Below are 57,766 nucleotides of genomic sequence, written 5' to 3' on the forward strand. Positions count from 1 at the left end.
GCTGGCATTTGCTCAGATAATGTAGGAAACCCAATGACAGTTTAATCCTCTATCCCTATTCTAATTGGAACTCATGCATTATTTATTCAACAGATATTTACTTGCAGATCTATCCAAGTTCTGATCCCCCCAATCCGGTTGGACAACAGCCAGTACCTTGAGGTGTTTTCTGAATCTATGAATGGCCTTTACTACTTCTGAGGAAAATTTGAGTCCCACCGAAGACATAACATTTTGAGTAAATTCTGCAGAAAATATAGCAACTAAAATAATAATAATAATAATAATAATAATAATAATAATAATAATAATAATTAGAAAACTAGTCACTGTTTATCACAGGCACAGAGGAAGCAACCCAGAATTAATTCTCTCTTGTCCTTCCCATTCACACAAAACTCCCCTCAATTAAAAGATGAGATGGTGGTGAGAAGAAGGGAATGGAGCAATAGCTATGGAAAGAATCCCAATCTTGCCTGAATCTCCAGATTGATACAGGAGAGTACCTTGAATGGGGATCCATGAATTTCCTTCTGGGCTTAAAATTCCAGGTTGTATCAAAAAATTCCAGGAAATGTGCACGAGAAGGTAAGTGTGTACTTAAGTATTCAGTTTTCTCAGGGGGAAGCCAGCAGACACTGCTTAAATGTTAAAGTTCATAGTGAAATATATTTGTAAGTATCTTCAATGTCAAATTATCCAACAATGGGTATAAAACTTCTAAGTAACTAGCAAAAAAAGGGGGGAAAAATAAATGAAGAAAATGTAATCAACTGTCAAAGACAAAGTTTTATACATATCGGATTCAGTTTTTGATAAAATTATAGTGAGATGAAATATACAAAGGTGTTACAAGTGACTCTAATATCCTTTCTTTTGTCGGATTGTCTTGGAAACACTTAATGCTACCAGAAAGCACTACTAGGTTGGCCTCTAGAATATCTTACAATCATGTCACTTAGCATAGGCATGTTCTATGACTATTAGTAGCCTGATTCCAAGCTGTTCATCAGTGGTGACCTTCAAGCATGCTAAGTACTCTTTGGAAAGCTTTAATTTAGAAAAAGAGATCTTTTAGCAAAGAGTCTGATTTCCTCTTTACAATATAAAAACAAGGGAACTGGAGGGAATAAGGAGGTGCTTGGTCTCTTCTCTGGATCATACATTTAGTACTAAATGTATTTTAATTTAACCACAACCATCAACACACTTGAATATGATATTTTTCCAAGATGAAATCGTTGGGAAAACCATCCTTCTGTATAGTATGATTACTATATAACTAAAGTGACAAGCCCTTGAGATTTTAGCACAGGCGTAGAGAAATAGACCAAAGAAGCACAATAGAAATTCCAGAAACATTCTCAGATATACAGACACTTGTTTCTTATGTTGTAGGGGGAAAAAAATGGACTGCTCCATACCTAGTCTAGAGATTTTTTATTATTTATATGTTAAAATTGTATCCCTATTTTATAACATACTCAAAAATATAGAAATATAGAAAATACAAAAAAATGAAAGAACTTAGATTCATAAAATATTTCTTAAAAATGATTTCTTAAACAAAAAGCACAAACTATAAAATAAATAAATGAATAAATTTGGCAACTTTAAAATTAAGAACCTGCATGCAATGCATGAATAAAATAATACACAACACACTGAGAGAAGATATCTACAAACCACATAAAAATTACTTATATTCAGAATATATAGAGTTCCCACAAACAAATACAAAAAAGACCAAAAAAAAAATCCTAGTCAGAAAATGGGCAAAGGATACATACAGGTCATTTACAAAAGGTAAATCTAAATGGTCAATTAGCATATTACTAGCAATGCTCAACCTCATTAATAATTGAAACGTAAGGTAAAATAAAAAGCTATTAATTTATACCCATTCAGATTGACAGGTGTTTTAAAAGCATGACTTTTTCAAGTTTTGGTGAGAATTTGTAGCATTGGAAACTCTCATACATGACAGGAGCATACAACTGAGGTCCATCTTTGGAGGTCAAACCAGTAATATCTAGCAAAGTTGACGATACCTGTACCCTATATACCTTATATATAATTTATATATAGTCTATATACCTTTAAGAAACTCTTGCAGGTATACAAGAACTTATATATAATAACGCTCATCTCAACATCAACAGGAAAATAGATAAATACATTATAGTACATTTATACAGTGAAATATTGTCATGAAAAATGAATGAATAGAGCAACATGTATCAAATGGATGCATCTCAAAAACAATGCTGAATGTATAAAGCAAGATGCAGAAGTTTATGTATAGTTTGTTATGAGTCCCTATATTTCTATATGCATGAAATACTTCATAATTTTTATAGGTAAGAAAATAGAACAAAATTTTTTATTATGAGTACCAGGAAGCAGACAACTGGTACCCCTTTTTAGTGCACCCCACAGCAGCTTTTAAACACAGGATTGACTCAAAGTCCATGATGGTTCTCATGTTAATCAAAATTTCCTGAAAGGGAATTTATATTACATGTGGTTATCCATTAAAAACAAACAAATAAACAGAATCACAGTCTCTTTTCCTAAATACACTAGCATCTGACAGCATTAAAAGCTAGCAAATAGTGAAGTGGTCTCCCTCACATTCCTTTAAATCTGCCAGAACCTTGCACAGTGAATCACAGCATTTCCTAGCACATCTAGGAGGTTAGAGGTTGCATTTGCAAGTGTTAACAAAAAACAAGACAAAGGAAAAGAAGACATCAGTTGGACTAGTTGGAGAAGGTTACTTGTACATATGTAGGAATGCAAGATTTAGTAAATAAAAATACTAGATACTTAGTTATGTTTGGAATTTCGGATAAACAGCAAATAATTTTCTAGTGTAAGTGTATCCTAACATAAATGTACTGTCGTAACTCAGATATTCATTCTAAGCATAGCAATTTCTATTAGAAACTAATGTGGAATGACAAAGGGGAAAAGAGAGAGAATGAAAAAAAAAAACAAAAAACAGGTCTTGGCTATCTGATAGACCTGAATTTGAACTATTGCTCTCTAGCTGTGTGACTCCAAGCTAAATGCTCAACTTCTCTGAGCAATATTTCCTCATTTCTTAAAGGAGTATAATAATATCTATCTTACCGAATAACTGAAACAGCATGTGTGAGAACTTGGCTCATCGCAGTTACTCAGTAAATAACTTTCAAAAACCAATTTAACAATTATTGAATGCTCAATATGAGAGTCCCTTTACTAGATATCGGGGCTATAAAGATGAATAAGAAATGATCTCTTACTCCAAAAGAATTCAGGGGTTTTTTTATGGAAGAGTTTTACAAACCAGGAATGTTCTGTAATACAGCAGAGTGCGGAAGATGCAGGTGACCACTTGATCAGAAATCATCAGTTTGACTTTTACATCCAAACCAGACGCGTTAGCCTTAGCTGTAAGGACCTCCACAATCTAACCCAGTGATATCTTTGCAACTTTATGTCCTATCTCTCCCTCTATGCATGTACCCTACTCTCACATTGCCTTGAGAGTGTCGTGTCATTTAGGATTAGATGCTTTGGCTCACACTGTTCCCACCAGGCAGTCTCCTTATCCACTTATCAAAATCCAACCCTACCTTTGAGGTCTAATGCAAAATGCACTTCCTTCCCTGTGTATCTATCACCCACTTCCCTCAACCAGATTAGTTTCTGCCTCCTCTCTTCTACCAAGGAAGTTCACTTAGACCACTGCTGTGAACTCAATGGCTTGGGACTGTAATTACTCCTGTCTGTCACCGGCACTAGACTGGGGGCAGGAACACAATTTATCCATTTTTGTGTCACCCCTACATGTAACACATGGTACCTGTGTAGTAAAGGCTTATGTTGCCTTTCCAAATGGAACTAGGCTATTATTTCTATAAATGCAAATAAACAATGATGATAACAAAACCCTTTCTCAGGCAAGTGCCTGTGGGTAAGGTTTTGAATTCAATTGCTACATGAAAACTGGACACACATTTTTTGTCTTAAGTGACCCAGAATTGACAATACAACTTTAGTGTAGATGAAAAGATAACAAGTATATATTGTGAACTAAGAAAAAGAAAGTTGCAGAGCAACGTGTAAAATACAATCTGTTTTTATTAAAAAAGCCATCATTACTATATTATTTATATATATCATATATAATATATATAATGTATATATATTAGATTATGTATAGAAAAAAACTTGAAAATTATATGCTAAATTATTATTGCTAGCAGTGGAATTATTGAAAAATTTACCTTCTGTTAATTATAGCCTTCATTATTTAAATGTTCTACAATGAGCAGATGTAGTTTTATAAACAGAAAAAAAAAATTAACTTAAAAGACATAACCCAAGGAGTTAGGTCTTGGAGTCTTTTGCCCATTACTGTTTTCCTGCTAACAATTTTTTTTAACATAAAAAATAAGACGTCCTAAAGTAAATGAATGGCAGTAATTCTATTTTTAAAGTAAAAGAAAACAAACACTTCTTATGACTTTCTTCTCTTCTGTACCGGGGACCCAAAGGAAACAGAAACCTGGTATCATGACAACAGGTCTCATGTAAAAGGCAAAAATAGTCAACCAAAATTATTTCCTGCATTTTTTTTTTTCCCTTTCCTCATTTTCTGCCATACTTAGGCACTTGATTTTTTTGGTCTGATTTCTTCGACGTTAATTGAGAAAAATGTTTTCTAATACTGCACAGACTGAGTCAAGTGGAAGCCAGTTGAGTGCAGCATAGATTTAGCTGAGGGATAAAGGAAGCAGGCGCTTCAGTATTTTCCTGCCTCCCCTGCGAAGGATAAAGAGAACTTAATTCACCCTGAAGTGCTGTAAATATCCTGAAAGGAAGCTCCTTTAACAGAATTGATGAAGGGGAGCTAACCGCTGTCTCAAAGCAAAAGCACACCCTCTGTAGTTTACAGCAGTTTGGGGCAGAGGGCAGAGGTAAAAGCATAGGGGAGTGGGAAATGGAACCTGCTTCCCGAATTGGTAAGGAAATTAAGAATAGCCCCGGAACTATCCTTCATCAAATGTTTTCAATACTTAAGTTACCACTGAGAAAGTAAAAAAAATAAAAGATAAAAAATTAAAAGAAGCATATTTCATCTTGAAATGTCCTTGAATGTTCAGTGTTTAATTTATTTTGGGAACATTTTAATCTTGGGACAGCTGTAAAGAACGCTTTTCTAGCTTCCTGGGAGGGAATTAAATGATAGGTGAACTCAGACCAGAACTGAGACGACCTGCAATCTCCATTCCTGTTTAGGATTAGGAAAAATCAACATTACAAAGATTCTGCCTTTATACAAATGCCAGGGGAATAAATAGACTAGAGATACAAGTAGGACTTTCAAATTCTGTATTTCACAAGTGTTACAGAATTGCAAGGCGATTTTAGTTCTCGTGATCATGATTATTTCATTGAATGTTCCTCTTAGTCAACATTTCCTTCTTTTATTCATGTGTTCATTCGTGTATTCAATGAATATGGATTAAATGTTCATTATGTCCAAAGCACTAAGTACTAACACCCAGGGATACTGGTAATAGGTTTCTGCTTCTATTCGCACAAGAAGAGAGAATGCACCCCACTCGTCCTCCCTTGCATTCTAGCTGATAGCTCTCCTTTTTGTCTACATTGGGCCTGGCTCTGGAGACTGTTCACCTTTAACTAGTTACCTTCAATCTACATAAACTCATTCAACAGTGATTAGGACTATACGTGAATTAGGAGTCAATAACTTTTGAATCACATTTTCAGGCCCTCTCATACAGAAAAAGAAAAAAAAAGCAATTTAATGTAGTGGTTCATAAACCTTACTATACATTAGAATCATCTGGAAGGTTCTTTAAAGTTTTGATGCCCAGTCTACATCCATACTACACAAATCAGAATCTCTGGGACTGAAACCAGGCCTTAGTGTTTTTTGTTTTGTTTTGTTTTGGTTTTTGTTTTGTTTTGTTTTACAACTCCACACGTGATTCCAATGTGTGGCCAAGGTTGAGAACCAATGTTCCAGTGAAACTTGGGACAATCATGAGTATGTCCTTGCATCTGAGATTTAGTTTTCTTTATTCACTAGGCTTTTCCTCCCCTATATTTCTGACAACTAGCGTGCTGGAAACTTCATTCTGTGAACATTGGGGTGTTGTTTTCTAAAGATCATTGACATATAGATTTAATTATTAGAACTTACAGTACAGCCACTCCAGGAGAACCAATGCCAAGCATCAAGACCTGTATTTCGCCAAGGAAGGGCAGAATGCCCAGAGACTATGTGAGGGAAATCCCAAAGCACTTACAGAAATTTAATCTGCAAATCTCTAAGCACTTGCCTAGTGATTAAAGTATAGCAACTACATCATACACAGAAAAAAAGAGCTGGCCATCCTCAGAGTGCCCCTTCCTTCATCTTTTCCTCCCTTCGTTTTCCTGAACTCTTTTGCAGCATTAGAAAGGCAAACAGAAAGAGTAGAAGAGCAAATATTTGTTGAATGTTTATATATTAAAATTATTTAAAATACATGGGGAAACCATTTGAGAAATTCTTAAGAGGTGAAGCCTCCATTTTATAAACATGGATTTATTTTCTGGGGTCTTTAATTTTCAATATCCAAATTTTTATACCTAAACCAAACAATACATTAGGCCAAAAATGATCTAATGCAACCAACTGACTTTTACAGATGAAAGTGAAGGTGTATGAGTTCCTTATATATTTTGGATATTAGCCCCTTATCAGAGGCTAATATCAGAAGTTTCCAAAAATCTTCTCCCATTTGGTTGGTTGTCTCTTTATTTTGTTGATGGGTAAGGAGGGAGGGGGCTGGTAGATGAGGGTACAAAGGATCAAATATATATGGTGATGGAAGGAGAACTGCCTCTGGGTGGTGAACACACAATGTGATATATAGATGATGTATTACAAAACTGTACATCTGAAACCTATGTAACTTTACTAACAGTTGTCACCCCAATAAACTTTAATTTAAAAAAAAAGAAAGACAGTGAGGGAGGGGTACATTTGATTTTACACAAAACAATTACTTGGATAAAAGACGAAGTCAATGATGAAAGCAGCAGAGATCTACATAAAAAATAAGGAAACTCAAGTAAAAAATATTGCATAAATGTTTGCACACATGTTGGGCATTGTTATAACCCTATATTAATTTTCGCCATCAAGAGACCAAGCTTATAGTTCTCAGAAGATTCAGCACTTCATTTGGATTTTTTTAAATTATGAAATATTCTGCAAAGTATAAATAATGAAACAAAAACCATATGCCTACCATCGAGCACAAAAAATAAATCATTAAAATTACAATTAAATCCCTCTATCTACCAACCCCAGATCCCATTTACCTTCCCACCTGCTTACAAAAAAATTTCAATATTAAATTTGAGATTTGTCATTTTCATTAATATTGTTGTATTTCTATTCTGTCTTTTTTAGCCATAAATGATGTATAATACTGGTTTGTATGTTTTAAGCTATGCAAATGGAATCATGTACTACATATACTTATAAAACTTGCTTTTTATCTTTCTATGTAATATTCCTAAGACTCATCTCTGTTGATATGTGTAATACTTTATCTAGTTTTGCTACTGTAGAATATTTCATTGTATGAATTATATCAATATTTTATATTTTTAATTGTTTGTGCTGTCATCCATTAGTATTTTTACATTTTATGCTTTGCAAATTTTTCATACAACAATGCTGCCACGTACATTTTCATGCCCGTGTTGTTGAGTATTCCTAATATATACCCAGGACTGGAATTACTGGGCCATAGGATATACACAATTTCAACTGCACTAGATACTGTTAAACTGATTTACAAAGTAGTTATCCCATAACTGTATACTCCCACAAGTACTGAATGACAGTTCTTAATTTTTATTTTCTGGCAGTGCTCTAGGAAAACCTCTTTAACAAAGCCTAGTCACCAAATCACTTAATGAGAATCATAATGAAGGTATTCTTATGATATAAAATGTCACTGATGCTCCATTGCTAAAGTTGGATCTTACAGAAAGATAACTTGGGTAGGTTATTAGACTTTGGATAATTTTTTTAATTCCAAAAGCATTTTATAAATAAGTGCGATATAAATTTAATGATAGTAGCTGGGCCCACAGGGATAATATTTACAGAAAGTTTTAGAGATGGATTATGACTAAGACGAGTAGGTGCAGGATTAAAAAATACCCATTCTGTGTATTAGGCATTAAATTTAATGATGGGACTAAATTCCACCAAATGCAAATACTTATTTTTTTTAAAACCATAGATGGGATAAAACTATCCATGAATGAAAGTGAAAGAACTGTCTGGTTTGTGTTGAATGGGTTTCAAGTCTGGTAGGCATCTACCCAGACTATGAAAATTAAAAGTTAATGGCATGTTTAATTCTTTCTGATTAAAATTGATGTGTATTTCTGAAGCCTGGCAATTGTGTATGTAAGTCACAGCACAGAACCAACCCTCAGGTTCATGAGGGAGAAAAATCGATCTCTTTGTTTATTTCTTTCATTCTCACATTCAAAATATATATATATATATATATATATATATATATATATATATATATATATATATATATATGGAGAATCTTCTATGTATTTGCTATTTATGCAGGTACAGTGATAGGCCTAGCAGGCCTAAGGATATCTCTGTGCATGCAGCAACTGATACTAATAAGCACTAATACTACTGTTTTCATGCATGTAGATCTCTGCTATGGAGTCTCTGTATCCGAGAAATCTCCTTATTAGAAGGCTGATATTGCTATTGACTGACTGAGGGAGAGAAACAGGATGAAAAAACCCAGAAACCAAAGGACACAATCATGTAGAGACTTGTGGAGGCCATCTTCCAACATGGTCTCCAGTGATTCTTGCCTTCTGATATTGACACCCTTATATCCCCTCCCATACTGAATAGGACTGATGAGTAACAAACAGTATACTGAGAATGAAGATGTATGACTTCTGAAGCTAGGTCATAAAGAAGACATTACAGCTTCAGCTTGCTCTCTTGGATCACTTGCTCTGGGGGAAGCCAGCTGCCATTTTGCGGACACTCAAGCAGCCATTCAGAGACACCCACATGGCAAGGAGCTGACCCTGTGAGCTAACAACATGAGTGGACCACCTTGGAAGTGAATCCTCCAGCCCCAGCCAAGTTTGCAGATGACTGCTGCCTTGATTGATATCTTTATTGATTACAACTTCATGAAAGTCTCTGAGCCAGAACAACTCATTTTAGCTGGTCCTGAGTTCCTGATACATAGAAATTGTATAAGCTAATAGATGTTTATTGTTGTTTTAGGTATTAAATTTTGAGGTAATTTGTTATGTAGCAATAGATAATGAATACAAGATTGAAAAGAGGAAATAAGAGCAACTCTCATTCTTCCTTTCTCTAAAATTGTAATAAATGTTTCTCTTTACTTTTTTTTTTAAAAAAAAGAATTATAACAGTCTTCCAGAGAAAGGAAAAAAACAAAAATCTAAGACTCTAGCTCCAGGAAAAACCTAGTATAGTAAAAAGAAAAATGTAGCACCCAAAACGAGTTTATTCATTCATTTATTCAACAAATATTTACTGAACACACTATATGTTAGATACTGTGCAAAGTTAGGTAACTACAACAGTTAACAAGATAGCCATGAATGCTGCCTCATAGAATTTACATAATAATAAGTGAACTGCACAACAAAGAAAGTAAATAATTCAAATTCTTATGAATGCCATGAGTCCATCAAATGAAGTGCTGCATATGGAATGGGGGAAGTAGAATCTGCTTTAGATAGTGTGACACGTAAGGCCTCCCTGAGAAGATGACACATAAACTATGACTTGAAGGATAGAAAAAGAAAGGTAGGAAGGGTAGCCTGGGGAGAGAGAATGGCATATCCAAAGGTCCTGAGATCCAGAGACACAATGAATGAACTAAAAAAGGCCAGTATGACAAGGGTCTCATGTGTGACGAGGAGAGTAGCGTGAAATGAAGTGGGGGCTCATCCATTTTTCTTCTACATGTTATGAAAAATAAACCATTGTGAGAAGGCACATACAATGCAATATATAGATTACGTATTACAGAATTGTACACTAGAAACCTGTGTAATTTTACTATCCCCATTGTCACCCCAATAACTTTTTAATTAAAAAAAATAAAAATTAAATTAAAAAAAAATTATTCCACTCACAAACAAGGCCTGCTTTAGATAGTCGCTCTCGTTCACACCTAAAGAAATATAATTTGAGGGTAGAACTTGAATCAAACCACACATTAAACCTGAGCATTCAGGAACTGTCGGTTCCTCGCTCCTCCAAGCCCTAACCAACGGTCTTCCTCCTTTTGCCAGGATATCTTGTGTATTCTAGACTTGCAATATCAATGCACAGCACTACAGACGTTCTCTGTATACCTGTGATGGCGGAGTCCAGTCTCAATGCTGCAGAAATGTTCAAGAATATGCATATATCGCAAAAGCCTAAATGTGAAGGAAACCTAAGGCATATCGGATTTAACAATTACTGGAGACAAAAAAAACCGGTTTAGTTGGAAAGTTTCTGGCACTTCTCAGAGGATTATGTGACAGCTTTAGACTAAGTTTGAAGACCAAGTTTCCTGAGTGTTCAGACTTAAAATTCTGTTTCTGTATAAGACCTTTCCGACTCTGTTTGCTGAAGAAAGAGACTGTGAAATGTAAAGCCTTGAAGTCACATTGTAATACTGCTGGCTGGCCAGGTGTTAAGGGACCTCCTGCTATTTATTTAGCCATGTCTCGTAATGCCCTTTCCAATCCCAAATTCATTCTTGCCTCCAGAAGATTATTGAAATGGGACTTGTGAGTTATACAGTCTATTTCAACAAACAGCAATCTAATTCTTCCTTTACACATTCCAAGGAAAGGGGAAAAAAAATCACCTTGCCAGCTGGTACGCAGGCTGTGCTGCACTAAAGCTATGAGAATCCTAACTGCCAAGAGGGCACCGAGGGATTTTAATATACACAGTGTGGATATGTCAGAAGAAGCATTTTATGAGGGATTTAATCTGTTCATTTGAAAGAGTGTGGTGTGAACGGTCCCATGGGGCTCACCTCCAGGGCAGACAACGTTCTCACTCTGTAAAGACTCCCACCTGATGAGAATCAATACATGTGCTTCGTCTTGACTACAAATAGTTCATTACAAGCTTAGAAAAGGGCTGTTGTCACTCCATTTTGCCTTCCTCCCAGCTTTTATGGCCCCAACTTCCTCTATGTCACAACTATTTGATACAAAAGTAATGTATCAGGCAATTAAAAAGCTAAAACTCTCACAATGTAAATTATAATTACAGAAGAACAAATGTCTCGCATTTTTTAAATCCTGGTGCCTGTTGACAGCGGGACAAGCATGCCCTTTATGCTTATGCTGTCCCCTCCTGTAAAACTCCTCCAAATGCACAGGCTGAGGCTGGCGGTCCCTAGAGAATGCTTAACGTGCCACAGTGTGTCCTTCTGGAGACATGGATAGTCTCCTGGGCCCGAATTAGAAAACCTTGAGCAGGATGAGAAGAAGCAGATGCACTGTCAGCCACAAGCTATTCTCGTCCTTGCAGTTGCTGCACATCTCCAAAATGAAGACAGCCATTCTCGGACTCCCTGAACAGGCTTGAAAACAAGGTCACTCTGTCCCTTTGATGCCATCCAATGTCATGCATTTCACATTGGGGGAAGTCCACTTCATTTCCTTATTGAACTTTTTATTAAAGTATAACATACAGTCATGAAAGTGCAAATATGTTAAGTGTATAGCTTGATGAGTTATCCCAAGGTGAACATATTCATGTAACCACCAGCCCTTTCACTCACCATCACTAGCCCTCCCTTCTCTCAGAGGTAACCGCCATCCTCTCTTCTAATGCCATCGTTAGTTTCCCTTGGTTTTGAACTTTATATGAATGGAATTACACAGTATACATTGTGGTGTTTTTTTTAATCTGAGCTCTTTAGCACAACATTATGTGAGATTGATCCACATTATTAAATTTACCAGGAGTTTGCTCATTCTTACTGCTGTGTAATATATCATTGTATGAATACCATACTTTCCTTATCCTTTCTGCTGTTGATGGACATTTGAGTTGTTTCCAGTTTTCGATACTGTGAATAATGTTGCTAAGGGTGTTTATGTACATCTTATGCACATATATGTAGGCACTTTTGTAGGGCATGTGCCTAGGAGTGGATTTACTGACTTTTATGAACACATTTAGAATTTCTTCTTAACGTTTTCGTCCTGGAAGATACTTTACACTTCATTTCCCAGAAAAAAATATCAACTATAATACCAAAAGCTTTTTCTGCCAGTTGGTTCTTGGAGCTATACTAAATATCACAGAATGATAGTAGGCTGGTGGACAGTCATTGACCTTGGGCATTTGTGTTCTCAGCTCTCCTTCTGGAAGTAACCAAGAGGCATTCCTGACCAAGAGTCTGACCAATCGGTGGGTGTTCTCCTGCTGCCACGACCCCTTTTCTTGAGGGAGCATCTGTGTCTTTCTGTGCCACTGTCTGGGATTTTCTGCCCCTTTCATACTTCCCTATTGCCAGAATCACATACCACAGTATCAGAATTACACAATGAAGCAACCTATGAGTAATTTTAATCACTATAAATGTCCTTCTTTGAGAAACCTTACACCCCCACCTCCAAGGGAAGCAGCATGCTAACCATGTAAAGAATCATACTGACTCCATTTCCACATGGCTCACCATCTCCCTCAGAAAACAAGATTTCTACACACTGGCTCCGACTTGCTCTGAACGCTGTGTGACCTCTAATAAGGTAACTCTAAGAGCAGAAGGAGAAAAATAATACCAGTCTCCTACTTATACATGGATTTATTAAGTGTTACAGAAATAACACTGGTTAAAAACTAGTGATGAAAGGAAAGTAAATAACTACAAATAAATAAATAAATAAATAAATAAATAAATAAATAAATAAATAAAATCTTTATCATTCACTCCTAGTCCCTTAGCAAGCTTGCACTTCGAACACCTAACTATTCATAAGAGAAAATAGTTTACAGTATTTCAGACCACTTTTGGAGTATCTCATAATCCCCAGTTGGTAAATTTTAAAACGAAAATCTTTTCATTCATCCCAGTTAGTCTCATACGAAGAACAATTAATGACTATTCTCTTAATAGTCACATTTCACATAAAATTGAAATTGCTTTTAAGCCACCATTTTTCTTTCCTCCGATTAAATAATTGCAAAGCTTTTCTTTTCAGAATGAGTTCTATCCACATAAGAAATGTCCAAGTCCATAGAGAATTTTTGTAAGACTTTATTTGAGCCAAACTGACAACATATGCCATGGAGCGAGATCTCAAATGGTCCAGAGAAAAACAGTTTGGCAGCTTCTTTAATACATTTGAAATTAAGGAGGGAATGTAAGAAAGATGACACAGAGGTGGGCAAAAGCAAAGTAGATATTGGGTTATAGGATAATTAATAGGATTATGTGCTCTCTTGAGGGTGGTTTCGGTTTATTTCAAAGCTGTGTTAACCTAGATGCATAGAAACGGACACGTCTTAATTAAGGCAAAGGTAAACTTTTACTAAAGAAGTTATATTCCTGGAGCATGACTATCCACCAGCACCTGCCTAGTTAGGAATTTATGATCAGATCACCCTGTGAGGTTACTTTACATAGAACTCCTGTTTTGGTCCACAACTTTAATAGTCAATTCTCTACTTATTACCATTCTTCGCAATCTAGCTACCCAAGTTCTTAATTTTGGTGCTCCAAACTGTCTTGAGTCATTTATTTATAATTGGCCATTGCCGAAACCTATACGATTATTTCATTCATTTATTCATCCATTCAATAAATAAATATTTGTTTTGAGCTTACTATGAGCTGGTACCTTGAGATTCAGTGTAGAACCAGACAGATCTCATGGAGCTCACTTCCTAAACATATTAGAAAACTAATTAAAAATGTGAAACTTATCAAGGCAATGAGGAAAATAAAACTGAATGCTTGCCTAAAGAAGAATGACCAGGATAGGGGCTGTTTAAGTTAACATGATTCGGAAAGGTCTTTCTGAAGAGGTAACACTAGGACTGAAATCTAAATGATCTGAGGAGGCAGCCATGAAAAGGTGTGTGGAAAAGTATTCCAGGCAAAGGATACAGCAATGAGCAGGGAACATCAGGATTACTCCAGCATGAGCTGCAAAGGGACAAGAGCAGTGAAGAGACACTAGGGAGGCAGTGGGAACCAGCTCACACCCAGCCTGTTGGCTGTCATTAGGAATTCATCTTGCAAGTTCCATAGATAATGCTTCCATTAATGAATGATCATATAAATATAATTTTTCTTTCTGGATAATAAATGCCAGGAGTGTGATTCTATCTATCACTGTTGTATGCTCTCTTCCACTCTGTGGTTCCCAGTACTCCCAAGGTGTCTCTGCCATCAGCATCGCTAGTGTCCCAATAGTTCTGTTCCGTCTTTTTGCCCCTCTTCGTCTAATATGTAACCTTAAAGTGGATCATTTTTTATAAGCCAAGATTTAATTCTATCATCACTGAAGAGCTGAGGTGTAATCCACGTAATTTTTCACATGTAATTATCCTTTCCTCAGCCAATAGGAAGCAATAGTTAAGAGCTTAGGCTTTAGATTACATCCAAACCAGGTTCCATTTCTTTTTTTGACATCTTTACTGTGTGTAACTCATGCATTACTTTACCTTTCTGAATTATTTTATCTGAAAGTGGAAACTTTCAGATCTATCTACTCCAGCGCTGTTGTAAGGGTTGATGAAAATGCACATTAACACTCAATAGATGGCCATTAATAATAATGATGCTATTTTAAAAAGTAAAAATCAGAATTTTTCAGTAAAAGGAGATATTGGATCTTACTTCATCCATTCCTCTCATTTTATATTAAAGCCTCTCTGAAGCTAAAGTAATTGTCAATATTTGCACAGTTAGTGAGAACTAAACCAGATTTCCCTAGTCAATATTCTAACAGAGGAATAATTCAACCATTCACCTCTTGCTTTAGCTTTGAGGTTGGGCTTCATGAACTACATAATCATTATCTAAACCACAAATACAGTCTGATTCCTGATGGGGCCAATTGTGATTGAAATAGTGTGTGGTTTAATAAATGCTATTTATTAAGCTTGAGAGACTCAAACCATGAACTCTACTTTTTATTCAATTTATTAAGTGAAAAGCCATTAAGAAGATGTGATTTCCATAAAGACAAAATGTGGATTGTAATTTATAGACAAAGCTCAGACAAGGAAGTAAATTGCAGGTTATAGAAGAGCTTTGGTAAGCAAATTATTGGGCAGTGTATATGTCGACTAAGGGCTAAAATCTAGAGAAGTGGCTGGTATGGCATGGAATTAGGTGAAGCCCGTTTATTTCAAATGATGTCATTGGCAGGTTTTCACATAGTTATCACACTGACATGAACTGAGCTATATAAGTGTAAGGGAAAGAAATCCTGAGCCTAAAGTGAAAATTAACAAGTGGGCTTTTCCATAAACTCTGTATATTATACTTATATCTAATCTTTATTGTTGGCTTTTTAAATTATTGAATTATTTATTTATTATATAAGCAAACTGTAGTCACAGAGGAAAATAGGAAATATAGATAAGCAAAAGGAAATTCATTCATAATTTTACCACTCAGTAATAACCATTATTAAGATCTTGCCATTTACAAACATACAAACATTAATTCTTCACACATCCATATTAATTCTTATTTTACCTAAAAAGATAGATCAAATAAAATTGATGCAAACTTTTAAACTGAATAGAATACTTCATTATAACAAAAAAGTGATTATAACAAATGAAAATGACATTTCATATGAAGAACTTCAAATTTTCATGATTATTGTTTACGACATACTTACGCAATACTTACTCCCTTTTCAGAATGTATGAGGGATTTATGATAACATATTCCATTCTAATTCAACAAAACTTTACTAAACACCTTTAATGGTCCCACTATTGGGTGAAATACAAAATAATTGTCTATGCTTTTAAGGAATTCTATCTGCAGAGAAGACACACACACACACACACACACACACTCAATTACTTGTGCAAAATGATTGGTAGGAGGCAAAATACACACATCGAACTTCTCATGCTGATGAAATCAATGTCCCAGTTTTACAAAGTCTCTACTGTGAAGTGGGAATAATATTACCTGTCTCCTCCTTTCATCATAAGAGGAAAGATAAGGTAAAATCCATTACATACTTTGCATTCTCAAGATTTTTTTGGTTTGCTCCCACCTACTTCTTATTCCAGTCTGCACAAAGATGGGATTCCTAAGTTATTTTGCAGTTACAGACGCAACCAAGAAGGCAAATTTTTAAATGTTCAATGTCTTTTGGATTTGCCAGGACGGACAATTAATGCACCCACTTTCAATCTACTTTTTAATTTTACGCTTCTTTAATTTTTTTCTAGGTTACTTTAATATTTCCTTTATATAAATACGGCTTTATTGTATATGAAAGGCAACTGCTATTAAATGGCTCATGATCCGTCACTTTCTGTCTGGAATCCTCAGCCCCTCCCCTTTCACCTAACAGCTCCTCTTCCTGTTCTCAACCCAATGACCCTTTCCTTAGGGAGGACTTTGCTGATGTCCACAAGTTTTTTCAACTCCATGTTCTCATACCCATTTGTATCCTCTTTCAAACACTCATCTCAGCTATAATTTGGTTATTTATTTAGGTGATGATTTACCAGTGTTTCTATCCCTCACCAGACTGTAAGCTCACGATTTTGCTCACAACTGTTATCTACTGTACCTAGCACAGTGCACAGGATGTGGCAGACACTTCATAAATGTTTATTGAATAATTTACCTGAGGCTAGACATGTTATCTTCATCATCTTTTCTTAAAAGCTAATTTGAATGTATTCCTCATCTTTATTCAGAGTTCTATACAAGATAGGTACCTATAGTGTATGCTAAATGCATGGTATTCAATAAGTAAATACTAGTGAACTCTAGTACAAATTTACATTCATTTAATATTTTTGAGAATCATAAGTAATATCGTTTTTATTCATTCCATATCTAAAGTGAGAAATCTCTCCTTAATAAGAACTACTTGTTCTAAACCTAGCTCAGTCAATCATAGCAATACATATAATAGGCTCTGTAATATTGCATCTCACTAAAATGGGCACATAGAGTAATCTATACTATCTGTCCATGACTTATGGAAAGATCTGACTGTGAATTCAGCAATGATTTACGCTATACATAAGAAACAGGAGTGTCAACTTAGCTCATGACCCTGACATTAATAGAGAAACTGAAAATTCTATTAAAAGTTTTTGCCATTTAATCACTTATTAACTGACACACTTATTTTTTTACTTAAGAAAATTTAACAAAAACATCTTGCATTTCCTTGTGGTTTCCAAAAGGCTTATTTAATCCATACACGCTGTGAATTACATGTTACTATCCAAAGTTTATTCATCGTAAACTTTGAGCAGCTAATATGCATCAGCCACAACACTGAATGTGGTCACAATTAAAGAAACCCAGCCCAAACAGGAGTTTCTACATTTTACTCACTTCTCTCTCTCAAAAGCATCAAAGAAGTCCAAGAACTTAGTCCACTACAACTCTTATTACAATTTTCTGTCATCTCTCATTCTCTAGTACTTCAAAATTCCCAGGTCTCTCCCTTTCTCTATTTTACCCCTAGAGAACTCCTTCAGTCCTGCCATCTTTGTTCCCTACACCCACTGGATGGGCTCCCCCATTGCATACTCCCAAGAGCTTACTTCCTTCTTACTAACCCCTGAGCAGGATGGGTCTTCTTAGTCTTAATTGCTTTCCTCACAGGAACTATTTAGAAGATTTACTGTTTTATCATAGGCCAATGGTGAGTGGGAGGGGAAGCTGTGAATCTAGATGTATTAATACTTTTCATGTCACAATATAAGCATTAAAAACCCATTTCCTTTAATAAGTAGTAAGAAGCTCTTAGCCCGATGTAATTATCCAGGGATATACTTGGTTGCTGAAGAAAGGAGTGTGTGTGTGTGTGTGTGTTTGTGTAGGGTATGTATGGGGTGTGTGTGTGTGTGTGTATATGTTAGGGTGTGTGTGTGTGTAAGGTGTGTATGTGTGTTTGTGTGTGTGTGTAGGGTATGTATCCCAGAGATACACAGATCGAGCGTAACTGCTGAAGAGTGGAGAGGAAGGGACAGTGCCACCAAAGGAAGAACATCTCAATGAGTGAGATTGTGAAATTAGCTCCCTGTAGCTTCTCTTTCCAGATTTCAAGCCTCTTTCTCCTGTCACCTTTCCTCTGCAACACACATAGACATGAACATTTTGGGAAGCACAGTGATATCATTTCTCAAATTCATATCATAAATCATGGTATCATGCTTCATTGTTTGAGGCACAACGGGAAGTAAAGTCTTCCTAATCTTTCCCTATTGTCCCTCAATCGACACTCAGCTTGGTTCTTTATGAAGGTCCCATAACTCCTCTCGTGCTTATCTGAACAGTAGCCAACCTAGGCATACATGCATATGTGCATATAGAATCATGTAGATTTTTGTGGGTATACTTATATACGGTATCAAACTACATCGTATCCTGCACGTTCCTATCTTCATGTCTTTAAGATTTTTCCTTACTAGTATATATTGCATTTATGTTGTAATCTTTTTCTTATTTGAACAATGCTGTAGTAACCTCCTTGTATAGGCTCCTGGTTCATGAGTGTGAGTGTTTCTCAAATCTGGCTTCACATTAGAATTATCCAGAGGTCTTTTAAAATACTGCTGCCCATGCTCCTCAGCCTCTCCCTCCCCTAGACCAGTTAAATCAGAATCTCTGGAAGTGGGGCCCAGCCATGGGTATTTAATAGTCTCCCCAAGTAATTTTAACATGCAACAGATTGGAGAATCACTACTAATTATGAAAAATTGGAATTGCTGAGTTGAAGGGTATATACATTTCACATTTTGAACTCATTTTATAAATGGTTAAATTCTATACAATTGCAAATTATGTAATACAAATACTTCTGCTCTAAGGAGGATTATCAGGAAATCTAAAACTAGAAACCAACTACCATGAAAGGGTTTCCTTCTAAGCTGAAATGGCAGCTCCTCCAAGAGGCCTGTACAAAGATAGTGTCTACCCCACCTCAAGCAATTATTTTCATGGCACTTGTTTTGTTTTCTTTGTATTATTTGTGACAGTTTGCAATCATTTTGTTTAGTTGATTGCTATCTTTGACAGCTTGCAACAGAACTTCTAGAGAATAGAACTTCTCCAACAGAACTTCTAGAGAACAGAAACCAAATCCATCTTGTTCACCCAGTAATCCTAACGTCTATTATAACAGAGCCAAGCATACACTAGGTGGTCAATGTGTGTGGAACTAATAAATGCCTGTCGCTGCGTAGTCAGTGGGTTAGCATATTAGGCTGTGATGAGGACAGTGAAATGAAGGGAAAATACTGGTTGCTCTCATTTCCTAGTTCCAATATTCCAAATAGAAAACAAGTATTTTATCTTAGCCAAAAAGAACCTAAAAACCTATACTATCATATGAGGTACCGATTAATGTGTGGCAAATCTTGACCATGTGGTAAAAAACAAAAACAAAAACAAAAACCCACAATGATATTAGAAAGTAGAAGAAGGTAGACTATAATAAGCCACCTTTAGTAACGAACTTGTCCCTTCTCTGCCACTTCCCTGTACTTTGATAAACACCAAAAAAAAAAAAAAAGAAAAAAAGACGTATACAGAAAAAGTACAGTTAAGCATGAGGAACACTTGGAAGACCTGTGCCAAGAGCGTATCAGCTGTCACTGAGAACATGATTCCTCAGCTGTTGCCCTTCTTTCCCCTTACAAGTAACTCTTGTCACACAGTCCTATAAAAAGTCGAGGTCAAGAGGGAAATTTCATTTTGATTCTGATTATCATATAAAATTACTCAAGATCATAGCTTCAGAAAGCCACAGAATTCTTCTTTCTCCACACAGAATTTTAATAATACCTAAGTGACAAATACGTTGTGCCCAATAGGACTGTTTCAAAACAGGCCAAAAGGCCTCAATGCTATAAATTGTGAATGATTACAAAGGTTCTTTCTATAATATACCTGATCAACACACAAAGAATATTGACTAAGTAAGAATGAGATCTTACACGCCATTTCTTTGAAGTGTCAGGTGAATTATTTTTACTTTTTTTTAGTTCCTTTTTTTTAATATACATATAGTTTTATTTTAGATTTACAGAAATGTTGAGAAGGGAGTTTCCATGTCCTCCACACCTAGTTTCCTCTGTTAGTGTCTTACTTTAGTATGGTACATTTATCACAACTAATGAAGCAATATTGATACACTATTAGCTAAAGTCCATGCTTCATTCAGATTTCCTTAGTTTTTTCCTAATGTCTCTTTTATTCCAGGGGTCCATCTAGGACAGCACATTACATTTACTCATCATCTTTCCTTAGGCTCCTCTAGGCTGTTACAGTCTCTCAGACTTCCCTTGTTTTTGATAACCTTGACAATTTTTAAAAGTGCTTGTCAGGAATTTTGTAGAATGTCCCTCGATTTGGGTTTGATTGGTGTTTTTCTCATAACTGGACTATGTTAGGGATTTGGGGGAGGAGCCTGTCAAATACTGCCTCAGCTACATGGTCAAGGTTCATATAAACAGCAATGTCATGTCACCCTCACGTACTTTTCTTATAATGTGAATGGCATGTTACCTTTGTTATTTATACTTTTCAAGTAGAAAATTCTATACCAACATATTTTCCTCTATGAAGTCACAAATTCGTGATATATATGTGGTGATACAAATGCATTTAGACATATGGTGAGATCATGCCATTTTCCTCTTTAATATCAAAAAGAAAGTGTGCTCCTATTTCAAATTTTGGCCTCAGAACACACAAAACTCTTTGACGAAAACTTGTCATGATTTTTAAGGAATTTCTGCACATGGAGCAAAGTATTAATATGGGCTGTGAGCTAAAAGTAAGAGCATATCTACCATTCAGTAATTGCAGAAAAACCCCACTTATCCTTTGATAATCCAAAGGAAAACAAACCGGTGGACAAATTTCTACTATTCACAAAAATAGTATTTCTATTATAAAACATATTATTATTTTAAAATTATATTCTAACGATTTAAATTTGAAGGAGTTTACTTTTATAAAATATGCTCAGACTCTTGATTGTCTTGTATGTAAGAAGTGAGTACAGTAGCTAATTTAAGTCATAACTGAGTCCTTGGTGTGGGGCAACATGGGAGAGGGAGCTCATCAAAAACTTCTCCTGCACACTTATGGATAAAATAATCCAGCAGATCACGTCACCACACGAGCTAAGGAGACTGATTAACTGTGGGTCAGTTGTGATCTAAGTGAATTGCAAATATGAGAATCTTAATCTCTCTCAGCTGTAATATATAAGGAGGAATAATGACTTTCCCCAAGGTGAAGAATGCTTTTATATCAGACCAAAAGAAAATGGCTAATGAATCTATATCTTTAAACACAACAATATTCAACAATTAGCATATGTAATGTGTATATGTACACATATGTTTATACATGTATATAGGTACTCCTATGTATGTGTGTATATATGCTCTAATACATGTAATGACAAATATGCCTCTTTCAAAAATACCAAATTAGCTACTGTTTTTTTTACCAATTAATAATAACTCATTAGTTAAATACCTCACAAGTTAAAAGAACAGAAGTGAAGATGGAACCCTGGTTATTCTTACGCTTCTTAATATGAGAGTCTAGCCTTGCAAACTGAGGCGGCCAAGGACAGAAAAGGAACAAATTTACTCACAAAAACTTACACCATACTGATAAAGTCCTTTTCTCTCTTTATCTCTCTGGCCAAGTAGGTCAATTTAAGTATTTGTCTTACCTCCAATGTATGGATAAAAAATGTAGGTGATTAATAAATAATCAGTCTTTATGCCACTTAGGAAGTAAAGTGGATATCTACTTTGAAAGTTATTTCACTATTAGAAAAGTTGTTTTGCAAAAAGGTAAATCTCGCCGTCATTTCCATTCTATTTAAATTTTTAATTAAATTATTGAAAGAAAATGAAGTTATAGGAAGTAGTTTTAAACTATTTTTGTTTAGCATACATTTTGCTAAGCCAGAGTTTGTATTCCCTAGAAGGGAAACCACTTTAAGACTTGATAGGTTTTCCTTATACGTCTGCTTTTTATTTTTAAACATCACTACCTCTTTGCTGACCAACACTTTCTTGCAAGTTATGGCAAGGGGGGAGGAGCATGAGCAAAGGAGCTGGGTGAAAGTTGATGATACTCCCTGCCAAAATTCCAAGCTGAAATTAAATCCTTCAGTAAAGTTTCTTAGGCATGGGGGGAAAAAAAGAGATTTACAACTTCAGCAGAACTGTAATTCTACCAAGAAAAAGTACCCATCAATCTACTTTACTGTCACCAAAGGATCTGAAGCTGGCTTTGTCATACTTGTCTCTCTTTATATATGGAGGTGACAAAAAAATTTTTTTTAAAGCAAGAGGAGTTTAAAAGAATTGATGAACCCCTGACCCTTTAGACTCCATTTATAGTCGGAGAAGGAATGCCAACCCCCTTGACTAGCGAACTGTCCAATCCAGCCGCATGTGTCAAGATTCTATTAGGCACTAAGTGAAATATATATGCACGCCCTTATACCATTGACTACTCTGGGTCCACCTTCAAGACACGGGGCTGGGATCAACCAAACCAGCACTCCTCTTCCAAGAATCATTTGGACAGGTTCTTTTAGAGGTACTCCTTCTCTTTTTTTTTTAACCCATCCTTTTAAACAAAATGGCACCAAAGAAGGATGTGAAGAAGCCTGCTGCTGCTGCTGCCCCAGCCCCTGCCCCGGCGCCTGCACCTGCCCCTGCCCCACCCAAAGAAGAAAAAATTGACCTCTCTGCCGTTAAGGTAACTAAATGGGTGAATTGTTTGGTCACTGAAACATCTTTCAACAGTAGGGAACTCTAGGAACTTGCAAACAGGTATATTTTTCATTGAGAGAAATGGCATTACTAAGTGAACACATAGATATGGGGAGAAGAGAATCCTGTTTCAAAGATAAACTCAAATATGTAATCTCAGTAAAATTACCATGAGTATGGTAGTGTATGTGGAACCTGTAGTTGCTCTACTTTTTTGTTCTCTAGTTTCCTTTTTTTCCCTAAATTGTCAAAGTGCAATTGAAGGGCAAAGTACAAAAGTGCAAAAGTGTTTTACAGATATTTAAACCAGTAGTTCTTTTAAAAATGGAATATCTGTGGAAACCGGATCCCTTATTTTGAAGCTATACAAAAAGGAAAGTTTTAGTCCATTCACTTGTTTCCAAAAGTTTAAAAACAGCTGATGACCCATTTGTCCTGGTTCTACTTATTTGACAGCTGCTTTATTTCATCTGAAAAAAGAGAAGATTTTTGCAATTCAAGTTAATTCCCCCTTCAGCTTTGCTTAATAAAATTTGATACAACACTAAATGAGGTCTCAGTGCAGACAATTATGCACTCAAGTGTTTCAGTGACTATAACTGTCATCTTGTTTATTTATACACAGTATTTAATTCAGAATGTGTGAGTTGTTTCTAAATGAAACTAACCCAAAAAAATACTTTAAAACGTGTCGGTTATATGGCTTTTAGCTTATGTCTTTGAGCTCCTGAATACTGATCTTGAACTAAGGAGAATGTGATTCATTTTTGTGTCAACACTTTGCTGTAATCAAAGTTCTCAAATACCAAAAGATTATCTGCTTTTGGAAAACTGACGCAATGCATGTGCCTGTTATCACTCGGTGATGTGACCCATCAAATGTGCACCTTCTCCTCATTCACCAGGCTCATATTAGTTCAAATGACAGTTTGAAAATCTTCATCTAAGGAAGCTTGCCTTATATGGAAAACTAATGAACGAAAGTGCCTCTGAGTTATCTTTCCACTTAAGTCAAAAGTTCTGTACATAATAAATCCGAATTTTGTTAACACGGTTTACTTGCAACGGCAATGCTGACCTATAGGTAAAGATTTCATTGACTTTTTTAGTATAATTGTAGATTTTTAAAATATTCTTGATACAAATATTTAATTAGATCATCCTTAGAGATATGTGATGAAATTAAATAAGTATATTCATAATTTTATAGCATTCTGGTAAAACAGGAAATTTTATGTTTCAAAGTAGGAGTAGATTATCACAAATATTTTATCTTGAGTTTGTCATATTTGTAAAGAACCTAGGAACTATTCTTTTTTTTTTTTTTAATTGGTTAGGGATTCTTCTTAATGAATATCCTCTTAGGAGGATAAATGCATGTCAGATATTCAAATAAATATTTTTCTACTTTGAAGACTACATACAGTTCATTAAAAGGAAACCAAATTTTTATCCCCAGTAACCCTAGTTGGTACATTTCTAGATTCACACTAACTGCATTATACAATGAGCAAGATTACAGCCAATAAGGTTCCAATAAGTCTGATTATCTCTATTCTTTGACTCTCCACTCTATACTAACTTTACAAGAATCAGTATCAAAGCTACTCCTCTTTATATTTATTGTGATTTATAAGACAATATCATCTCTTTGTATATGGGACTACAAGCATCTGAGAAGGAAAAAAAAGTATCTTCTTAAGAAGAAAAATAATTATCTCACTAGTGAAAACAGGCATTAAGATTCTTCCCTGGGGAACTGTGTAAGAATAAGTAAATAAATAAAAATTTATTTCGGCAGAGAAGAGGTCTCCAAGAAAAGACATCACTTTTTTAATCCAGAAATTAAACTGATTACTTGTTCGTAATGAGCAGAAAAGGGACACTTTTCTGAATCTTGAAAATTGGTTTATCCTTTCAGCTATATGCTGAATTAATACTAGTATGAGCTAGCACCGCTAAGCAAAAGAAGGAAAAACTCCCAGAGAGTCTCTGTAAAGATGGGGTGTGCTCTATCTTCACTAATTCATTGAAAAACAAGAGAAGTGATATATTCCAGTACGGCACAGAAACCAAAAAGAAGTTAAATGAATCTGGAAGAAATAGGAAGAAATTAACCTTTATCTTTTATTCAGAGAGCCCATTCCTGATAGAAAGAGAAAAAAAGAAAGGAAGGGGATTGAAACTAACATATTTTTGTAAAGGAATTTAAATGCCTTCAATGATTTTCATTTATCAATATGAAATCAGTGCATATGTATAGGTATTATAGCATAGCCAAGAAATGTGAGCAACGTGAGAACTTAATGAAATTTAATTTCATCCCAGTAGGTAACAAAGCTAATAAAAATGTACATTAAAACATTTCATATTATGATGCTTTTAATCACTTAATGATGTTCCTAGCTATATTACTTCATATAAGTTATAAACTTTCTTCAAGCAGAGAAAATGAACTTTAAAGAAATTAATAGAGCTGTTATATGTGTTCATTAGCTTTCTGAAAACTCAATAAAGAAGAAAATTTAATTGGATTTTAAACTTTCTTTCATAAATCGTATGATTTAGAAATCTATCTACCCTTCGGACTTTGAGTAATGCTAAAATTTAAGTATAACTAGCTTTTATAGTATTATAATCACAGTAATATTTAATTCCTCAGTATTATTCCAACCTAATATCTATGTTTCATCTTATAATATACCATGCTTAACAGCCATATATTTGACTCACCATAGACTCTGAACAATCTTAAATATTAATTAGTTTTATCAATTTCTAAAATGTGCTTTTCAATTTGGTTTCCTAGTTTATTGGTTATTCGTTTTGAATAGTCCTTCAATTGTTCTGACATAAAACCTTTGGTATCTGAGGGAATGCTTATCTGATGTCCTACAGCCATGGATTTTCTATGAGTATCCATTTTCAAAATCACATTTACTGCTCATATTTGAACATTAAAGTTACTGTCCTGGATGGTTCTAAGCACTTTTTGCTTTCAGAGGGCTGATACTTCCAGCAACAATGCCCAGCCCAAAGAACACTGCCTGACAGAATCTCAAGTAGCAATTAAAACCTACCATGAGAACAGTTGTAGGTGCAAACACAAGAATTAACACCTAGTGCCCCAAACTGCAACTGAGTGAAATAACAAAAGTAAATAAGCAATAAGATGATCATGTGCCTAGATTTTAAAAGACCTCCAAGGTGTAAGGGAGATTTTTGCCTGATGCATGCCTCAGCTGGTATGTCAGCATTGCTGTGAGGTGATGGGATTTCGAAGCATGTCTGTCATTGTGTTGCTTAAATTTCAATTCTCATTGTAGTCATCACCCAGTCAGGTCATCCCTGACTAGATACTGCAGGCGATATTATAAAAAGTGGTAAAAGTACAAAATGCATTGACAGAAACTCATCAAATAACAAATCTCACAGCAACAAGTGTCCACATACTTGGAAAGATTTCAACTTCCAATTTAATGGGCAATGTGGAAATAGAGTATTCCCCAAAAATACACCTAGGTACTGATGGGTATTCAGTGGAGGCAAATATTACATATACCTTGTGACACATGACTTGTTCTGGTTCCGTTATAGGATTGTTTGCGTTCATCTACAGATTGTTATTTCTTATCGCTAATGAAGCTAATCCAATCTCAGTCCCACTTAGAATTGTTGGGAAAATCAAATGACGTCATAACTTATTAAAAGCTTTGAAAATTATAAACTTCTTTATAACAACCAATATTCATGGTGACTTTACTCTGTGCCCTGTTATATTTAATTCTTAACATGTTACACTAAAGTTGTTCTGGCCTCATGTTGCAGGAAAAGAAACTGAGCCTAAATGAAGTTCACGATCAAATAACTGGTACGTGGTGAAGCTAGGATTAACCTAGTGGGCGAAATCCAGAGTTAACTGTGTTAACTATATTCTAAACTTCCTCCTGTTTTTAAAGAGTAAGTTGCTGTTTCTAAGAATATTTGTAAAGGAGCCTTCTTTGCTCTCAGGCGTGTGAGATAGAGTCGCTTTTATATTACCCTGCACAGCTCTGTGTAGCCAGAAAAGGGAGTGACAAACACACATCAGAGCAAGTTCATCAAGACTTTTGACTTTGGTGTGTCGCTATTATTCTGGTCTCCACAGCTTTCCCCTATCTTAGCACCCATTGCTGACATGTCGAGTGTTCTCTTTTACAAACGGAAGGTGGAATAGTAGGAACTTAGAAAGATTCCTAGTCACTTCGCTCTAGCTTTGTATGCAAAGTTGTAAAGAGAACATGGATATAAAAAAAACGCTGTTAGAGTAGATTGATAGTTGTCGGGTGGGGTTGGAGGTGGGGGAAAGAGTGAAGATGGTCAGAGGATACAAACTTCCACTTATAAGATGAATAATTTCTGGAGATTGAGTATACAGCATGGTGACTATAATTAATAGTACCATACTGTATACATGAAAGTTGCTAAGAGAGTAAATCTATAAAATTCTTACTACAAAAAAAATAAATAACTGTGAGGTGATAGATGTGTTAATTAATTGTATTGCAGTAATTACTTCACAATATCAAAGTCATCACGTATCAGATCATCACATCGTACACCTTAAACTCAAACAATGTTATGTGTCAATTATATCCCAATAAAGCTGGAAAAAATATAACTATACCAAAGTATTTGAAAACGTTAGTAAATAATAAAACTGATTGAATTTTTTAAATAATTATGTTTTTAATGAAACATACATATATATCAAACCTGACCTCCAAATTTTTCCACCTGGGTAATATTCTGAGAATTGTATGGGATATCTATTTACAAATAAATATCCTGATTTAAACTGGAAATCCCAACCAAATATTCTTTGGAATAATATGTAGAAATATAATGCCACATGTATAATGATTAAACCTTAACCTTATCTAGTTTGAGGAAAAGAACACATTTGGTCAATTTCTAATTAGAAGGAATGGGTGAAAACATTTGTAAGTTGTTTCTAAGTTTTCATTATATACTTTTAAGAGTTTGTCTTCTTTTACTCTGTGTTTTCAATAATACAAACTCATTTTTAATGCAACTATAACATCAACCCATTTGCATTATTAATCCATTTGTGGTGTGACTATAACCTCAGAAGCAAATCAAAAACTGTTAGAGACTATCGCTAAGTATCATTATCAAGTTTCCACTTTCAAACATCTCGGTTGTAAAAGATAACCAGTGGAACGGAGTGAGAAAACATTAAAGAGCACCATAACTCTCTAAAATTATTATTTTGAATTACATGTATCTGGATCATGTCTTTGTGAAGTAAAATGCAGTTTGAAAAGGAACAGATAAGTCCACCAATTAATAGTGAATAGTACTTTTTGTTTTAAAGATAATGAAATCTTTGGAGACAAGGAGATTACAAAGTGACAGTACCAAATTTAGCCTCCCGACATTTTAGTGCCACAAATGAACCCCCTGGCAAGATGTCTTTAGAAGTCGTTCCATAATTACCCGGCATCAAGTACCATCTGACTCATGGAAATTGTGGAAAGGATTATATTTAGTCTGCTGATACTACACTTTCTTCAGCTTCTCTTCATACTGAAATACTTATTGTATGAAGATAGGATCTTTTATAGTTTGTTCCTACATCAACTTCTACAGTTTATTTCTCACCCAAATCAGAATTTGGAGGGCAAAGGTAGTAGTGGCTTCAATTATACTAGTAAAAATTTAAATGATATGGATGATAAATCCTTGCTATTCTAATCATAAATCAATAATAGTGAGTTGAAGTCAGAGAAGAAACCTTTCCCCTCAAGATAAAACCATGTCATATTCAACTTTATATGTGAGGTTCTTTGTACCTACTAAGTGACCAATGGTATAGTTTCCTGTTTATAAAACATCTGCGTCAATTGAACACGGCGTTATGAAATGATATTTTGCTTAACTCCTCTTTATCTAAACTACTTCAAAATAATATTATTAATTGAATTTGCAGACACTCTGAACTTTCCCATTAGAAAAAGTGAGTTGAGGAAGATGCTATTGACAAAAGAATGGAAAACTCACAAAATTGTAGTACCATAAGCAATGCTAGAAATCACGCAGTATAATATTTTATACAAGGACATAAGGAAGCTATAACCCAGACAAGAGAAGTTATTTAATCCAAAGATACATGATTTGTTATGAGAAAGCCCAAACAAAATTCTGAATAGTTTAATTCCTGTCTAGTTTTCTTTCCACCATATCAAAAGACCTGGGATCTCTACCTAGTAATGCTAATATCTATACGTCCCTATTGTCACAAAAGGAAATTTTATTCCAAATATGTAGGAAAAAGCAGATGCTTATAATTTCTTACAACATACACAAAGAAGTTTTATAATGCTCATATTTTAAAAATAAAAGGAGGAAGGAAGGAACAAAACCACAACTTGGATTTTTAATAAATAACATACAAACACATACACAAAGTAGAAAAAAGTACAACCCTCAGGAAATATTAAATGTATTTATCAGGTTTTAACCATCGGAAAGCTGATAAGGAATCTGAAGAAGTGTAGACTTAAATCACACTTAAAATTTTTTATTAAAATTCACTTAGTTAGGCCTCTCTGTTAATTCTTGTAGGTCTGAATTGTGTTACTTTAATAATTTAGCCTTTGCTGTAATGTGACTGAATTCAGTTGACTAGTCTAGACATCCTAGCAGAGACTTATTCATTTCCTCTTTCTTCTGTTCAGATCAGTGTACCCAATATAGCCATCTATTCTCCTAATATTAGACAAGGTGGGCCAGTACTGTATTGTCATTGTTCTTAACTTCTTTTTATGCCATATTAGAGTCACCAGCCTAGGTATATCCTTTGTTGAGATAAAAACTCTCAGAGTTCCCAAGTAGTACTTCTGCTGGCCTTTTACAGTGATTTCTAGTAACTCTATGAGATTGGAGTGCAAATTAGTAAATTTTCCCTAGGGTTTGCATAATCCAGGTCTTTGACCATTCTGCCACGCATTAAATCAGAGAATAGGCAGTTTTCTTGATTAAAAACTGACCCTGGTTAGAGTAACGGCTTTATTTAGCCTCACCAGTCATTGGTCCCATTGTATCTTGCAGGGATGATGTTCTTTAAAGACTGTAGTCTATATTCCTTCCTAGGGCATTTCCCCTCAGTATTCAACATCACAGGTCACCCAGATCATCTTTAATTATAGCTCTTCTTGTTACACTAAATCTTAACGTACATCAATTCCAGTGCCTTTTGATTAAATGCATTTGAGTATTTTACCTCTAAATAAATTCCTTCTACATACCAGAGACTTTATCTTGTCTTTAATCAATTAACCAAACCTCATGATACCATTAGAAAAAAATGCTTCTCAAAGTGAGAAAAAATCTGAAACATTGCAACAAAAATCCTTTTTAGTAAGAGTACCTCATTCACTACTACTTAAATCCAACGGCAAATAGTACATAAGTCATAAGAATGTAGAATGTAGTTATTTTACTACCAGTCTAGTATAAGTATGCAAGCAAAGATGGGAAGAAAAACTTAAAAAAAAAAACAAATTGAGGGTTGGTGAATTACAAGTTCTGATCATAAACATTTATATAAAATCTATGGACAGGCTCAGGAAATATAAAAGCACATACATCAATAATTCAAGATGCACATGCCTGCTATATGCTTGGCAGTTCTAGGTGCTGGAGATGCAGTATCAAAAAAGAATGTACACACTTCTTCTAGAATGTAATCTCTTTGAAGGGCCTGACAAAGTCTCTTCTCTCAGGGAACATAATGTTCTAGAGAAGGAGCTTATATTTGAAGGAAAAACTCACTATACATACATTCTAATGATTTTTTTTAAATCATCACATTTAATCAGATATTTTTTTAATTAAATGTATTGGGGTGACATGGGTTAGTAAAATTATATAGGTTTCAAGTGTACATTTCTATAACACATCATCTATATATTGCATTGTGTGTTCACCACCCAGAGTCAGTTCTCCTTCCATCACCAGGTATTTGAACGTTCTAATAATTTTGAGTTAATGAAAATCTGTTGAGCATTTAACATAGGCAAGGTATTTTAAAATTATTGGGGATAAAATCAAAGAATAAGGCAGGGGAAGCCCTCCAAGATGGAGAAGTTGGGCTAAGCCTGCACCTGGGTTTATGTCCTGGACCAAGGTAAATGGCTTTTTTAATGACCTGTGCTTCCCAGAAGTTTACAATCAGGAAGGTTAAACATATTTTAGTGGGAGAAGGGAGCTAGGTAAATAGAGAAAAGTTTCTTTTCAAGAGGAGGAGATTTCATCAGGGCCTTGAGGAATAGTTAATTTCTAAGAAGCAGAGATGAGAGAAGAGCATTCCAAATAGAAAAAACTTAAATCTAATTTTTAAACAAACCAAATGATGACATAGCGAAATGAGTTCAAAATCATCTGACTTTAATATTTATATCATGCCTTTGTTCAAAGGGCTGATTACTTCACCAAGGAAGAGATGCCAGAGAAAGTTTTTGTCATTTGTAAAACTGTACCAGAGAATACATTTCCCATTTACTCTATAAGCATGGCACTCAGGTTTTTTTACCTTTAAACTACAATTTATTCTCTAGACTAGGCTATGGGGTAGCCTTCTCTACTGTTGTCAATAACTTGCTTAAATGTTTACTTTTATTCTCAATAGATACAAAAAAATCTAAACTCTCATTCTGTATGTGATGAAGATATAGAGAAAAACTAGAATGAAATAGTTTGGCTACTGCCTACCACTTCCATTTTCAGAATAATAAACATTTACACAAAAACCAAGCTTATTATAACATAAATACAACTTTTAAAGTGACTTTCTAGTTTACTCAACAGATTTTATACAAATTGGCCATATTTTATATGTATTCAAGGACACATTTCTCTATTGGAAAAAAAAAGAAAACATGAAAATGAGCATTATGTAGGACCATTTTGATGAGTTTATTTTGTATTATTTATAGTTGTTAGCTCTACTAAAGATACGTGCTAGATTTCAATATGAGTCATAGGAGATTCAAATTTAATGACACAATACATAAAATTACAAGCCTAAAAAGAACACAAAGAAACATGGTCTGTTCAAAAGGCTTTAATATTTGCATCAAAAATCATGAGACTCCACATTACACAATTATCAAAGGTTACAAATTTCCACTTCCATCCTTCCCTTACATTTCCCTCTAATGATTTCCCCTCTAATGTTTCCCTCAAAGCATTTAAATTTTTTCTATTAACTTCCATTTCCCAATCACCTCTCAAAATGTCAATCTATCTATCAAGATATGTTTACCTGGGTACTAATGTTTAAAACATTATATTTTCAATCCACATTTTGGGACTCAAGACCCTATGAGATGTTTTTCAGTACTTGTAGTCTTTGGACAAAAAGCGATACACATTCAATTGTTGATTTCTTCCTAAATGCTTGAGTAAAAGCTGCAAAGTATACATCTGCCTAGCAGGGGAAGACTTCATGCTTTTTGTGTCCATTTCCTTAAAAATAGTTGCTGAAACAGTACTTAAGTTAGAATTTATTTCCAACATTTTGTATGCCTGTAAGCTGCTTTAAATATGTAGAAAACTGATGAACATGTTGTCTGAACTTCAGTGGACACACTGGGGCCAATCTTTTCCTCCTACCATTTTGCTCAGTACCTTCTAGGAAGGGAGTGCCCTCTATTTTCAGATAAACTGCTATGAGAACGCATTACCAGCCAATCCCTGAGATACCTTTAACATTCTAAAGTCTAGCTTTGTACTCTACATTCCCTGTTTGGGGTTTCTTTGTTTCTCAGTCGGGAGTCTGAGTCATAAAATGTTTGACATGACGGAAATACAATCAGCACATTCTAGTAAGAACTTACACAAAATTTTCAAACTTCAAATAGGAGAGAAAACAAATGCAAAAATGGTCTAGCAACAGATAAAGTATGGTTACCAAAGGGGTTGAGGAGGGGGGTGGTGGAGAAGGAAGATGGTAAAGGAGGGTAGTTACAGAGGGTGCCAAAAAATGTATACACATTTTTAAAAAGGAAAAAAACTGTTAAAATTGCAATACTCTATACTGATAACAAAAGATGAATACAAGTCACGTTTGATTTCTGTGATTATAAGAGGTGCTCAAAGTGGTTACCATCAGCGTCCAGACACTTCTGATTATGGCGAACTACTGCTTGAGCAATGTTGAGCAAAGCGTACACTTACATACATTTTTTTGGCACCCCAGTATATTCTGACTAAAGGAGACTAGACATTGGGTGGTGAGCACACAATGCAATATACAAATGATGAATTATAGAATTGCATACTTGAAACTCATATAATTATGAGTTAACCAATGTCACCCCCAATAAATTTAATTTTAAAAAAGAACCAAGAAAGCAGCTTACAAATAAAAATTAATAAAGTAAGTAAATAAATTTTTAAAAAATAGTCTATCAGTTTTCCTGCCTAGAAGTACTTCAGAAAATCAAAAAATCTTACAGGTAACAAGGAGGCAGGAAAACAGCCACCCCCTCAGGTAAGGAAACTAAGGGAGAACAGTACAAAACAGAGATAAAAACTATTCCTGGCTTAGTTAAGCTCTAAACTTCTGAGAATACAATTTGGGCATTTAATTGGGTATTTCAAGAACTTACCGGTTATATCACTTGAGGGAACCCTAAGAAACACACAGAACCTTCATGGCGGGTCTAGTCCTATGCACTTTACCACAAGAGACAGTGTGCTTCAGAGGATGTTCTTTCTATAGCAGTTGCCACTTGAAACCCCAAACCAGTCCTATCCAACAAGTTTCATTAATACCAAAATGTGCAGGCTTGAAGTTTGCAAAGTCAGAAATTGACCAAGAGAAGGGGACCGCCCAAGCCCTTAGAGAAATTTTAAACTCCTCTGCCACTGAACAAATAAGTTTCTTAAAGGAAAACATTCCAAGAGAACATCTCAGGGATAAAGACCGTAAAAGTACTCACAGGCCTCAGTCTCAATATGTATATCCACAACTAGTTACTGGTTTCCTAAAAATAGCCCTCAGGGTAGAGATCCCTCTTTCCCTTTGCCCTAAGAAAGCTAAAAAACTCTCCGAGGGGAGTGGCCACTTCTCTCTGAAACCTGATGCTAGCTGTGAGGTCACAGCTTCCCCGGAAATAAAAGGCAACCTCAGCAAGGGAGGTCCCCACTCAGGGACTGAAGCAGCCCTCAACTCACTCTTCAGCTTCGCTGTTGTTTGGCAGCCCTGCAGCTCCATCATGGTGGGTCCTCTGCGAAAACTATTTGTCATTTATAGGAGGAAATAGATCACGGATATACTCTTATTGAGAAGAAAGGCAGACAAAAAGGAGAACTGAAGAGAGAACATATTCAGTATGAGTCTTTAGAATCTACTTTTGGTTTTTGCTGAGATGGGTTGAAGATAGAAGAGATTAATTTGAGCTATTATGCCAACTGGAAAAATACAACTTATTCCCAAAAGTAGTACTTTATGCTTCACCAACTTTTGCTATATCACATAAGGTTGATTATATTTAAAATTAGGGGGGGAAACCCCCTGCAACTATAGAATAATATGATATCTTAAACAAGAATCCAGTGACGCCAATATCTAAAATTAAATAAACTACTTCAGATGCATTGGGTAAAAATGTAGAGGTTAAACAGAAGAAAGACTTAAGATGACCTTTTTAATGCAGTGTGTGTGTACTTTTTAATACAGTGTATCTGCATTAGATATATCTTATATACACTATATATTATTATATTATTCCAGGAAGTATTTGACTTAGCATTTGTTAAATCATTGATTCATTAAGATAAGAGAGATGTTCCCTAACTATCTTTTGCAATAGCTTTTTATTTTTCCTAGATTCAAAAGTATCCTAAGGCAACCTTCTTATTCCATAACACCTACATGACTTCCTAAAAATCTCACAGCAGAGAGCAACCATTCTTCTGTCAATGCATTTGAAAAAGTACTAGTTGTTTCTTTCTTTCTCCCTCTCTCGCCACTGCAGTCCTTCAGTGCTGATCAGATTGCTGGTAAGTGAATTGAGCTTCTGTATTCCAGATGGAGGCAGAATACTGCTTAGTTTCTGAAATACCACTTATCTCCAAGGCATGTTACTGCATGGCACAACCTGTTACTAGTGTCCAAGCTCTGCCTGAACTCTGTAAAGTAGGCTTATTCTGGGAGCTTACTTTAAAGATTTCTCAGGGAATGAGCTTGGACACACTTAAAAGTCAGGACATTTTGTTTGGTTAAAATATTCTCTGTGGTTAATTTCTTTCTAACAGATCGAGTTCTCTAAGGAACAGCAGGATGGTAAGTTTAAAAGATACAGCTGTTAATATTGCACACTCATAAAGATGGCGGGTGAGGAAAACCAACTCCCTTAAGATGAGAATAGCTTTTCCTAATTATCTCCACTGGTGTCGCCACTCCAAATAGAAATGCTCTCAATCACTCTAAATTCTCTCAACAACCTGAACCCCTTGCTTATAATTAACCATCAAAGGCTTACGCAAACAATAAAGACTACAAAATAGGTCATTATATTCACTGAATTCTAAATAAAACCAATTTGATACAGTAGGCAAATAGATGATAGATAGATACATACATACATAGATACATAGATACATAGATGATAGATAGATATATCAAAAAAAGATACAGATTTTGGATACCTTATCTGTTAATCAAATCCTTAAAGAGATATTGGCAGATCTAAATTGTTAAATTTGGAAAATAAAACTGATTATGAAACTGCCAGTTACCAAATCTACATAATTTCAATGGTCATCATAATGAGTCCAGAGAAATAGTGGGTAAAGAGGATACAAAATAAGAGAGAATTCAGAGACAAAGAGGGAGGAGTAATTTATCATAAAACTGTGGAAGAAACAATAGATGTCTCCTGGTCCATCTTTAGAGATGCAGGACAGGCTCCCAGGGAGGGGATGAGACTTCCTCAAGGACCCAAAGAATTAGTGGTAGGATCAAAATCTTGTATTAGTTTAAATTAACTAGAAATTTATTTCATAAGAGAAAAGAAATTTGTTTCATAAAACAGTTACTAACTGGAAGACTTCAAACTCTTAAGATTCAAGCGGCTCTGAATAGATTTTCTAACACTTCCTTTTTTTACCCTTCCAGTCTTGAAATCCAAGAATCTTGTGTCATACAGATCTTGATTTTTTTCACCGGAAGTGTACCGAGGCATGTTTTATGGAATGAAAGTGCCACATGTTCAAATAAACTGAGATATAAATACATCTACAGAAGGGAAGGGGAGAAAAAATGAGTTATATGATATCATATAAATTAGAATATTTGTCATAATATGTATATGTTATACATGTTATGATCTATAATATATAAATAATTATACGAGATTAATACAGATCTATTCAAATACTCAGTTCTCTACCTAAAGAATTCCACATTTTTTCAGTTTGTTTCAGTGTGTTTCTGGAATATCTCATGTTCAAACATCAATTAAAAATAAAGGATATCTGCTGTGGTACAGACTCACATGTATCCATGTATAATGGCTGATGGCTTCATCTAGAGAGATTAGATGATTTCATGACTCAGAACTCAATATTATATAAAATTATACCACATGTGACTATGCTTTCTTATTGAAAATGGTAATTCTATTATAATTTTTTTATTATTTTCAATGCATTTTTTAATAAGTGATGCTGCTACATTATCAGCTACTACATCCTAGTCCTCTCAAATATCTAATTTACAGTGTCATTTTGACAGCCCAATTACGGTAGGACCAAACAATAAAAGACTTAAAAGCCCTTTCAGGGACAGACGTGAACTATTGAACTATTACTATTAAACTTAGTACTCCATATATGAAATAGGTTTTATATATAGGGGTTCAGTATACATTGGTGTGGTGAACTGGTTTTCTCTTGTGTCAGGAAAATGAATATTTTTGGTACCATTTTAAGTGAAATGGAAATCTTATATTTTCAGAAATGAATGAAGACTTCCTTTGTTTACTTCCTTGTTTAATGATTAAGTACTTTTGCTCAAAACTGCTCTATTTGAATGTATCACTGGTTTAGAGGAAAGAAGAAAAATCAACTAGAAAATTATAGCATTCTAAAGGTCTCAGTCCTCTTATGCCGTCCTGTAGAGTTGCCACTAGCCACATGTGGCTATTTAGATTTAAACTTTAGTTAAAAATAAATTCATTTAAAAATACATTTCCTCAGTTGTACTAGTTACCTTTTAGTGCTCTAGAACTGCAGATGGCTAGTAGCTACATTTGGGGGCAGTCCAGATACCAGACATAGAACATTTTGATCAAAACAAGTTCTAAAACAGTGTTGTTCTAGACCAGAGAGGGACTGGCAAATTTTTTCTTAAAGGGGCAAATAGTAAATATGCTAGGTTTCAAAAACAACTCAACCCTGTCACTGAGGTATGAAAATAGCCAAGGACAATACATAAATGAATGGCTGTATTCCATTCAAATTTCATTTATAAAAACAGGTGGCCAGCCCCTAGTCAGGATTTTGTTAACCCATGTTCTAGACTCTTCCAGAGAAAAACTTAGTCCTTAAAAATCTGGGGTAGGAAGATCTTTCTGGCCTTGGCCTTCAAATCAACAAAAGGGCTAATGTCAGGAAGATTCTATTACAGCCCATAAAATCCTATTTCCATATCAAGCATTTGACCAGGGTAATAGTGAGCCCTCTGAGCAAGCTGTGCATAAAAGCCTGGAGCCAGTAACAGGAATAGTTCAGTTTCACATGTCCCTGAGAAAGATGAAAAAGAACATTTGACTAATGACCCCACAGTGCCTGCAGCATGTTTTTAGATTCGGGAAATAGCCTATTACAGTCACACTTCATAGAAGTTGAAGAGGAAATGTTAGCAAAGGATAGTAACATGGGCACAATAGTTGATTGTGACTATGTCCGGTGCAATCTTAGATTAGTGGATGAAGGGACAGCAAAATCGGGTATTTTGCTGGATAATCTGTCTAGAAGGCATCTTTTGATCTGAGACCATCAATGGCCTAAAAAATAAGACTTCCACCCCTACCAGTTCAGTCACAAATGGTTTTTTTGAGTATTGTTAGTATTAACCCCAACGAGTTGCCATCAGTAGTTTTAGGTGCCTTAGAAAATTTCATTTAGTTCAGTTTAGTTTAGTTTAAAAGGTTCAATTGAAATGTCTTTACTGGCCCCTCATCCATAGCAGCACCCCTTTTTGTCGTTTTGGTGCACACTTCTTAATTCTTTTGTGAATGTAATTCTGAAAGAAAAAATTAGTTCTATCAAAGGGCAATGACAAAATTTAGGAAAAGTAAGCAATAGAGTGATTGTGATACAAATAGACAACACTTTTTAAATATGTGCTTACACCTGAGTACAAGTAAAACAAGAGAAATCTGAGTGAAATTGGTGAAGTCTATTAATGTGAATATCCCGGTCACCACAGAATACTATAATTCTGCTAAATGTTACTATTGGGGAAAACTGGACAGAGTATTTAAGAGATACCCATGTATGTTTTCTCAAAATTGTATGTGAATCTACAATTACCTCTATAAAATTTTAATTAGAAAATATATCCTTAAATTCTAAAGCTAATATAGCAGCATGTTGCTATATGTATTATGTGAAAAAAAGAGTAAACTTTAAAGAGATTACCACAGCAATAGACCCAAACAAACATTCCTCCTTCTGAATTGATTATACCGGGGTCTCTTAGAGTCATACGTTAAAGTGGTTAAATGACACTATTAGAACTTAAAGATTTGTCTTACCTTTCTAATTTTTTTTCCTGAAAAATGAAGTTACTCCTGTAGAAAACTAGTTAAGGGGAGCATGTAGGAAATTTGTACCGCAAGAGAGGGTTTTTCTATATACTCTGAGAAGTTTGGGTTAACCTCACAAAACTCAACCCAAATTGAAAAATTTGTTTTCTTGGAATTTTATTGTTAATTATATGAGAGATTATATAAGGAATTCTTAAGATTTATCAAGACCTTAGAATTTCTTAACCCAGTGCTGCTTCAGAGGCAGATGAAGAAAATATGAATAAATAGGACTAAGAGCTCCAATCTTCATATCTGATTAATAATGACATATGACTTGAAATGAGAAAAACTGTTTTAAAATAGTCCCCAAAAGAAATGTCAAAAGTGTTTGTCAATGATTGCTTGAACTATGAAAAGGGAGAGTCCAATGAGCACAACTTTAGTGGCTGGCAAAAGTTGTAAAATAAAGGGGAATTTGAACTGGATCTTTGGATGGAGTTAGGGTTAATTTATAGGTCAGAGGTAGAGAAAAGCACCCTCATGTTTCTTGCTTCTTGCAGATTTCAAGGAGGCATTTCTCCTGTTTGATAGAACAGGTGAAAGCAAGATCACCTTAAGCCAGGTCGGCGATGTTCTCCGGGCTCTGGGCACGAACCCCACCAATGCAGAGGTCAAGAAGGTTCTGGGAAATCCCAGCAATGAAGGTAACCACAGGTTTTGCCAAGAAGTTGGGAAGTGTGTGTGTGTGTGTGTGTGTGTGTGTGTGTAAGAGAAAAAGAGAGAGCATTACTGAGAAATTAGTGCCACAAAATAGGGCTTAATTTGATTTTGATAGTAAACGTGCCAGTGGGCTGTCTAGAGTCTCAGTATTTTCCCTTCATAAAATAAGTTAACCGTCCTTTGAGACTTTACAAGCGTGATAAAATTTCATGCTAATGAAAGGAAATATATCTAATGCTAACACCATCATCATCATCACCGTATCTAATGCTCATAATTTAAAGGTTAATGAAATGAAATAATATCCAAATCCACACATTTTTTTCAAACCTTCCAAGGCAAAAATACATTTTGACAAAGATATTAGATACAGCTAAAACATAATGTACTTTGCAAACAACTCTGAGGAAATGACAATGGCACAGAGAAGATCTCCTCTGATAAAAGCAGGAAAAATTAAATCACAATGTTCTCAGGAGACCGAAAATACCTGCTGACTGTGCCCCATGGTTTGTCTTTTTGACACCGTTTCTGTGACCATCTTAAAGAAACTCAGCTATCTTAATTAAGGATAGACAGGGTGACATCTTAATAAGAGTTTTTATTTTTTAATTTCTAAAGAATTACACAAAGACTTAAAAATCTAAGCCAAAACCTGCATTCAGTCACCCAAGGTAAATCCTGGGACAAAAATGAGTAAGATACATAAATGGCAAAACTGCAGAAGTTCTTTGCTCAATACAAAAATCCAGTCATTAGTCTGGAACAAGAAAAAAATTTTTCAATCCCAAGATTCATGGAAAAGTGTAATAGTCTACTGGAAAAATACCACCCTAAATAAAAAGACAAGACAAAACTGAAGTTTTTTCAAGTAGCTATGTGAGCTGTTTATCTTTGCCACAGGAAAAAAGGAAGGGAGAGCAAATAATCTTTTTCCTTGATAATTGAAATAACTATTTTCCTTTGTTACAACAGAAAAAAAAATATTTCAAGAAAACCTAACTCTAAATCAGTCTGCTGGAATTTTCCTCAAACTTCATTTTCTTTGGAGAAGAATTTCCATGTAAATTACACAAATAGTAGCTGAGAACATGAGATAAAATGAGAGAGTAGCAAGCCAAATCTACTTTCTTAAGTGTCATTTTCTAACTTATCAAACGTCCATCTTTACTGCAATTATTGGTTAAATGTTCCTTTATTCAGCATTCCAGTTGAGTCTTTTTACTATTACCCAATGTACTAGATTTCTATTCTATCAGGAAAGACTAGTAAAAGGGAATTTGGATTGTAGGAGTACATAACTTTATCTATTTGCATACATCTGGATAGCCTTTTCTACTTTTACTGTGAATCTGATTTTCCTTCTCAGAAGATACTAAAGAGACTCCTATCATCCTTAGGCTTCTAAACTGCAAAGAAGTCAGGCAATCACAAAGCATTTGACACACACTCTCTGCTTATAAGCTTCTTTTTTAAATTACTTAAAATGTAAAGAAACTGAAGGTCCTACAAAGTTGGAACTGCATATTAAAGTTAAGTTTGACTATACTTATATGCTAATGGGTTTGTTGTATTACTATAATTTTATATTGCTTCCCTAGCATTTATAGAAAATATTAAATTGACAATACTAACAAAATAGTAGCTAACACTTACTAAGCACTCAGTTGTCCCAAGTATCGTAATACACTTGGCTTGTATCATCTCATTTAATGCTCACACTAATACTATGATGTATCTCTATTTTCACAGATGAAAAAATTGAGGCACAGATTGGTTAAGAAACTTGTCCATGGTCACATAGTTGTAAATGGCGATTGGGGATAAAAGTTCAAGCATTAGGACTCCAGAGTCTATGCTATTGTCTATTACCAAATCTTTGTCATCAGCAATTTACCAGCTGAAACTTAAGCTGTATGACGATTTTTCAGGTCATCTAGAATGAACTTTTGAGACTCACAGATGGCATTTTATGGTTGCTAATAACTCCCTAAATGGCCATTTCTTCTAGAGATGAATGCCAAGAAAATTGAGTTTGAACAGTTTCTGCCCATGATGCAAGTCATTTCCAACAACAAGGAGCAAGGCAGTTATGAAGACTTTGTTGAGGGTCTGCGTGTCTTTGACAAGGAAGGCAATGGTACAGTCATGGGTGCTGAACTTCGTCACGTTCTAGCCACACTGGGTAAGGACAATTTATTTCCCTGGACTTAGTAGGACATAATACATACGAAAGAGCATGACTTAGAGGAATCATGCGATCACCCAAATAGGCATGGGGAAAGACTACAAAGGAAAATGAAAAAGAATAGTCAAAAGTGAATGACCATTTCAATTGTCTTCAGTGTCAATGAGTTTGTTTTGGGGACATGGTAACTTAAATTACCGGTAATGAATAAGTAAAGTAAAGCATTGTAGTTCTTACAGAATATGATTTGGATGATCCGGTATAATGTACAATGAATTCATTCAAAGACAATTTCTTGACAACATACCAATTGCCAAAAGAATAGGAAGGGCTTGGTTCCTTATCCTCCAAGAGCTTAGTCATAGTCTTCAGAAGCCCAAAGCTGATCACTTATAGTGGAATTTTGAAAATACCCTCTAGACTTCTTTCTGAACAAAGAGATTTGCTTTATCAGGTGAAAAGATGAAAGAGGAAGAAGTGGAAACCCTGCTGAAAGGTCAAGAAGACTCCAATGGCTGCATCAACTATGAAGGTACAAACTCATGCGCTCTGGTAGTTACAGCAACTCTTAACTGATTGGATGGGTTATGGACTCCTTTTGAGCTTAAAATAACTTCTTTTTTTCTTTACCTCCCTTATTGAACATACAGATGTTACCTATTATCAATCAATTATACAATAACTCTAAACAGATATCTTGTGAAGATCTGACTGTGTATATATATATACATAAGATTCATTCCAGTGGGTTTTCGCATTTCTGTGTATTGTTATACAGCTTAAAAAGTGTTTTTACATGCACTTTTTCTTGTTAGATGTTCATAATGTCTCTGTAAGATAGACAGAGTTGTGTCAAAATAAAATTTAATAGAATATTAAAGTTGGAGAGAACTCAGAATTCTTTACATCAAACAATTATGAAAATGAGGAAACCGAGGGCCAAAGAGGCTTAATTATTAGTGAAGGTCACATCATTAGTGGCAAGGCTGGTGGTAAAATTTAGTTCTCCTTGTCTAGTGTCCGTGCTTAAATGAAAGTCATCTCAGAGTGACCAATTACCATGTTTCCCCAAAAATAAAACCAAGCAGGACAATCAGCTCTAATGCATCTTTTGGAGCAAAAATTAATATAAGACCCAGTCTTATTTTACTATAATATAAGACCCAGTCTTTAATATAATATAACATAATATAATACCAGGTCTTATATTAATTTTTGCTCCAAAAGATGCATTAGAGCTGATTGTCTGGCTAGGTCTTATTTTCAGGGAAACACAGTACCTAGTTCTTACTACCAATTTACAGCAGCTTCACCCAAAGGATCTGAAAAGTAACGCACTACACAGAATAAAGATGCAAAACAAAGTGGCATGCTATAATTTGTAAATTGAAAAGGTTCCAATAAAATTGAGAAACTTATCTATTTCCCAAAAAGACTAATTTAGCTCCATTTCAATAAAGCTACACATATGTTGATAGGTTTAATGTAAATGTAGAGTTAGGAAGTCTAATGACTTGGAAAAAAGTCATTAGAAAAGAAAAGCAGAGAGAAGAAGGGAAGGATGGAAAAGGGAGAGAAAGAGAGGAGATGACAGGAGAAAAGGAACAGACTCAGCCAAGCATATGTTCACTGACAATCTTGGTTAAGCTTCACTTTTTTCCATAAACAATGTTTCACATTTGGTTATTGCCACGAATATATTACATAAAAGAAGAATAATTCAATAAATATTGTTTGGACAACTGGATAGTCATGTAGAAAATTAAGTCAGATGTGGCTCTTATACCATGATGAATTTCAAGTGAGTCAAAAATTTATATGTAAAAGCAAAAAGCATAAAAGCCATGGAAAAATTATTTTATAACATTTGAAGTGGAAAAGTCTTTCTAACACTAATACAAAACTCAGAAGGCATTTCAAATTTTGATAAAATAAAACATACATTTTTTTTCAATCTATATGGCAAAGGTACCAGAAACAAAAAGACGAAGAGCAAACCTAAGAAGGAAAAAAAAGAAAGAAAAAAAACCACAATTACAATCAATATTAGAAAGAGCTCATTTCCCTGTTTAAAAAAAAAAAAAACTATTACAAATTAATAAAAAGACCACAACCCAATAGAAAAATTAACAAATACATGAAGAGACAATTCATAAAAAAGGAAATAAATATACATATGAATACAGTATAATATGCTAAACTTCATTAACAATAAAAGAAATGTAGATGAACACTACACTGAGATACCATTTTTAAATAAACGGCTTGCCAAAGGGTAAAAGTTAGACCACACTTTGAGTTGAGGAGTGTGTGTGGAAAAAGCTGGTATCATGCCTTCCTGTTGGGAATGTAAGTCATTTAGATCCATATGTGGTGATATGGTACTGTTAATTCTAGCAAATCTACTTCAAGGGATGTAGTCTTTAGATATACTTGGACTCAGGTGAAATGAGTGATACATGGTTATTCATTAACAGTGTTGTTTGTAACGGACAAATATTCGAACAACTTATGTCCATCGATGCAGGATATATCAAATAGATTCCAGTAAATCTATATGATGTAATGCAGAAGTGTACACCTGAAATCTATGTAACTTTACTAACAATTGTCACCCCAATAAACTTTAATTTTTTTAAAAAAAGAAAATCTACACAATGAAATACCATATGGCCCTAAAAAATAATGATACTCTTGTTTATACTTTTGGTAATATCTCCGAAATATAAGTGAGAAAAGGAAGCGCAAAAGAATTTGTAGACTATGCCACCATGTATGTAAAGAAATTTTTTGAAAACATATATTTGTTTTTATAAAATGTCTCTTACACATGCATAATAGCTCCATGAACTCAGCTATAAAAAGAGGAACTAGATCGCTGGGAGACAGTGATGAGGAACATTTTTTGTTGTTGTTATAAACTCTTTCATATTTTAAAAAACAAAATTTTAACCATATGAATGTACCACTTATTGAAAATTTAATTTATAAAATTAGGGGAAAGGCCATAAATCCAGTAATAAGTACAGTGATGGGTACAAAGCTTAAAAAAATAAACTCTAGTGTTATAGTTAACAATAATTAGGATTGAGGTAACTTGCAAATCGCTCTTGTTTAATTTGACTATTTTCTAACTCTAAACTGTCTATATTGTGCCTACAGCTTTTGTCAAGCACATCATGTCTGTCTAAATGGAGCTCTCAAGGTATACATCTGTTTCTTTTTTGCTGTTAAGACTGTCTTGATATTATATCTTTTACAACTTTAACAGCTTCACTTTATATGTGGATGCTGTAGATATAATTAGCATTAAGTTCTTAATTAAGAGTTACCTATATTAATAAGAAAATATCAACTCCTTGAAATGGGTTATTTAGAAATAGAGCATTTTTGTACAAGTTTATAAGCAAAAACTTCTGAGGTTTTTCCTTCCATCTATACACTCTATCATTGGCTATTGACTGTGCTATATGTACTTGCAGTGGAGATTCAGCAAGCCAGAGATTAATTAACTAATGTAGTTGGAACATAACACTAATAAAAGCATAGGCCAAAGTTCTTTGAATAACTTATGTAGTTTTTAATAATAACTGCTCTAGTAAGCCATGCTATCACAATCCAAAGTCAAGCACTTGCAACTAGGTTCTTGCCACTAGGAAACAACGTACCTTAGAAATGCTGGTTCATTTTGTACTTTTTCGTATTTTGCATTTCACATTATTTCCTCCCCAGTTTTCTTTCTGAAAACATGCAGTCAATATCTAACTCGTTTTCCCTTTTCCTTTACAGATTAAGCATTGGTTGGGAAGACTGGCTGGAAACTTATTTTAATAACACCCATGACTAACTGTCCAGATTTGTTTACCATCATTCAGAAAAACATTGTGGACCGTTCTAGACTGAAGGACTCCCTGATTTTTTTTATACCTTACATTTCCCTCTGAATTGTATTTATACCACACAAACCAAGTGTCTCCTGCTCTAGACAAATATAAAATACTGAAAATTTCAAACCCTAGCACCACTCTTTATTTTCTACCATGGGTTAATGAACATCCTTAAATTAACAAATCAATAAATAATTTTGGTCAGTCTGGAATGTTCAAGTTTCATTGTGTTTTTATCTTCTTGTTTAGAGAAATAATTTTTAAAACCTCAGTCCTTTCCTTAATGTATCAAATATGGACAAATTATAAATTTTTAAGAGAACAAATCATTACAGCCTACATAGCAATAACAAACTGAATAATAATGATAATCACATATTACTGAAAAAGTGAAACAGAGAACTGAGGGAATTCAAGGATCAGAGATGTTTTAATATAAACTACCTAGGCAATTTAATATGAAAGCAGGTTTCTTCAGTTTTGTGTAAATCACTGTATTCATGACAAGATCTATTTCATGTCTAGTGACAACCTGGCCTATTAGGAAATTCTAATAAGCCCTGATTCTTCTCACTGAATGTTTTCAAGGATAAAATTTAAAGTGACCTTCTAGTTGTTACTTTCAAAAACCTCTCTGGGGATGAGACTGTTACTGAAGAACTTGTCTGTTAATGTTCTCTCTCCTGCTATGATGGCCTCTACTTTGCATGTCCGTGTCCCAAAATCTTGCTTCACTCATTTAACACATGTCCTAAGACTAATTGATGGGAAAGTTCATCGTGTAAACTTAATTTGTCATGCTATCGTGTATCACTTTAGAACAGAGGCAGGATTTGCAAGTTAATAGTTGGATATTTAGAAGAGACGAAGTGAATAATAATTCTCCTACTCTCTGGAAGGATATCTGTAATATATGGGGCTGTAAAATCTTGGAAAAGTACCTGCCTGCCTAGGAATGTGTGGAAGCTGAAACAATTTTTTCCTCCTGTTGGGCACTTTTGGTTAACACGCTCCTTCTAACTTCAGCAAAGGTCACTCAGATTCCAGTAGCCAATGGCTTCAACTTTGACCTATGCTTTTGTAGCCAAGATGATGTTGGAACATTACAATTACTGTTTTAAGGAAAATTCACTATGGCCTCAAGATCTTTAAGACCAAAGTTTGCCTAAGACCACAAACTGGAAATTTCACACAGCACTGTGCAACAGAACTTTCAGTAAAAATGTAAATATCTACATTGTCTTATTCGGTAACCACTAATCCCATGGGGCTACTGAGCACTTGAAATGTGGCTAGTGTGATGGTGGAATTGAATTTCTAATTGTATCTTATTTTAATTAATTTAAATAGCCACTTGTGGCTCGTGAATACCATATTGAACAGTGCAGGTTTCAATATATATTTATATTCAGTTGTTATATAAGGCAATAAAAATGTTCTTTAAAAATTACAAATGTCACCATGTCAAGAAGTTGACCAGTACAAATAGTCCAATCACAGGAGGCTCATTTTTGTTTTGGAATATGTGGTTAAATTTCCCATCTTTTACACTCCTTTAACATTTTGCAATTAGAAAAATGTGATATCTTACAAGGTACTAAATTTTTAGTCTCAAGCTTCATATTTAATCCTTTTTTCTTAAGATCTTATAAAACTGCTTTAATGCCCAGTGGGATAACATCTCGTACACTGTCATGGGACCTAACCTTATTAAATTACCATGTGTGAAATGCCCATAGCTCAAGTAGTAGCAGGTGCAAAATAGAGTAGTGTGTGGAAGAGTGACAATAATTTTTAACATTTAAACCAGCTGGCAAAAATGACAGGTGCTTAATTCCTCAGTCTTCAAAAATAACTTTTGAAAAGACTTCACTGCATAAGCAAATATTTTCAAGTTTTTTTTAAACTATTTTGAAGTTACTTCCTGTCCCCCAAAAAAACATTAATTATTTTTGCCTCAAAGTATATTTGAAATGCAACCCGTTGTAACTTATTCTTCTCTATGAAATAAATGATGATTAAATTGGGGAAATAAAATTTTCTTTTTAGACTGCATGGTAAAATTTCTTAAGAAATATTACATTAAAAAGAACTCTTAACATGTCTTCCTCTAACTGTATTTACATGTCTTTTTCCATAGTGTTCAATATAACTGGGAACTTAATAGAATGAAGAAAGAATATCTTCCTTGAAATTCTAAGCCTAAAGAAAACCATGAATCTATAGATTTATTCAGCAAACCAAGTCTATATCCCAAAAGAAAAAAGGAGATTAAACAGCAAGTATTTGGAGTCCAGACTAGAGTTACACTCCCTTGAATTATCAATATAACTGAAGCAAAGGAAGAGCAAAAATGATAGAATAATTCAGGCAATGATCTCAATTTTACAGTTCAATGAGTGAGTCCCGGGCTAAGGAAAGCCACTGCAAAAGGAAGTGTGATGGAGTTCCAAACAGCTGCTGAGAATCTTTCCAGAAACTTCATATCAAGATAAATTTTCTTAGTTAATCACTAATAATTGGTAAGAAGAAGCATGGGCTATACTTTGCCTTGGCCTTCACCTGCAAGTTCCTACAATGTGATTGGCCAGAGCTACTGTGTTATCATCATGGTCATGTAAAACAGAAGCAGAACCAATCTTGGCCAGGACAAATTTGGCCCATGTCCCGGACTCCACACTTGAGAGGGCCCCATTCATCTTCCTCCAGGCACATACCCCAGAGCCAAGGAGTCTACCCAGAAATACACTATGACACTTCTGGAATTCATGGTCTTACTCCTAGACCACACTCTGGATACCCAGGACCCCAGACTTCCCTTCCCAAATGCCCCAAGCTCTCTTCCAGGACCTGGGTGGGATTCTCCCTACGTCTCTCCTCCTAAGGGAAGACTGGCATAGGTGTGTGCAAACCAAAGACCAAAGGGTGGCCAAAGCCAGCTGGTTTTGTCTTGTTTTGTCTAAAGTAAGGATAGAGTTACCCACAAGGCCCCTGCAGTGAAGGATGGAGCTGTGTGGGGAAACTAAGGAGAGAACAGGCCACCACAACACCAAGGAGTCCAAGAATTCTAACCTAGTCTTCTACGTTATTCTGAAACTATATTTGTCAGGGAAGTACCAGAGTATATGTTATGTAAGAGTTTGTTAATTTGATTGATAACTTTTAAATATTTAAATTTATGGTAAGTGCACCTCTAGCTAAACTCTTGCCCTGGGCCAGCAAATATACGGGCGAATGTGCTGAGAAGGGCAAAAGCTCAGACTTTTCAGAGGTGGATCTTCAATTTGCCCAGAAATACTCCAAGAAAAACCAGAAATGCTCCTAGTCTGCTTGAACTTTTAAAAATAATAGAGGTTAAATTTGTCAGTAATCACATAGGTGGCAGAAAATAACTAGAGAAGCAACTAGGTTAAGCTCTTCTTTCTACCCTTGAAAAGACAAATAAGATTGTACTTTCCTATTTTCTTCCTCTAATGTGTGAAGAAGAAAATCAACTCATCTCATGACATTCACTGTATAGGAGGAGAATAAGTATGATGCCATTAGAATATCAGTAGATAATCAAGAATGCCTGGTGGTACAATAGAAGATAATAAATTTTAAAGTGATAAGTAAAATATATATTGGGGGAAAATGTTTTTATACTTTAAAATTATATATATTAAAGACTCAACCCATAATATGTATAAAAGTGTACTTAGTGGTAATCATTTGACAAACATACACTTAGTCTTGCTTAATTTTCCACTGTCATTAGTTAGAGTTAGGAAAATCTGGGCCTGCCTTAAAGGGCAGGTGCTTCAGAGTCAGGCTTAGGTTTGAACTCTATGCTACTACTTCTACTGATTATATCATACATAAAATACTAAGGAAGCCCTGTTGTGAGAATTAAATGAGACAACAGAGATAAAGTGCCTATGTAAGGACTCTTTATTGTATGAGCTAAATAAATGAAATGGTGGCTAGTATAATCATTACTTCTTAAACGTATTATGTAAGTTTCTATTCAGAAAAATTATTTTATATCATCTAAGAATTTGCTAAGGTATCACCTCTTCCAGCGACCTTCCCTCACTTCATCCACCCACAAACACCCACCATTGTGTTCCTATAGTACCTTGCACCTATTATCATATTTAGAATATAGCTTAATTATTTGGTTGCATCACAACATATCTGTATCCCCAAAACCTATAACAGTGCCTGACACATGGTTGACACTAAATAAATATTTTTAAAAGCATAAATGAATAGATGAATGAAACTGTTCCTATGTCTTCTATCCCTTTAACTTTAAAGGTAAAAAGAATGCCCTGTTGACATTTCTATCATGCATGATTAGGTGAGTAATAAACCCAATAGGTACTCAATAAAAATTTAGTGAATGTATTAATGAATTAATGAATGCAAGAATGTATTAAGCAAAAATTTCTACAATTGCCGGTAAGATGACACCAAAGTATGTACCCACCTTTTAGAACCAGATGATAAATGGGTACAAACTCTTCAATTGGCCTTTGGTAGTGTTTGTCTGGGAACACTATTTTAACCAGGATTATATAGCTGTGCCCAAGTTCAATAGGAAAGAGCATTGTGACTGAGCAGCATTCAAAGAATTGTTGTGAAGTCTGCCATGAAATAGCAGTGGGAAGTCTGGCATGCATGCCATAAATGTGCTACACCTGAGAGTCTAGGAAGTTTTCTTTATCAAATCAGTCTATTTCAATAATGGCAAATCTTATGAAGAAATTATTGAATTGATAACATTTTTGAAGTATGCGTTTGGGCCCTACTCTATCTAGACACAGCAGTGAACAAAACATAAAAAACTGCAGTCCTCATGGATTTACATTCTCTTGGTGAGAAAACAGATAACTAGCTTCCATAAGGTGACGCGTGAATTATCCAAAATGAAGGTAGAGCAAAGTGTCAGACTGCTTCCAGGTAAAACCATTTGGTTTGCCTTTTGCATGGGTGTAAACAATATTGAAAGTTACAAGATAATAATGTTAATAGAGAAATATAAAGTAAGGGAGAGGGAATGGGGAAGGCAAAGGAAAATGGAGGCCTAGGGACAAGAAGACCAGGGAAGACCAGAGAAAGTTGAGAAAAAACAGAGAATAGGTTAAGCCAGTTATTACATGCCTTTAATTCTAAAAATTATTTCTACCCTATAGATAAGTAATTAAAATAATTGCTTTATGTCCCTTTACCAATATATGAGTTCATAATTTATATGTCATATTCCTTAAGTTTTAGCCCCTGAATATCACGTGGCAAATAAAATCTACCAATATTTAATCCAGTAAAATTAGTGCATCTCTGTAGTTGATTTTTGTTTCAATATTCCAAATTCAAGTTCTATTAGTTTAGCAAATAAGACACAATAAAGCTTTATGCTACAAGATATACACACACACTCAAAAGGCTGAGAAAGACACCAAGGTGTTATTGATGGTTATGTACAGACAGGTATAATTAAGAGATTTTTTGTTTGTTTGAATGCTTTCTTTACTTTGTAGGCATTCTTGACTTTTTATAATAGGGATATATGGCTTTTGTGATCAGCAATTTAAAATAAATCAAAATTTCTTTTTAATTTTTAAATCACATAATGGTAGTAGAATTAATGTTAAAGGGAAGACCCAGTTACAAAATCATTTTTAAAAGACAAATACTTTACTTGCAAAAAAAAAAAAGAGATTACAAAGGAGTTTAGGCTTCAAAAGGAATAGGTATCCAAATAAAAATTAAATCGATATTTAATGAAAACTTCCACACAATTAACAAATTAGTAATTTTCATTTAACTGTTTATGGTGGGGTGGAAAAAAAACAACAATTTTCGCCCATGATTTCAAAAGACAAGGATAAGATTATTTTTGTTAGGCAGTATTTTGCAAGAAGGATCAAGGTTTCATTTATTTTGGGAACTATTGCTAAACAACTTGTTCTTGGTTTGTTGGTTTCTTTGCTTAGCTTTTGCTTCCATAATGTGACGTGTGAATTATCCAAAATGAAGGTAGAACAAAGTGTCAGACTGCTTCCAGGTAAAACCATTTGGTTTGCCTTTTGCATTGGTGGTCAGGAAGCTCAGAATAAATCTAATAAATTTTACAATTCTCCCCATATAAATATTTTTTCTTTTCTTTACATCTTTTTTTTAAATCTCGTTTTACCTTTATTTTTCACTGCCCTATTGAAAATGCTTTTATTGTAAGTCATATCAAATCTGTTTGGAAAGATTAGTGGTATAAACTATAATAACCATATTGACAGACCTCATGGTTTCATCTTTCCACATATAAACTTTATTTACTACCCATGAAAATCAACTTCCTAGATCAAATAAAAAAAGATGATAAAATGGTTCATAAGGTTTCTGGACATCAAGCATTTTCTACCCAATATATTTCCATGAGTAATGTATAACTAAATCAGAAACAGATTTAATATCCCTTGAAATTCACATGGTTTTAGACTAAGATTTTAACACATATTATTTGCTGAGTTTGCTAAACATAGATAAAAAGAGAATTAGCTAACATTTTCTAAACAACCAAAATTCTAATTTTTTTCCTGTTACAACTGAATAAAAAAAGATCAAAAGTAGGTAACATCATAACACTATAATAGAACATATGAAGACCCCCAAGGGAATAATAGTGATAAAATGGAGTCTCTTATTGTAGGTTTCCTTACGTTAGAGACCAAACTGACATTTGAAACTTCCTTCATAATAGCCTATGTGCAACCAGAATTGCATGTAAATCCCCTGCCATCCTTTTCTTGATTGTGGCACCATCACTTCCTCAATGTGCAATTTTTCTCTTGAATTACGCTGAGCTTGACTACAAACAAAAAATCTGTACCTAATACAAACCTGTTTCCAGAATCTTGGATAGGTTTAGAGAGCAGTCTTGTCATCTGATGAATTTCTGTACTTATTAAAGAGGTTATGGAGAACAAAAAGCAATTACATACATTGAAGACATTTTTCCAAAATGGCAACCTCTTGATTCTTAAAGGCAGAGAAATTATTCATATCACATAGATTTTCTCTTAGAAAAAAAATCTCAGATTAGTGGTTGCGGGTGGGAGGGTAAGGGGCGGGAGAAGGGAGGGATGATGAGTAAAATGGGTAAAGGGGGTCAAGAGGTACAAACTTGCAGCTATAAAGTAAATAAGTTAGAGGGATGTAGTGTATAAAAATAATAAGTCCTAATGATGTAATACACAACATGAGGACTAGTTAACACTGCTATATGATACGTAGGAAAGTTGTTAAGAGAGTAGATCCTAAGAGTTCTCATCACAGGGAGAACTGTTTTGTTTCGTTTTTTTCTTTTTATTGCACCTATATGAGATGGTGAATGTTAACTAAACCTATCATGGTAATCATTTCACAATATATGTAAATCAAACCATCATACTCTATACCTTAAACTTATACAGTGATGCATGTCAATTATTTCTTTTAAAAAAAAGTCTCTCTCAGAACCAGGTAAAGAAGTCCTGGACACTGGGTGTTTTTTTTTTCCTAATTCAATGACATTATAAAACCTGTAACTAACTTGCTTTTCTCTTTGCCATGATCTGATGGACATCTCTGCAAACTACCTCTAGTATCTATGCAGGAAGGACTCTATGACATGGGCTTCTAAGTATGAATATTTAAGGTTCAACTTTTATACAACTTACTCTTTTGAACACTTTTCAGCACTATTCAGTGACATGCTTAAATGACTGATCATATGCTGAACTTTTCTTTTTTTTTTTTTTTTTTTTTTTGCCTCCAAACGGCTGCTTCCACCTGTCTTTTCAAGTCATTTTCTATCAATTAACAGTTCACCTTTGGCCAACAACACTATTTGAATATTTATTGTATTTTGTACATATGCTATAAAAAATGAGTTCAAAACTGAAAACAAAGCATTTATGATATTGATAAGAAGCGTAGGTTCCATAAATTTAAAACACATCCACAAAGATGGAAATTATTAAGTACACAGAACAGCAAATCAGCTTCAATTCCACACTTCTGTGTTGGTTGACTAGATATTCAATGATGAAATAAAAGAACAAAATTAAAAAACATGTGTGAAATACTGGAAATCTATATCTTAACGCTGTGTCTAAAAGGCAAGGATTCCCCTTATTATGCAAGTCTGTGGGTCCAAACTTGCAATACAGCTTTTGTACATACTTCATAGTAACTTTTCTCTCTCTTGATTCACCTATTTTGCTTTTATTTTCCCTGTACTTAGTTTTCTTTCCTTTTTTATAACCTACTGAGTTTACTCTACTTGCTTTTACAAGCTTCCTCATCCTTTTTGGAATGAGGAAGAATATACAATTATAAATTAAATATTTTTTTAATAAATGGCTTGCTTACTGTTTTATAAAATACTGAGGAAAGTTATTTGCATTTGTTTTGCTCTTTTGTCAGGCTGCTGTGATAAAGGTTATGGGCTAAAAAGCCAGAAAGATGTAGAAGTGAGATTATAAGCGAGTCACTAAATCTTGCTAAATTTCTGTTTTCTTTTCTATAAAAATAAGGATAAAACCACTTTCCCAGGAATGATGGAGACTGGACAGCCTTCTATATGAAGTGATCTTGCCTGCATTTGACACACATAGCGGTTACTTTCTAAGTGTAAGCTACTATTCTGATGACCATGTGTGCTTACTGCTCTGTGATTATATATATATTTGTGGTGAAGTCGCTCTAAAAGGCCCCTTCTGAATTTAACACAAAAGATATTAGAGAGTGAACTATTGTGGCTTTTATCCTAAATTACACCCCTTTAGGGAGTCACCTGGTTGTATGTCATCTTAAAGATGTATGTTACTGTATTGACAGGGATAAAATAATTTTGGAAAGAAAACTGTAAGAACTGGCCTCTTAACAAATAGAAGGCCATTAAAATGGCCAGTCTAAAGGCAAGAGGAATTCAAGTTGGACCCTAGTGGCTCCCTGTGGTATAGCAACAGAGCAGAGGTGAGCTAACCGAGACAGCAGCAGGCATCTCTGAGAATGTCATTGCAATGACCCAAGCCTTTGAAGTAGAGGAGAGCGGAAGTGGGATGAACATGTTTCAAAAAGTGGCATAAAAGCTCTCCTCCAAGGAAAAAGTCCTAATTTACTTAATTACTGACACTTATTATCTCACCTTGTAAGCTCTAATTATGTAAAGCAAATGCATCAGTGGTTCTCTTTTAATAGTGCAAATTTTGCAACAGGATGACCATTAAATAATTAATAAGTGGAGATGGTCTCTGTCCAGAAGACTCCTCTAATCCAATGCATGTTTCATCCGACAGCGGACAAAGTCAACAAATGAAAAGATCATTTTCCCCAGCTTCCAGTCTTGTTCATTTAACTATACTACTCATGTTTTACATAATGAGATGGGTGGGAAAAACTATATTTAGTAGAACGTTTCTTGGGAAGAGGGTTGTATATGTTTTAAAAAATGCTTTACTATGCTGACTGAAAGTAACAGGGATATTTTTATTTCATAAGAGTACTGGACAATTCATTGTAAATGATGGAGGATTTGATCCAGAAAAGAAGATATTCCACCAAGAGACTCTACAGGAGAGTGGTGAGGCTGAATAAAGCTGTTTCCTGCCTGTACCTCATCAGAGCCAGCCCACTCAAAAACACAGTTATTTTTTATACTATAATTTTTTGTTATCCTGCCTCTTTCACATAAAAAGGTGACAATGGCAGTGCAACCTTTGTACTATAGCATGCCATCTCTCTCAAAATTAATTACTAAAGCAAAAACCAGAAGAACTTTTCTAAATGATTTTCTCACCTCCCCAAAAGTCATTTTCCTCTTCATTGAGTTGACCAACCAGTTAAATTCTAAAACCTATTATTTGTGCTTCACTTATGCAATGACCACCCCCATCGCCTTTTTGTCAATTTGCACCTTGTCAGCTAGCTCACTTTTGTTAAAGTTATGCATGGGTGTGGAGGATCATTCCTTCTTATATTAAAAATTAATTGTAGGATTATTTGGATGTGGCTTATACAAAAATATAAAAGCCTATCAAATTTTCATTCCCCGGGGAAAATGTGTGTGTGTGTGTGTGTATGTGTATGTGTGTGTGTGTGTGTGTGTATATGTATATATATACATATATATGTACGTGTATATGTATATATGTACATATATATATGTATATATATAAAACATTCCTGCAGGAATCATATCAGGTCACATTTTTTTTTTCCTAAAGTCTTTTTAATGTTTGACCTCAAACAAAATATTAAGGATGAGCTGCATTAAGTAGTGTATCTCATATTTTGTTTGTGTAACCTGAGTTACTCCAGGCTTCCCACCAGACTGTGGGAATAGATGGGCAGACAATAACGGCAAAACACCACATTTCACGAATGTGTCCTCCCCCACAACCACCACCTTTTTAAGTAAGGCAAGACCTCCAGGCCCACTGCATTGCTGAGCACCCAATACAAACCACCATGCAATTTAGTTTGGTGGCACCAGTCAAGTACTACCAGATCTGCTATGCTTTTGCCATGTTTCACAAGTACCATTGTGCACCAGTATGTCTGTTGGAAATCCACAATTTGCCACTGTGCCCCTGGTGCATTTGGCCATGTCTGCTGGGCATCACTATCTCCTGCCCCTACTGAGTCATTGGAGTCTCAAGTTGTCAAAGCAGCACAGTTTTCTGTTCAAAAGTAGGTGATAGTGACATTCTCCCGCAATGTTAAATTCTATTAAAGGGTCCCTACACACTGCTGCTGATATAATCAATATGTTATAGTTTAAGTGAAATTGGCTTTTGTTAAGGTATGATTTTATGCTCTCCCCAGATAGGGCATGCATGGGATATTGCAAAAGAGTATGCCCAAATGAAGAATTGAGTAAGGGCTGTTAGCCCGGCACTATGGGCCAAGGCATTGGTGAGGGGTCACATCTCCTTGAAGGATGACAAGACATTTTCTTCCCACAAAGACTATATCATCTTGCTGAGCTACCAAGCCTTGTGCTCCTGGGGCAGCTTCTGTCCAAAGAAGGTGCCATTTCCTAGTTTGTACAACAGTGCTACAAGGAAGAGCAGCAGCCTAGTAGGGCACACACATTGATTAGGTGGAGCCAGGGTGAGTACTCAAACCAAATGGCAAGCATTCTGCAGTATTCAAAACCACCCTGCCCCCCACTTCCTTTTCCCAGAACCAAGAACCAAAGCTTTCTTACTTAGTCGAATGCGTTTTGCACAATTCCATTTTTTCTCAATGAGTTATCTTAGAAGGCTCCTGGGTCTTCCTACAAAGGAACTTCTAGCAAGCCCTCTCACCTAATTTACCAGATATGATTATACATAAATATCTCTTAAATGAAAGCTAAAATCCTACTATCATTAAATAGTCCTACAAGTACCGTGTCTGAATGCTTAATGTAATTCTTCATGAAATAATATTTTATATTTTGAATAACATCTTGCTCCATAAATTAAAGTAAGAATAAATAATAAATATTGCCAGATATTAACTGTTCTTCCAAGGTCTACATTCACCATGGGTAGCATTGTCCTACCCTTAGTATGTGCCAGGACTCAGTGCAGGGGTAGCAGCAAGCATGGAGATACAGCCTTTAAGCAACATTTGCTGACTTGAGAAGCACCTTACTTTAGTCAGAGGAGCACTAAAGTCAACATGAGAAGGCTTGAGTTCTAATTCTAGCATGCCACTGGTTCTGGTCATGGCTCATTTTCTAAGCCACAAAATGATGGCAAACCAATTCTGCTTGTTTCATTTGATGGTTACAAATATCAAATGAGAATATCTGAGAAACTATAAAAGCATTGAATAAATATAAATCATTGTTATCATCTGCTACCCGCAAAAACTGAGAAACCATTTTATAATGAACGACTCTTCATACAAGGATGCTTACTGAAATGGTGTATTGTTTAAATATATATATATATATATATATATATATATATATATATATATATATATATCCAAAAATGTATACACATTGTAAGAA

General features: G+C 34.8%; 1 protein-coding gene across 2 annotated transcripts; it reads left to right on the forward strand.

Annotated features, from left to right (window-relative positions):
* Positions 1-22,708: 22,708 nt before the first annotated feature.
* On the forward strand, positions 22,709-45,943 carry MYL1 (myosin light chain 1). Of its 2 annotated transcripts, none has more exons than XM_033112982.1 (7): positions 22,709-23,099; positions 35,441-35,468; positions 39,501-39,644; positions 41,672-41,845; positions 42,303-42,380; positions 45,011-45,053; positions 45,638-45,939. In XM_033112982.1, exons 1-6 carry the CDS (start codon positions 22,980-22,982, stop codon positions 45,037-45,039), a joined length of 573 nt encoding a protein of 190 aa, XP_032968873.1. In that variant the 5' UTR covers positions 22,709-22,979; the 3' UTR covers positions 45,040-45,053; positions 45,638-45,939. The 2 variants fall into 2 exon arrangements, with proteins under 2 accessions (XP_032968873.1, XP_032968874.1); XM_033112983.1 differs by lacking the exons at positions 22,709-23,099; positions 35,441-35,468 and adding exons at positions 34,330-34,401; positions 35,161-35,185 and having other exon boundaries at positions 45,638-45,943.
* Positions 45,944-57,766: the final 11,823 nt, after the last annotated feature.

This window comes from Rhinolophus ferrumequinum, chromosome 8 (genome assembly GCF_004115265.2).
Source record: "Rhinolophus ferrumequinum isolate MPI-CBG mRhiFer1 chromosome 8, mRhiFer1_v1.p, whole genome shotgun sequence".
NCBI lineage: Eukaryota > Metazoa > Chordata > Mammalia > Chiroptera > Rhinolophidae > Rhinolophus > Rhinolophus ferrumequinum.

What these genes read in the sequence shown, in the direction of transcription:
- MYL1 (XM_033112982.1), top strand. Translation starts at nt 22,980, where the DNA reads ATGGCACCAAAGAAGGATGTGAAGAAGCCTGCTGCTGCTGCTGCCCCA. An exon ending in TTGACCTCTCTGCCGTTAAG is followed by an intron (nt 23,100 to 35,440) that starts GTAACTAAATGG and finishes TCTTTCTAACAG; the next exon opens with ATCGAGTTCTCTAAGGAACA. An exon ending in GGGAAATCCCAGCAATGAAG is followed by an intron (nt 39,645 to 41,671) that starts GTAACCACAGGT and finishes CATTTCTTCTAG; the next exon opens with AGATGAATGCCAAGAAAATT.